The following is a 70,281-nucleotide window of genomic DNA, read 5'->3' as shown; positions in this document are numbered from 1 at the left end:
AAACTATCCTTATACACTCTCATCCATTCACAGGGATGTATCCTCTCACACACACAACACACACGCACATGTGTGTTTGTGTGCATCCCTGCTTCCCACATCACTCATTCTCTCTGTTCCTGTTAACTTCAATCCCGAGTGAGCTGACTCATAAAACAGCCAGAACTTATCCAGTTGTTGTCTTGCCTCTTTTGCACGTTTATGTAAGAGTTTCTCTGTTTTTTTTTCTTTTTTAACGATGTCTTGCATATACTATTCTTTGCTGTGAATGACTCTATTGCATTGCATAAAATAGAAATGCATCGTTTTTTTGTTTGTTTGTTTGTTTGTTTGTTTGTTTTTCCCATTTCCACTGATAACTGATTGCGTCACTGTGAGCTGATACATCAGTTTTGTGTTTAGACAATGTCGGCTAAGCATACCATTGGAATTGCTATTTATCATTCCACCTTTGTCCACATATGTGATTTGCATGCTAGCCAGTGTATAGTAGAAGCTCATCGTGGCTAGAATGAACATTACTTAGTTGTTCAATTGGCGTCCTGGCTAGTTAACTAGCTAATAGAAACTAATAGGGGGCGCCGTGGCTCAGGTGGTACAAGATAGATAGATAGATAGATAGATAGATAGATATACTTTATTGATCCCAACCAGGGAAATTCTGGTGTTCCAGCAGCAACAGTAGAAACATACAATAAAGTTAAATAAAAAAAAATAAAGGCTAAATATATACAATAAAAACTATAAAGGCTAAAACTAAAAATATACAATAAGGGCTAACCTAAGGAAAAGAGATGTGAGATGTGAAATGTGAAATATACAGATGGTAATGAATATGACAATATACAGATGTGTGGTAATCGGAGGGTTCCCGTTTCGATCCCTGGCTCCTCCAGAGAGTGTGTCCAAGTGTCCTTGAGCAAGACACTGAACTCCTGTACTGCTCCTGATGGGCAGCTTAGCACCTTGCATGGCAGCCTCTGCCACCAGTGTGTGAATGTGAGGCAAACATGGTGGTCAGTCGATTAGAAAAGCGCTGTAGAAATGCAGCCCATGATACTAGCTAGTATCAGAAATCAACAGTATGTTCACGTGCACTGAGTTAGCTCTTGTCATGTTCCCGGAGCAGAGACTAAGACCATGGTTAACCACCGTCTTAATGTCACCTGGTGGACCAGCGGAGGAAAACAAGGCATGAGGTGTAGCAGAAAATGAGATGAATGTACATTTCATCATACAAAAGTACTCTGAGAGGACTTGAAGGCAACAGATTCACACCAGTGCTGCTGTATTTCTCTATCATATATATCATATCTTTTGCTAAAATGCATAAACTTTTAATAATGTTTATATATCCATCAGGCCTGATCTGAGACCCGGTGCACCAGTTCAGATTGCTGACATACTAATCCATATGTTCAACATTCAGCTGTTATTTGCACACAGCCCGTGCTCCTGCAGACTTCCATGATGGCAGCAGCCATGGTTGCTAGGAGTTTAGAAACACAGTTGCAAAGCGTCTATAGGAGGCTCAGCAGCTATAGTGGGCTTAGTGTGCTGAGATTCCAGAGCAGGATACGGTGTAGGTGACCCAGCGATGGAGCCTCTTTATCACCCCGCAGAGGAGTCCAGGTTCCTCCCTCTTTTCTCCCGCACTGTATTCTCTGCCATTCCTCACTGCTTCATACATGTGGTGCTCTCTCGCTCTCCCTCTCTCTCCTCTTCATCCTCTTTTCCCTCTCTGTTTCATCCCCCCTTCTCCCCCTTGGAGCTGGAGGGTTTTGTTTGTTTGGGCAGGGCAGGGATGGCCTAGACTGGCACAGACTGGTTCTAGGTGGATAGAGGGGGCGAAACAAAGGGGGGGTCGCCCTGTGATAGGTTTATAGGGTGGGGGGGGGTGCTGACAGATGAGGATCCTGACAGTAGCCTTTCACCAGGCCTCCACCTCTCGAACAACAGTAGATGTGGGAGGGTTAGGACGAAAAAGAGGGAGTGTGGTGTGTGTTTCCCTCTTAGATTGTGTGTGTGTGTGTGTGTGTGTGTGCATGTGTATCCCATGGCTTCTCTTCCAGGAAAAGCACACATTAAAGTATCCTGACAGGCTAATGTGAATGTAATTCACAACTGCTGGACACACACATAAAACCTCCTTGATAGGTCCAGGCCTATTTATTTGGGAGCCTTTCTTTATTGTTTGTGCACCCAGACCTACTGTGTGTATATCAGGAAGCATGACTGGATCTCTTCTTTGTTTGTGCAGAATATACCAGTTTATTTAGTGTAATCATTTAAAAATTGTCTATTAAATGAACCTCTCTAGCAGGGCCATCACATGCTTTCTGTCCACTCTCTTTCTTCATCTCTCTGTTTCTTTCACTCCCCCCTCCCCGCAGGTTCCCTCCAGGCCACCCGTGCCTTGATGATAGTGGGCATCATTGTGTCCATCGCCGGGCTGGGCGTGGCCTGCATGGGAATGAAGTGCACCACCTGTGGAGGCGGCGACAAAGTACGAAAGTCCCGCATCGCCATGAGCGGAGGCATCATCCTGCTAGTGGGAGGTGAGAATGGAAAAGATGAAGCCTCCTTTTTAATGTCGCACCCGTTGCCCTCACTGTATAATGTGCTGTCATGTAGCCTGCAAGTGCTTCAGTCCACTTCCTTTGACTATACATCTGGAGTCAGATGAGAATGATGTGTATTCAGTAGTTATGAATAACATGTTTTTACAGTGATAACCATGAATTATTGGGGTGGGGTGGGGTGGGGGGGATCAAATTCCAAGACGTGTATTTCAAATAGATGATACACTGTGTAAATAAGACAGCTTCGGAGTTGCTGTAAGGTTCATTTCTTCATTCTGTAGGAGCTACGCTAACAACTCCCATCGACTTCAAGTCTTTATGCTAAGCTAACATGAAAAGCTACCCATATGAACCAAACCACTGGACAAAAAGGTGTATACTCCCCAAAATGTTGCAGTATTCCTTACACTTGAAGTAGTGCTTATAAAATGTTACAAGTGTATTTTAAACATCTCTTCACCCTTAAAAAGTGCTAAGATTTAGACAACTAAATAAAGATCAAGCAAATTCTCCACTCAAAAACACATACATTGTGGAAAATGACTTATGAGCAGAAACAGGTGCAACAATATTGTATTTGCCACGAGCGAAAAGGGTGGTGAACACAGCACTGTTGAATGTATTAGTTGTTGCTGTGTGGTTGTTGTGAAATCAGTCACCTTATGACTTTACGGAACAGTTAAAGGTGCACTGTGCAAGTTGCATAGGGTCGATTTAAGCGAGGAATATTTAGACTGTGCTGACAAAAAAAAAGTGCAATAGACATGCTACTTTACATGCTTATTCCATGTCTCAAAAAGGTACTCACTTCAATCAGCCCTATGCACTTCTGAATAGTGCACTTTGATGATCACATGACCTATAGGGGAGAGTGGGGTAATTTGTGCCAAGGGGCAAGTAGTGCCACCCCTGTTATCTAGAAAACCATAGAAGAAGTTGGTCATGTGACCACATATTGTAGAAGAGGCATCCATTTCACTCATCCTGCAAAGAAGGGAGACACATGGCTTGAGAGGTAAGCACATTTCAGTTCAAAAAACATTTTTTTGCCCTCCAAAGTAAAATTTCCATGATCAAGGTTTTTTGATTGCTGTGTTTGAACAATTATAGAAAACTATGAAAACAGTTCACACAGGTTTTAGTACTTTAGTAAGCTACACCATGAGTCTATACAGTTAGCATGATGTTAGCTCAAAACAGCTGGGGGATGCATTTTTTTCAAAATGGTGGGCTTGGGGTAATTTGTGCAGTGGAACAACTTGTGATTATATAATATATATTACTTTATTGTATTTTATTGTTATTGTACATTGTCTTCTTACCTTTGATCACTAAAACTATTCAGATTCAGATGAAGATGATTTGCAGGTGCTCATATTGGAATTTTTATTTTGTTCTGGGTATGTGTTCATGTGGCGCGAGGCCTTGTTATAGAAAAGTGGCCTGTGATCTTGTTAAAAAAAAAAAAAAAAAAGTTAAATAAATAATTTTGTATTGAATTTGTTTTGCTTTTATATAGCATTATCATTTGTGAGATTAAAATGATCTGTTTTACTTCAATTATCAATGGCACAATTTACCCCAGTGTATTCTCTCTAATGGCACAATTTACCCCACACCGGGGGCAAGTTGTGCCACAAAACCACTTTTTTTTTCAAAAGCTATATTCTCAAGTTTATATAAGATCCAAAGTGATTGTTCCCAGGGATGCACAACATCCTAAACTATATGTGCATATTTTAGTTGGAGGCATTACTGTAATCCCCTCGCTTTAAAGGTACTTTAAGTAAAAATTGGCACTACTTACCCCACTCTCCCCTACTGATAGAAAACATATAACAGAATCTTAGTGACAAAATATTTCACCAAAATCCACCCCGAATCATCTCATGTCACTGCCTAATTTGATCTGAAAGTCCTCTGTGCACCATATGTAGGAGGAAGTCTGATCTCTGGAGCAAAAAGCTTTTCTCCCTTTCATCTGCTGAAGTCCTCCAGAGGTCACTAGAGAGAACAGGGGCCAGTATTTCTGGCTCGGATTCCATCGTAAGAGGTCTGACTGGCTCTGAAGAGGACAAAAGCACTAAAAGCTAATTGTTCTGGAGTCAGTGCCTGCCCTCTTATTGACTGTAAAAGGGATAAAAGCACCTGCGCCTCCTCGGGTTGTGATGATGATGCACTGATTGATCTTGCTTGACGTCTCCTCCCCCCACAGGGCTGTGTGCGATAGTCGCATGCTCCTGGTTTGCTCACAATGTCATCCGGGCTTTCTATAACCCTTACACTCCTGTCAACACCAAGTAAGTAAGCCCAGACTGCCGTTTGCTTTCTTGACCATCTCGCTGCCTGTTCTTTGCCTGCTATTTCAGGAGATTCCAATATTAGCCACATCTAAATATAGACTGTGCTCTCTATGTATACTTTTCCTGAAACAACTCATCATTTGCCCAGCAGTGAATTTCTTGTTATTAAATTTGATGTTACTGTGTCTAATCTCAAACTCTCTGTAAAACCATTATTCAGTGTTTTCCTGCTGAGGTAAAAATCATTTTCATAATAATAAATATCTGCTCCAGCTACTTTCCAATAGTACCAGTTATTCCCAGGTACTGAAAACAATATTTATTCAAACTCAAAGAAATTCAAAGGATGATTTATTAATGAAATTAATGAGAATGTGCTAGTATTGTCTTTGAGTGTATACTTGTCCGTGATGTTCAAATTGAATCTAAATACGACTGATAATTAGGACTAAAATGCAAAATGCCAAAATGTTTTTTGGTGCTGACAGTACAAAACCTTGCGTTTTGTTAAGCTCTTTTTGGATGCGTAGGTTCAGAGATTGAAAACTTGAAAACATCACGAAGGATCGCACACACATTAGTAAAGACAATTGCTGGAATAGTTACATCTTCAGTTTATCTGGCAGACATGTTTTGGCATCAGACGTCTTCAGTGGCATTTATTTGCCTGGCGTTGAGAGCGACAGATGCCATAAGGTGTCCGCCAAATAAACTGAAGTCATTTTGCCTCAGATTGTCTGTATATCTCAAAAAACCTAACAGATTTCCATGAAATCTGGTGAACTGACAGACCTGCTATTGTGAATTCTGGTTCTGCTGCAATTAAATGGAACAGAAACTTTATTTATGTCTTTATTGATACTTGTATTTACCTGCTCTTTCATGTCAAAAAAGTGGCCGTGAAAAAGATCTATAGATTAGATGTAAGTCTTGATCAAGATCTGAATTTCTGCTATTAGGATGATCATTATTTTTCAACTGTAAATCTTACAGGGATAGAGACTTTGTTCCAAAATCCTAAATGTGGGAAGTTTTGCAGTGTCAATAAATCGATTTAATTTACTTGAATTATGTCTTTGGGTGTAACAGTAAAATGGAGAATTTTTTTTGGAGACTACTATAAATCTCCCATCCCAACTCTGCTTTGGGAATGAATCAGTCCTGTAGGTAACAATCCTCTACCATCTGTCCCAGGTTTGAGTTTGGCGCTGCCATCTTCATCGCGTGGGGCGGCTCTCTCCTGGATGTCCTGGGCGGGGCCATGCTGGCGGCTTCCTGTCCACAGAGGAAGCAGGTGTCAAAGTATCCATCCATGGCCAGCGCCCGCTCCGGCCCACCTAGCAGCACCAAGGAATACGTGTGAGAGCACCCCCTGCTGCTTAGGACTCCAACTGAAGCGAACCAAGAAGTTCCCCCCTTGTGAAAGCACGAATGACAAGTAAAATTGAAGCTATGTGGGCGGTTAAGAATCAAAGGGGATTTTCTTTATTTTCCCCCCCAGATAGCCCTCTGAATCCCCCTGATTATCATGCCGTACTCTACAATTGTTTCTTGAATGTCTCTCACCCCGTCCAAACATTCCACAATTGTTTACAAGTAGTCTTCACAAATACATTATAATTGGATGTTGCCTTAATGGACAGGGCCTTATGGTGTAACCTCTTGAACTGGAGCCAAAATGGTGGATTATGGACAGCACTTGCACCTCCATGTTAAATCTGCTACCTATTAGCGTTTCCCATGTAATTGAAAGTAATCAATTCCAGTTTTCGGATCCTCCCGTGGCCTCGGAGGTCCTGTACAACACAGTGGGATACACAGAGTGCCAATATAGTGTTTTATATTAACTGTGCGTGGTTCTAAAATAAGATCTTACGATAAGCTGGGTGTGACTTAACACACAGGGCTGACTGTATATGGTGACTGTACACACTGGCCTTTTACTACACCACTCACAACAGGACTGGCAGTTCTTCATACCAGTCTGTTACAAACCCTGCTCAGATATGAAATACTTTATGATGTAGTCACCACGCCATTATCGCTATAGTAGATTCAACACCAGCCACACTACGAGATCCACTTTCAAACTGCTTTTATTTATGTGGTTGTACTTAGGATGACGTTTTTTTTTTTTTTTTGTTCCTGTGTTGATTAGCAGAAGTGGTAGTTTATCAGGGCCCAGTTTTAGCTTTGAGAGATTTGACTTTTCATGAAGTTACCTTTTTATGAAGTCATATAAAAAATGTTTTATGCTCCAAACAGTGCCTGTGATATTTTTTTTTTAAAATGCCATTGTTTCATACACTTCTTCATGCACATCTACTCATTTATGATGAAATGACCTGTTTCACTGCACATTTGATGCAAGACGTTTTTTTTTTTTTTTTTTTAAACACATTACTCATTCTCAAAACGGTACTTACAATAAACACATTTCAACATCGCTCACTGTGTTGGTGGTTACAGCAGCCGACGGAAGCGGTCAGTTGGAAATCAGAGAGCGTGAAATCAGAGGCTTTTCCACAAAGAGTCATCTTTTATTTCCCAAGATGCATTATGAAAAGTCTACCATTGCCATGCAAATGGTAATACCACAACCCAAACAACAATCTTTGAGTCAGAGAATGAGCTGTGAAATGCAGTGCTTCCATGACAGAAATTGACCAAAGTGAGCTGGTACCAATTTCCCAGCCAAAACAAAACAACCAAGAAAAAAAAAAAAAAAAAATGACATCATCATCATAAGCCTTTGTGTACGATAAGGTCACGCTGACGCAGATCCACTACAATTTTCAAAAAACCCCAAGAGTAAAAGACCATCTTAGCAGTGTGACCTAATCGTAGGCTGTCATTTGTTTTGAACTCATACTACTTCCTCTTGTAGTATTGAGGATGTCTTTAAATAGTCCACCTGAACCAGAAGCATCTGGGTATACTTACAAACAAGTAGGATTACTACTTTGCCAAATAATGTAAAATTAGCATGAAAAATCAATTGTTGTTCACAATAAGAAACTGTTGCTTGTGCATGTCAACCCTCAGAGCCAACTCTGAGGATCTGATACCCATCAGCCTTTAGTTTGGCAAATTATTCAAAACATCTACAATCAAACACTTCTTTTTCATTACTCAGTAACTGGGAAAAACCGGCTTCTTGAAATCATCTGCTGCTTCACGATGACATTATACTGCTGAGTCTGCCACTCAAGCCACCAATGAGGTCAAAGATATGCTTAGTCTGCGTGATCTAAAGAGCGAAACGCTGGCGTGGCTTTAAATACTAGAGCGTAGCCCTTAATAACACGACACCAGTTTACGTGTTTGTCGATGCGTCAACAGACTCCATGCATAGAATTCTGCAACGTCACTGCACATGACAGGCATTCCCACAAAGTGCACCATTACTTTTCAAAACATAACAAAACGCAATCCAAGGTGATTGAAACAATATCCATTCAGAAACAAGTAAAAAACAAGTATATAAGCCATAATAACACATAAAAGTGTTTCTTTTTCATTTTTTTTTTTTAAACAATAAATAATTAGCAATATTCTTTTCTTTTTTTTAAGTAAATGTTTCCAAAATAGCAAGCGTTCATCCACTGGAAAATGGTACACCACTTGCATTAGTGGGAGAGTGGAGAGTGATAGTCATTGCACAACCAAAGCTTAACGTTTCACCTGCATGTTAAACATCAACAGGCGTCTGTTCCCTCACACTTCCATCCCATAGAGAATCAGTAACCTTCACCAAAGAACAAAAAAACAAGGCTGGTGATAGGGTGCTTTTCCACTTATAATTTTCTCAGTGCAACTTTAGAAATGTAGCCCTTGTTAAGAAGCTCCGAAGAATATACACACTCTGATAAAACCCTTCTCAAGTGCTGATAGTCTACGTCCTACCGAGGTATAGAGTAGAGGGCAATGCAGTACAATTCATTCACAGTCTGACCAAAGATAAATTAAATAAACACTATATACAAGCAAGGTCTAGGCTTCAGCTGGCGACAGGTTTGCCATCTTTGTGCCACGTTCAGCCGTCAGAAGCTTCAACAGGTCACTTGAAATGATCAAGGCCAGAGATCTGATAGGGAGTTTGGCGCCCTGGGGGATTTTTTTTTTCTTTTGGCACTTCTCGGTGAAGTTTTAGGAGATGGGTGAGAGGGATACGGGACACTGCCCGTTGTTGTTCATGATGTCATCCAAGTCCTCGTCCTCCAAGTCCACTGGGAAGGAAAGGTCAAAGGTCACAAATTCTCCATGCCTCAAGAATATACCCATATCAATACCAAAAACCAGATTGCGAAGCATATACCAGACTGAAAAGGGTGAAACAGTCCCAGACAGTGTTAAATATCAACTAAATATAACCAAATCTAATAAAACAAAAGTATTAATATTTTCAAATGTTGAAAAAAATAATTCGATATTTAACTGTGGTTAGAATGCAGCTTCAGTTTCCTGTGCAGTCTGGGCCGCATATAACCATGAAGGCATTTCTTCTTTTTGCATCGTAAAGGCAGATCACACACAGATGTGACTAGTTATTTCAGAAACAGAAAGTGTCCCTTCTTCTTCTCGATCATTACTTTCTCATTTATCAAATATTTGCCACAGCCCTATTAATCATGCATGCGACCCACGGGTTTAAATAGCGTCAGCAGTTAGCCAACAATAGGTCAAGGTAGGCACGCTCTGTTATGTAATGATTTTGCCATGTTTCCTGTAGGCTAAGAGGTTTCCTGGGACAGAGGATCACAAGTGCTGTTTATGCCAGGGCCAGCCAGAGAGACTCACATTTGGCTACACAACAACATTTAGTGTGACTTTACACCAGGGAACCATGTAGAAAGCCAATACAATTATTAATAATAATGATAATATATATGTAAAATATATCTACATGGTGATATATGTGTAGCACATAGCCATAATTTTGAAAATGTATGTGTAACTTATGTGCTTACATGAACACAATAAAAATGTATTTGTAGTGTATGTTAGACATATTTCCATATATGAAAATGTGCCAAATTCAAATATGCTTCATATATGGGTATTTACTATGGCTTTGCCTTGTTTGTTCATATATCACGTTTCTGTGTGGGTGACCTCCATATGGAAAGATGCATTTGCTGCTCAGTTTGTACTGAATTACATAGTTGTATATACTTAAGGAGCTAACAGTGGATTGAGTCATTTCTAATAAGTTACATTAAAATGAATTTAAACTATTTCTTATTTTGCTGGAGCGCCTTTAAGGATCCTGTGTGGTTCTGGGAGCCCAGTTTAGGAGCCCCTCTCGCTTCACTCACCTTTCTTAGACCGGCCAATCTGACCGAGCTTGGGCGCCCTCTGGCCAAGTCTCTGGGGGTTGGGCCCGGCGCCGTGGCCGTTCACCTGGGGGTGTCCCGGGTTGTACTGGCCGGCAGGACCGGGCTGCCGCGGCGGCCCGCGGGGTGGAATCAGCTCGGGAATCCCTGAGGCTCCGTACATCTCTACTGCAGCCGCTAGAGGCGCTTTCTCCTGAATGCCCACTAGATGTCCGCACAGCCCAGCCTTTCTCTCACCGTTGAAACGCTCCTCACTTCCGCAATGGCATTCAACAATGAATGTATGGAGAACGGACGAGAAAATGTTGTAAATAAAACAGACGACGTCCTCCGAAGCCTGTGAATGAAAGTAAACACATTTATCCAAAATGACAACCATGCGCTGGAGATCGGCCAGCCCCTGGCGAGTGCGCACAAACACTTCTCCGCTGTTTAGACTGAAATAAGCAATGCGCTCCTATGTGTTTTCCACAGTAATGCAGCTAACAGGTGTAGGAAATAGCTTCCTGACCATTACAATAGCTGAGCAACACAGTAATGTGTCCACCGTTTGATCAAGCGACTACAATAAACTGTCTGCTTTTCCGCTCGATTCTAAAGTTAAACAGGCCTGTCAGATCGCTTCTTCTATAATCCATTATAAACAGCGTAAATATCCCAAACATTATCTCACCTCTCCGATAACGACGCTGCTGTACGAGGCTAAATCCGGTAAAAAGTGGCTTCTGAGAACGGTGTTGTTGTTTATCTGAGCTCTCTCTCTTGGCACAACACCGAGGAAGCGTCGATTTAAAGGGGCCTCTCGTCGTTTTCTCAGCCTTGGGGATTTCCTCGTATTGTGTCTTGAGTCACAGCGGCATCTGGACGTCACCGTGCGGTTGATACAAGCGACAGTAATGACATTGAGTAATGGATTAGAGAGTGGAGGTGTGCCAGAGCTCCGAGAGCGCGCTGCGTAATTACGCACCTTCGATAACAAGAGTGACTCAGGCGCCAACCAATGATGGTTACAAACTCTCAACAGTCTGAAGGCGCACCACGTGTGATGCTCTGTGTCAGCGGGGCCGGCTCACCGAGCAGGGAGGTGTGCCCCAGTCCCGGCGACTCTCATCCGCTGCCAGCACAGCCTCCCAGCTCGCGTCCTAACGCTACACCTCTCAAAATACGCTGATTAGTATCACTTTAATACTACTACTACTACTACTACTACTACTACTACTACTACTACTGATACTACTACTACTACTAGCGCTGATACTACTACTACTACCACGACTACTACTACTACTACTGATACTACTACTACTACTGCTACTACTACTACTACTACCACTGCTACTACTACTACTACTACTACTGCTGCTGCTACTACTGCTGCTACTACTATTACTACTGCTACTACTACTACTAACACCACCACTACTACTACTACTACTACTGGTGACACTACTATTACTGCTACTACCACCACTACTACCACTGATACTACTACTACTACTACTACTTCTACTGCTACTACTACTACCACTACTACTACTACTACCACTGATCACAGCATCACTTTTGTATACTGTTTTTATTGTCGTTTATTTTATTTTATATTTCCCTTGTATTACATTTGTATATTGTTTTTATTATCTTTGTGCATTTGTATTTATAACTTGTAAAGCACTTTGTGAGCTCTCTCTGGGAAAAGTGCTATATAAATAAATTTTACTTACTTACTTACTACTACTACTACTACTACTACTGCTGCTGCTATTACTATTACTACTACTACCACCACTGATACTACTACTACTACTACTACTACTACTACTGCTACTACTACTACTACTACTACTACTACTACTGCTACTACTACTATCACTACTACTATCACTAATACTACTACTGCTGCTGCTGCTACTACTACTACTACTACTACCACCACCACCACCACCACTACTACTACTACCACTGATATTACTACTACTACTACTACTACTACTGATGATGATACTACTATTACTTCTACTACCACCACTACTACCACTGATACTACTACTGATACTACTACTACTACTTATAATAATAATAGTATGATATTACTACCACCACTACAGATAGTAATAATACAAGGATACAAGGAAGTTTATTGGTCATTATACAACAGGTTGTATAATGAAATTAAAATGTGGTAATAATAACAACAACAATAACAGCAACAATAACATTGTCAGTAATATTATTATTATTTGGCCACCAGCACTAACTAACCAGAGGTAGAACAACTACCAGTTTAGAGGGGCTCTTTCACCCTGCATTTTGCCCAGTTTTTTTTTTTTTTTTTTTTCCCCAATCAAATGTATCAGAATTAATCTAGTTTGGACTCTATGAGGCGGAAATGTGAGAGAGCTGTAGCCCTATTGTTTTTTTTTTCCCCAGACAACTGTTTCTTTCAAGTAACTTTGCAAAATTTTCATTTTTTATGTAGATCAAATGAATAAATAAACAGACAAAAAATAGAATAAAAGAACTAACAAACTCAACTCAGCAACAACCACAAAAATAGCAATGGGGGGGACACACTCCACCAAGTCTCTCTTTAGGATAGATATTATGTATTTTTGTATATGATCTGAAATTGTATAAGTTAACTTTTCTGCTTCTAGAATTTGGTCTATTGTGGTCGATCATAGGTTTTTTAATTTTTATTTTTTTATTTTTTTATTTTTGGTGGATTTTGTTGTTGCCATGTCCTCATCACCTGCTTCATGGCTGTCACTCGCAGGCTGTTAAAGAGATATAGGTCACTGATGGTTATTGTCCCCAGTAAACTGGTTCCCAAGTGATCTGGTCTGGGATGTTCTTTCAACTCAAAAATATTCATGAAGGCTTTCTCAGTCCCCTCTCAGAGGGATATTAAAGGGCACTTAAAAAAAATATGGCACTATGTTGAGGTACCCAGGAGACACCCATTTTTTTTTTCCTGGGACTGAAGAGAGATGTATAGTTTAGTTTATTTTGACACCTTTTTTTTTTTTTTTTTTTTGAATTATTAATTAAATGCAGTTAATACATTCGGCCTCACAACACTACTGTACAGCCACATCTCAGAGCATTCTCACAAGCCAACATGTGTCATTCTGCTGAAATGATTACATTTAGGGCATGAATGAATTAGATAGCCTTTATTATTGTCATTGTACAAGTTGCACAATGGAATTTGGGGTCTGCACCTCTGCTTGGTAGGGAAGACATTACAAACAATAAATAAGTAGTACTAAAGAAATATGTACATTATAAAAAAAATAAGTTAAAGAAAAACAGTAAGAACAGGCATAGGTCAAAGATATTGCATATTGGTCGAAAAGGTTATTGCACATGGGGAAAAAAGGCAAAGAATATTGCAATAAAAACACATTTGTTCTGATTTTCGCAACACAGGCCTATGTATTAAACGTTAGTTACACAACATGCGTGGCTGTGTGACATGTTTCGTGACTTTTGGTTCAGTGGTAAAAGGCTGAATGCTGGACACTCACATTTCACTTTCCCAAGTGTAATATTGAAACAAAAATATTGTATGTGTGTGTGTGTGTGAGATTCAATGCTTGTTGACATGCTTGTGTTGTGTATTTGTGCACAATCTCCATCTTCATCACATATCCGAGATGAATCCATGCACAGATGAGAGATCATCCAAAAAAATACCCCACGGACTTGTTCAAACCAATCTGCCCGCATTTCAAACACTGCCAGCCCATGTAGGTGAGCGTCCAGGTTGAAGTATATAACAGCGACACTTTGCTCTGCCCGGTGGGACAACTGGAACACGCTGATGTGAACAGACCAAATAAAATAACTCTTCTGGAAGCTGCCATCATGTCCAGGATCATTTGTGTGACTCTGCTGCTCATCATTGTGGCTCACATCTGCTACAACAGCACAGGTAAATGCTGAACACACAACATAGACCTGAGGGAATTTATATTTTTTTTAGTTTTTCTAGATGATAAAGGATTGAGTGCTCTCAGGATGCAAGATGTCCTGGCTTACATTGTCAGGGTAAATAATTCACTCTGCTTGTAAAATATACACCACCACTCTCTGGTATTACATGTCCTCTGTCAGGAGGTGAACTTTCATGTTAGCAGTAGTTGAATGGTAATGTATTTTTGTTCCACCCAAATGATTTGCTGGAATTTGTCTCTTTCCACTGTGTTCAGCCTCAGCTGCCAGCGTGCCTGCGGCCAAAGAGCACATCCGCAAGTGCTTTTGCAAAGGTGAGCAATGCTGCACTCACTGGTCCGAGGTGGGATGACCGCTCTAGTTTTAGGGGTTTTGTCATAGGAAATATGCAGTGGTACAGGAGGTGAGGTGGTAAATAAAAATGTGGCTCAAGTATGACCTCCTACTGGTGAGCATGATATGGCAATTCAACCATCAGCATTGAAAATATATTTTCAGAATAGCACTTTTTAAAAACTTAGATCTGTTTGGTACTACTCACTATATTGTAGATTTGAATTTCCCATTTTTTTTTTTCTAATTTCACAAATAAAAATGTGGTTGAACTGATTTAAAGATGCAGAGTTGTGGCACCCACACTCATTAAACATGTCAACAAAAGAGATATGCAAGGTCATAATGCTGAGTGGGGAAAACTCATGGACAAAAGGAGAAAGCATCTTTTGTGCCTGAAAAGGTTTTGATCGGCACATAGCATCCCTCTCGCTCAGCTTGTAGGTGCCATAGCTACCTACTTCTGTTATGATGCTTAATTCTAGCAAATCATATGACTTGAATTACAAGCAGAGGTGGGGCTTCCTCTTTAGCACTGAGACTAAGACAGAGGCGTTGTAGCCTTGATGACAGTAAAAATCAGGACTCTGAACATCTTTGAAGGCACTATGTTCGTTCAGCACAGCCCCTGGTGTCTAACAACATACTCTAATCTGTAGGACTGAAATTATGAGTGTAAATAAATCCACATTGTTTCTAGGAAAATATTTGGCAATACAGTATTTAGTTGTGAGTCAGACCACATCATCACCAGTTTTAGGTATTTCTCTTCCAACATCCTTGTCTTCTCCACGCTGTCAAGTAAAGCAGAGAAACATTGTATTTAAAAAAAAAAAAAAAAAAAAAAGTATAAATAGTGTTTATGATGCACGTGTGAACGTTGGTGACCCTCTCTGCTCTCGTTTCAGTTCTTCCCAATGGAAAAGTATTGTGTCGCCGGCCCCGAAACCCTGCAGAGAGGCTGGCTCTGATCAAATGCTGCTGCAGCAAAACACATCATCAGAGTGAGTGAACTGGCTTTGTCTCTGTGAATGTGTGTGTGTGTGTGTGTGTGTGTGTGTGTGTGTGTGTATCCCATATAATGCACAAGTATCCTAACAGGCTAATGTGAATGTAATTTATGAGAGACTGAGAGAGGGAGCAATAATAATAATAGCAATCTTAATAATACATGAAGCTGGTCCCAATGTGTTCCCATTATTTTTCTCTCTTGTCGATTTGCAGAGTCTGTGGAGTGTCAGTCGGTCCACCGGTTGGCGCACTGTGGCCTCTCCGGCATTCCAATCTCCCTGGCCTGAACGATGCGAGCTGCAGGGATAAATAATTACGGAGTGACACATCGCATTCCATCCTTGTAATCAAGATTATTGAGATGTTGTGCTGTTGATAAAGACATACTAAAGGCAGCTTGTTTTGATTCTCTCGTCTTGTGTGTGCCGCCACATTCCGCTCATTTCTTTCCAGGCCTAAAATCGTAATCCTCCATCAAAAATGTTGTGGCAAGTGGCGGCAAAATAGACTGTTTGATAGCTGGGCCTTTCGGAAATGAAAAAAAAAAAAAATCATTTCAGCCTTAGGTATGGTGAATTATACCTGTGCACTTTTCATCCACTGAAATGCTGTTTCCATTCTTGTATGCTTATTTGTGTACAGTAGATGCTATTTGAATGTTTTTGTACCTTTGCCCTCGATTAAAGCTCTGAAAACACTGACCTTCTGTGTAGTTTTTTTTTTTCTTTTTGACTGTATATGATAGTCACCACCATGACTCTGCCACCATGTGAGACATGTCACCTCTGAGCGCAGTCACCGTGTGTCAGCTGAAACCCCTATGCACGAGAATACCAGTTTGGTTTTATGAGGGCTGTGTTCACACCGCTGGCCTCCGCTGGTCTCCGCTGGTCTCTGTTTCACTCACTTCCTTCATTAGGGACATGGGAAACTACACCACATCATCACAGGCGACAGCAGGGGAACTTCTCAGTCACAACAAAATCCCACGAAAGCCTGGTGCAATTCTTATCTTTCAGTTTTAATGCATCATGTGATGCTATTGGATGCTTTAAAAAGAAGCGGTGCTTGAAAGGGACAGTTAAATATATGGAATGAAGCTAGACAATAGTCCCTTTATTAGCTCTACATATGAACGCAAGTGTTCTTGAGCATCACTGAATCTATGCCAGCTTCTTGCTCCCGTGTTTCATCTCTAATTAGAAGATACACTATTTTATATTAAGTGATGTGATATATAATCTTCATCTAAGTCAGTGTAGAGACCAAGATCAAGGACAGTGGTGTGAACTGATCATTATCAAGCTGAAATGCCCCCATCTTCCATAGGGGCAATACCTGACACAGACAAAGTGCACTTACAACTGTTGATGAGGAGATATAGCAGGCAAAAATTCCTGATGTGTATCCATGCTTCTGGACAGGGATTTACCAGATTGAAAAAAAAGAAACTGTCAGGGCACTGTAGCTCGCAGAGATGAAACTGTCACGGGAAATGGGTCCTTTTGTTTACCCCTCGTTTCTGACGGTTTCATGTTTACACCAAACACTGCAGCCAAGTGAGGAGCTGCACAAATGGGATAGTCAAGCAGACAGAACTGAAAGCGAGAAACTGAAGAAAAAAGGCGAACATCACTGACAGCGAAATTAGTCTTTGTTTGGTGCCTGATTTCTGGATTTATAAGGGGGTTTTTTTAGTAGCAGGAGAAACCACAGGTAAGTGCTCTTTTGTGCTGTCTATAAAACAAGACTATCTCCTCCAGCAGTTACATATATCAGGTGTATTGGGACTTGACCCCGCCTGGCTCGCCAATGTAAATAATTCTTGAAAGCACACCAGCCTGGCTCTGTACCATAAAAGGAGAGGGCTCTGCGTGGAGTCCACCTTTTGTTTCCCACATCAGTATAGAGGTTGGCGTGTGGTTGAGGAGCAGAGCTAAAAGAATACCTCCAGTTTGGAGACAAAAGGAACAAGCGGTGCATAATCCGCTTCGAGTGAAGATCACTAGATTGCTGCTCTTATCTGCTCGACAGAGCTTGCCGCTTCCTGTGGAAGCCGGGAAACACAACATGACCGCCTTAAGGTGCCAAGTCCACAGCTGCAAACAAGAGGTGCTTTCTGTCAGGGGTTACTGTGTTCCACGGGGTGAAATGTGCACAGTGCTGCATTCCTGTGATGCAGACCAGAGTGTGACTGCATAATCAATAACAAAGAGGCCTTGACAAATAGTACGTCAAGCTCAAAACAGAGCCAGTGTGCCGACCAGTGGGCTGGCATGCATCACAGGCAGGTAAGCACAGTGTGTACGTCCACAAAATAACTGCATGGCAAGCACGGAGGAACACCCCCATTAACACTACGCCGGTGATCTGTGTATCTGGATATCTGGATATGGAAAAATGCACCTTACGCAACGCGCAAACGCACAGCATGAGTTGCAAAAGAAATGTAATTAGATCTCAGTGAGCGTCAGCCAGGTGTGAATGCAGTCCTTTAGTGCAGGCAGTGCTGGCCCTCTGAAATGTTTCTGGTGGCCCGCAATGAGTTAACCTCCTCAACAACTGCTGTCTTTCAGAGGCTGTGGTGGGCTCAGTGTTAAAGCTAGAGTGAAGATACAGGGATCATATGAAACTAGGTGACCTAAGTACCAAACATGTCATGGTAGGTTGTCAGCAAAGGGGCCAAATATCGCTCCAAAGTTAGGCTGCATTTTGGCGAGAGAAAAACTAGCGTGGCCATTTTCAAAGGGGTCCCTTGACCTCTGACCTCCAGATATCTGAATGAAAATGGGTTCTATGGGCATCCAGTGTTGTCCCCTTTGAAGACATGCAAACCTTATGCTGACCCCGTCAGTTTTTTGCACCACACCTCACACAGGACTTTGCTTTTAAGAATGGTCAAACTGCGCCCCCTGGGCTAAGCTGTCAAGTTAGGAATGATTGCACGGCGACGAGGCATTTCGCAAGCCGTGTGTGATTCATGAGACAGATTTCATCATCAGATGCAGATACGTTAGCCGGTTAGTGAGGTGGAGAAGCTGGAGCCATCATGCAAAAAAACATTATGTCAATGAGGAGAAAAGGACGTTTTAGGGGAAATGGAGCAAAGCTTACTTTGTTGTACCTCACTAGTCAGATAAACTGATATGCCCAATCTGCAAGCAGGTGAATGCAACAGGCAGTATGTTTTCACTTATACTGCTTCTAACCCATTTTTTAAAACCAAATATTTCTCAAAAGCAAAAATCTATCTATCTATCTATCTATCTATAAATGTGGCAGTGTTAAGACAAAGGATGTAATTGGATTTATTATCTAGATAGCATATCTGAATACAGGATGAATTTTGATACCAGCCAGCTTTTGCCACACAGGACGTGCACTGATGCTATTTGAAAATCCAGCCTCCCACATGAGCGTCTTGATACTGTTGTCATGGACTGGGACAGGAGCCATGTTTTTTGGGGGGGAGTGAAATAATCCATCTGAGGTCCGTCCTGCTTCAGGGCCTTGCATGTTACAAAATATGGCTCTGTCCCACAGATCACTGTGGGCGCTGCCACTGTGCTAAGATCTCCTCCTGACAGAGGCAGTAAGGAGAATTTGGTCCCTGCATAACCAAATATGCGTCTTGCCAAATATGGAAGTAGGTAGAGAAGTATTCATAACATGATAAAGAACAGGAGGATTGCATGTGGCCATTTTTCTCAGAGTGAAGTTTAACAATTAGTAATCAATGTAGGCCATGTTTCCAGTGTCCTGCTAGTGTGTGTAAGAGAAATATCAACATTCCCTAGTGTGGTAGGAAAAATCCATTCATATATACATATATATATATATATATATATGTCAAATCCAGATTCATATATGCATGGTTTAATGTATAGAGTGCAGCTGAGCAGACAGATAGCCTCTTTAGCAGTCACTACATGGCAACCCTCCGTTCTCTTGCAGTAAATCATGCGCTCCCTCGTTGACTGAGGCCCTTTGTTCATCGAGGAAACTGAATTCCAGCAAATCAAAACAAAGTTTTTCTATTCTATCCTGTGAAAAACATCATAACCACAAAGCCCAAAAGTTTTTAACTATTTGAAACCCTGTGGCCCGTGAGTCGGCCTTTGTTTGGAAAGGTTTTATTTCACCTTCTGAACACAATCCCTTTATTATTTTTTATTGAATTTTTTTTGTTGTCTGTGATTTTTCTTGTTTATTTTATTTTATTTCTATTTCTGTGGTAATTCTATGTTAATTTTCTCAAAATTTATTTAATTCATTTATTTTTGTATTTATCAATTTAATCTTGAATATTGAATTCTAATAATTATACATATAGTTTTCTGGTGTTTTTACTCATTTTTGCTCATTTTATGATCGTTTTCTGTTTTTTTCTGTTAATTTTGTGGTTATTTACTTCTCATTTTTACTATTATCTTTTGAAAATTTTCTGGGTTTTTTTGCAATTTTATCTTGGAGCCTTCTTGTAATTTCTTTACATTTTTGTGTAATTTTGTAGTAATTTTCATGCAATTTATTTAAATTTCTGTGTCATTGAATGGTAATTGCCTTGTAATTTCTTTAAATTTTTGTATAATATTGTGGTAATCTTCTTTTCTTTACATTTTGTGTATTATGTTATGGTAATATTCTTGGAATTTCCATTAATATGTCTTTAATGTGATGGAAATTTTCTTGCAATTTAATTTGAAATCTATAATACTTTTGAAAGAAATGAATGAAGAAATGAATCTGCTCAGGTTTCAAAAGGTTGAAATTTTGATCTCTGGGTAGATGAATTTGTCATGTTTTAATTGTGCTCCTACTTTTCCTCTGTGATCGTGACTGGACACTCAAGCTATGTCCCGACAGCTGCGGGTGGTGCAGGTGCAGCCGGAGAGCAGGGTTCAGGAAGCTGGACAGTGGAGCACAGGCCTGTGTGACTGCTGGCAGGACATGGGAGACTGTGAGTGTCCAACCACAGATAGTAGGACCTAATATAACATGTAACCTACAACTGTGTAAATTATGGAGTTACAGTACAAAATACAGTATTTTATGGTGTTATAGATGACGGAATATATTTACACACACACACACACACACACACACACACACACACTTTTTTCCCCTAAAACTTTAAGCTAAACAATCCTTTATTTGCTGAGAAAGATTCATAAATCTTTGGGAACATGACAGCCACCGTTTTAAAAATGTAGACTCACCAAATCTAAGAGCAAGGCTCTTCTTCATATGTAGAAAGTTTCCTTTTTGGAGAGTGAAGGTGTGAGTCCAACACCAGCACTATGAAGACATTGCACGTGAGAAGAGGTCAAAGACAGAGTCAAATATTCAAGTAAACTGAATTTACATGCTCCATTTGAAGAATTAATAAATGTTCATTATCCTGATTTCTATTGTTTAGGTGATTTCTGGGTAGTGCAGAAACACCACAACAAGAGAAACTTTTTTTTTTTTTTTTTTTTTTTTTTTTTAATAAAAGATGGAGACAAAATTAATGAAACTGACAGACTACCACTTTCATGTGTCCTACTCAGTGCTGTTCTGCATATCTCAATGGGCAGAGCAGGGCATTAGCACAGCCACCATAAAGGGTTTGATCACAGCCTATGGAGAAACAAAACTGAACCACAACCATTGACTGCTGAAACAGATAAAAATAGTGCAGTGCAGTCTTTTGGCCACTGGGGGCAGTGCTGAGCAGAGCAGAGTCAGTGTCCATGGGGCTAAAAGCTATAAAATGATCACTACATTTGATTCCAAATATTTACGTGAGTTACTGGACTATTACTGTCATTGTTACACTGCGCAGTATTTATAATGAAGACATACTCTACTTACAAGCTGACATGAAATAAATGCTTGTAAAATTAAATTTAACCTGCATATGTGGAGGAAAATTTTATTTATATATATATATATATATATATATATATATATATGTATTACTAAATATTTACAGACTTCATTCATCTAAGCACAAAGAAATTTAACCCTTGTCATGTACTATTCACCAATGTACTGTTAAAAAAAGTATTATAATTTAGGGAAAAATCCCATTGACTGCTTTTAATTTTGACTTTGTTTAGCCCAGTTTTAGCGCTCTGCGTCGCCCCCTGGAGGTGGCCTCAAATATTCTTGTAGGTGGAATATCTCCCTATCTAGATCTCTAGTTTGATTCTCACTAACACTCACACTAAAATGAATGCTCTAATTGTACTGTATGGCACCTTAGATAAATGTACATTCCATCTGTCAAAGAGACTGTCAAAATGACTGTATTGTATATCAATAGATTTGTTGTGTTTTTTGCACCTTAATGCAAATTTTCACCTTATGTTCTACCCTCCCACCTGAGTTCATCCCTCTCTTTCTCTCTCTTTGTGTGTGTGTGTGTGTGTGTGTGTGCAGGCTGCTTGGCCATGTGCTGTCTCCCACTGTTTACCTGTAAGGTGACCAGGGCCGTGGGTGCCTGTCCCTGTTTGCCGTTACTGGACTGTATTGGCTGCGTCCCGCCGGCCTCGCTTGCCATGAGGGCTTCAGTCAGGGAACGATACGGCATAGAGGTAATTTTTCATTATATTATTTTTGTACACCAAGAAACACCTCACTCTGATTAAAAATCTCCTTCATTCGAGTATCATAACCAAGATGCGCAGTAGCACATAGAGAAAGAGAGAGAGAGAGACAGAGAGAGAGAGAGAGAGAGAGAAAGAGACAGACAGACTGATATGAACTAGATACTGTCTGGTATTTAATGTGGTGAAAAGGCATGAGTGTTGTTTTCTCCTGGCATTAAAGGTATGCGAAGTATATGCCTCCACCTGCTTGGTCAACAAACCAAATTACTGATGTTGAATGGGACTGAATTTATTGTCGTTATTTTTAGTAAATTGGTCAGGAAGAGTACCATCAACCAGCATATACACATTACATTTGCAAAAAATACATCAATCGTATAAACTTTCCTAAAATGCATACACAAGATAATAGCCAATAGCCAGCCATTTGTTTCTATTCTTTCCTCTGTGATAAGAAAATGAACTTTCAGAGACTTCAAACTTTCTTCACACCAGTATTCCATCACCGTAATAAAGTCGCCCTCATTAGTTTTCCTGAAAGCAGCAGCACTGTGGTGTTTTGATGACTTGATGTTTCGGGGAGGGAAACAGCCCCTCCTCTGCAGAAAATAGTCCCCAGGGCAATGCTTGCTTCGCACAGTGTGGTTTGTTGTGTGGTTTATGAATGGTGATGACTAAGTAGAACATTATAAGGTGGGTGTTTCAACCAAAAATTCAGATTAGAAAATGAAGGGACTTTGAAGGGATATGTTGTGGAATCTTTAGTACCTCCAAAATAGTTGCAAAATAGTTTGTTGCAGTGTAAAATGTGGGTAAATTGTAGGGTTAGACCAAAACCTTTAAGATCCAGGAATTATAGGTACAAGAGTTGGTGTTACATTGAACTTGCTCACTGTGGTTTATTGACTTTGGCACTATTGGTAACTGCAACTGTTGAATCCCATGCAACAGTCACAAAACTTTGGATGAAAGTTGTAGAAAAGTGTTAAGTTTTATTCACATTAAACCGTTGGAGTTCGCAAATTGCTGTCCTTTCCTGAAGATCTTGCCTGTATTGAATTCCATGTGTGTTTATTGTCTCTGATAGTAGCCAGATGACTGGGTACCCAGATAATTTTAAAAGATTTTATAGAAGATCTGTAGGTATCTTGATATTTGTTTTCGCCCACATCACTCGGCCCTGCGATATGGGCACAATCTGAAAGCTTGTAGTGTTGCAGAGAGTGCAGTTGGTCTATGCAGGAGGTTCAGAGCAACTTAAGGAAAATACGAAACATGCAACAAGTCTAACTTAATGCCTAACTTTGACAAAGGCATCGAAAGCAACGTAAAATCTGCCCCTATAACCTCGGGCACTGATAGGCATCATGTCTCTGTCGCTGACTAGTACACAAAACCAAAGCAAGGCAGGTTGAAAAAAAAAAAATTGCCAAAACAGAAAGTCCACATGTCAGAGCTGAGCACACGGTTTGATTTCAGATGAGCTGAGCAGATAGTCCCCAGGATAATGAAGAGGAGGAGAGATAAGAAAAGGAGGTGGGAGTGGTTTGAGAGCAGGCAGGCAGCAGCTGGAGCGCTGCCATGTCAGAAGGAGGTGGTTGGTAATGTTGGCTTCTCCGGAGGTGGAGTGGGCTGTGGATCGCGGTCAATACTGCAGAGCACGAGCTCTGAAGATGCCAGAAGTTCTTATGAAAACAAGTCCCCGCATGTAGGCTGTTCATATGTACATCTGAAGCGAGCCAACCATTACTCTTTCATACAAGGGAGGAGAGGAGCCTGAGAAATGCAGATTATGAGGCTAATACATTCAAAGGAAGTTTATTCCAGCCTCCTAATAAAGATACACTTTCTCTAAATACCCTTGATACTCCAGGCAAAACAGTGTTTTTAATGGCTACATCATTTCTTATTTAATACCCGCAACACCATCACAGCATTAAATTATTCCCTACTACACGGGATTCATTATGGCAGTCTGTTTTCTTCTAACACTGCTATTTTGTTTCTTGTTTTTAATTTTGTTTTTGCATTTCTGCATAGTCTATTGTCTCTCTAAATAGATAGAAAAATAAATATGTAGTATAAGAGTAAATAAATAAATAAATTCTTGTTTTAACTCTTTGACTATGGAAATTAATTTGAGTTGAGGCAGTTTACTTTTATTTTCTACCCTTATTTTGCGAGTTTGTCCGGTTTTGTGATTTATGTTCAATGTGGATTTTGGAAAGATGAGTCTGTGGCCAGTGTGCTGGCTAATATGGATGCTCAATAATAAACGAATGAAACCACCAAATAGCTGAAACTTGCGGTTGAAATGATGCGTCATCCTCTAAAAATGCATCCAGGGGTGACTGTAGCCTGTGGTTAGGAATGCAAAGTTCTCGTCGCACTCAAACCCCAGACCTGCAATGAAGTTTGGAGGTGGAGGGATAATTTTAGTCGCTAATGTCGCCCTCCCACATCTCATTCCCAAGGGAGGCAGATCAGAACACAGCAGCAGCAAAGTCTGGTACTGACTGAGCAGCTCTGAGGTCTCAGTGTGTACCAGAGTGTTGCTGAGAAAGAACAAGTGTGTTATCTCAGTCTGATGTTCATTCACAGGTCATTACCCATATGGAGGGAGGGGGGGGCAGCAGCTTGTGCAACAGCATGGTTGCAGAATTTCATGAGTGTGCTGCTTAAAAGCACCATGCACAGCAGTCCATATCATGTGTGAGCCACATGCACAAACATGGCTGCAAGTATCAGACTGCCTTCTGTGGTCTTTGCATTATAAATCGGCTGTTGGAGAGTTGCACTGCATTATTGTTGTGTGAAAAAAAAATTCAAACTCCAGTTTTCATCTTTTAACTTCAAGGTGTAGATGCTGAGAAAATTCTGCTGATCATGGTCTGATGAAAACCTGTCAAAATCAATGAAATAAACTCATAAATACACTGTTTTTTTGAGGCTAAAATCACAAGCCGTTACTGCTGAAGCTGCTCTGTCTGGCTGTGAGTTGCTGACTTAATGTCACAAAGGAGATCTTTACGGATGCCGGCTGCACGTGGAACAACCAGGACGCCGCTTCTCGTTTCTCAGACTTTATTGATCCATCAGATATCACTCCCACTAACTTTTCCATCTTGACAGCGCTGCCAAGACCTTTATCCCGCCTGCTTCTGCTCAGAGCAAAGACTTGGCTGCACTGCACCGACTCTGTCCGAAGAGGGAGGGCTTTCACGCCGGAGAGAAAACAGTGCACACCCACTTCTCATGCTTAGGCTGTCAAAACCAATGTTGTCCTTTAAATCATGTCTTAAAACACCGATCACACCCTGGCTTTCATATTACTTGTGGTTAACAATTTTAATCTTGATGTATATATCTGATTTGCTCTGGTTTATGCCTATAAGACTATTTGTCTTATAAATGTAGTTTAGCTTATACATTTACAAGGAGAAAAGCATAATATCATAGTATACATAGTATAGCATAGTATCATAGACGAATCATAACAATATCATAGCAAATTTTCATCATTGTGTTATTTTTCATCATTATTTAGCAAATCCAAAGGCAGCTTTTGAGACTGTCAAAATGACTGCATTGTATATCAATAGATTTGTGGTGTTTTTTGCACCTTAATGCAAATTTTCACCTTATGTTCTACCCTCCCACCTGAGTTCATCCCTCTCTTTCTCTCTCTCTGTGTGCGTGTGTGTGTGTGTGTGTGTGCGTGTGTGTGTGTGTGTGTGTGTGTGTGTGTTGCAGGGGAGTGTATGGACCGACTGTCTGTATGGATGTTGCTGCTATCCTCTGTCTTGGCTGCAAATCTCCAGGGAGCTGAAGAGAAGAGCTGCAGCCCACGCCAACTCCTCCACCTCCTCCTCTGCCTCTTCCTCGGCCAGATACACTGCTCTGACCTCCCTGCAGGGGGCGCACTTGGTCTAGACACTCCCGGGCCTTTGCCGTCACCCGCTCTCCAGAGTACAACTGATTTAATCACACTTCCTCCAAGCTGCTGCCACTCCCTGTAACCTCAGTGATTTGATCAGAGACAAAATGTGTCCCGCTGAGAGAAAGGTCAAGTGGAACCTGAAAATGAATGCACTGATGATAAAAATGAATAAAATGTTAGAACTGGCAAATTTTGCACGCAGCTTTGAGATCAAAAGTGCATGTTTCCCCACTTTTGATGCAATAATGGCTATGTTTTTCTTTTTCTTTCTTTCTTTTTTTTTTTTTTGGAACAAACTTCAAAGACTATATTGCCTTTATTTAAAATGTCTTTTAATTTTCTCCAGAATCCTTCCTTACCTTTGCCAAATTGGCAAGGAATAATAGTAGGCCTACAAATCATTCTGACCACATAAATAAAAGTTTTTTTCTATGTTCAGGGGCGTAGCCATCATTTCAAAAGTGAAGGGATGGGATGTTCAGGAGAAAGACCTTTTTTTATGTAAAAATAAATCAACAGGTTTGTGTCACTTTTGTTGTGTGTCTATAGAACTCTTTGAAACCAGTGAGCTTTTTTTTTTTTTTTTTTAAAGGGGTTTTATTTCACATGCTTCAAAAAATTCACTTAATTTCTTTTTGTATTTTGGGGATTTTTTTTTTTTTTTAATTTTGGGGCATATTTCCTGTAATTACCTTGTAATTTGATATGTATTATATAACATGTATAAAGTGTGCTTGACATTTTTTCTCTTTCTTTCTGTCTTTCTTTCTTTCTTTCTTTCTTTCTTTCTCTCTAATTTCTACCTCTTGCTAATTTGTTTGCCACCAAATCAAGTCAATTTGCTCAGTTTTCAAAAGGTTAAATGCAGTGAGAGGCGTCTGAACGCAGCCTTAAAAAAACGCAGTAGAGCTTAGGCGGGGTTAACTGTTTAGTGACTGGACTGACTGTAACCATTTGTGGGTGGAATAAAATGCACGGGGACAGAAGGGACCGGTTCCAGAAGTGAGGGGGACATCCCTCGCCTTCCAATGTCCCTCTGACTAATTTGAAATTTTCTTTTCTGATGGATAATGCTAAGAAAATTAAAATATCAAATCATCAAAAGCCATAATCTAAAAAACAAAATGCATTTGTGTTTTTCTTGATCTAATTATGACTAATGATCATAATGTCAAACTGTCCACAAAAAAGTTCCTGGAGACAGAGAGCAGGAGATGAGACAGAGATGAAAATGACAAACAAGATGTACTAAGTGGAAGTGCCTAAAATGTTTGGCAGTGTTTCCAAATGTTACAGTCAAATCAAATGAGTTTCTGGCTCAAACGTATTAACAGAAACTACACTCAAACTCATAATCACACAAATAATTTCACCAAATATTCTGACTCATGAACCTCGCTGTAAGCTTTTTCAGGTCACACTGTGTCACTGCACCAGCAGGTAAACAGGTACATGGGGAACTGCATGTCCTCCATAATAGCAGGACTTGTTTTAAGAAATAACCATTAAGCAAATCTTATGAGAGAATCAGGAAGATTATCTCTTCGCTCCTCACAAGCACGGTGTGTTCCGCTATCTCATGAGCTCCACCACCTCGTTCCCGTCCAGTCACAACCTGACACGCTCGCCGTTAGCCAATCATTTGTAAGCTGTCAGCTGTTTTCTGCCATTAAGCGACCCACCTCGCCACCTCAACCATGACTGCCTGGCCCTTTTCAACGCAATAACACATCCTCATTCCCAGGACGTCAAATACCGCAGCATGGTCACGGCCCCTTTTGCATCTGATACCAACGTCAAAGACACCCTTCGGCATCAGGATGACATTCATCAGGGATTTTTCATTTTAGGCACGTGTCAGTCTCCTGTGGTTCGGTTTAGGCATTAAAAAAAAACAAACACGTAGTTAAGGTTAGGGATAGGTTAAGTTTAGGCAAACAAACAGAAACCGGAGAGGTGTCGCTGGAAACGGGAACCAAGCTCGCTTCTTCGCTCTTTCGCCAAACGGTACTTTTGGCTTCTGCTGGGTGCCTTTGGTGTCAGTACCAGAGGCAAAAGGGGCACGACCAGGCTGTGGTATTGGACGCCCTGGGAATGAGAGTGGACTGCCTTGATCAGAAGTTTCCTTCATGTGAAGGAAACTTCATCAAATGTCCACTCCTCATGACCACCACCAGTGCCTAGGCTCCAGGGAATCCCCTTCATATATGGGAGAACTTAATTCATTGTGATCTACTTCCTGCCAGGGTCTAAGCACCAAACACCTCCTGTTTGCTAATAAATGTAATGTTTCTTCAAAATGCTCCTTCTTTTTCATTCCTGCTGTGGTAATGTGTGATAATTACTTTCCCTGACCAGATCTGATCAGTTGGTTTGGGGTTCTGGACCAGCCACGTTGTCTTATCAATTGGGAGTTTAAGCAACGGCGGATTGTGCGGCGGCTACGGCAACCGGAAATGGATCTGCGCTCTGCTGATCGAGACTTCAGCCGTCGTGCCGGCGCTGCCTGCCGTAGTAGTTAAATAGTTTTCCTCATACTTCTGAACTTAAATGTGGTCTTGCACGTCATGCAGGTCACACACTGAACTATCACTTCACACTCCGATCAGATGTGTGCTTAATTGTCAATAATTAATTATTATTATTATTAATTAAATCCTTCAATTATGGTCCGAAATGCACACTTCTTTCCATTTTGCTCTCTGCCTGCACTTTATAATGACAATACATTTGAATAGCAAAAAAACTTGAAAGCACTCACTATGAGTGTAACACTTTTAATAAATAAAACTGCATAGCGTTAACGCTGAGGAAAACCCTGCCGCTGTCGCGGTAGTTTGCTTAATGACTACTGTGGATTCGACAGCTACGGCAAGAGCGTCGGGAGAGAGCCATTTCCGGTTGCCGTAGCCGCCGCACAATCCGCCTTTGCTTAAACTCCCTATTAAGATGTGATGAAGAGACGATGTCCAAGTAGCTCACCTGGAATGAGCAGCAAATGGCACCTAGGCCATTTGCTGCATGTCATTCCCTTTCTCTCCACTGCCTTTCCTGTCACTTTCTACTGTCATTACCAAATAAAAGCAGAATGCCAGAAGAAAAATCTGAAAAAAGATATTTTGAAGGAAATAAACACACCACAATAAACCTGAATGGTTAACAATACATTTCACTGCAATGGCAGAATAACATTCACGCTTTAGCCACAGTTACTTTTGAGCCAATGCAAATATTCCCAATATGCCCAAGGGCATAAACAGGCCAGCATGTGACGTATGACCAACAAAACACAAGGTGACACATGCATCGCACTGACGTCTGGGATTTCGAGGGATGCGTCAAGGTCAGACAATCTGATGTCTGAGAGTCTAAACTATCTTTACACGCTAAACTGGACCGACCAGTCATTGGCATGCCTCCCATGGTGGCCTGTCACGTTCACCACCCTCGCTCTCACCTTATAAGAGGCTACCCTCCATGTTGCTAAGACATCCAGGTTTCACATCAAATCCCTCCTCCTCCTTGAGAGAAAACCAAGGTAAGGCCTCCAAGTGAGCCAGACTTAATGATCATCATATTAATATAGATGCAAAACCAACTGTAGGACAAATCAAAAATGGTATGCAGTTTCTTGAATTTTGAAATATTGCAAAATAATTTGTATACTTTAATAGATGATGATAATAATTCATACGAGGTTTATGCCTTTTTTTCCTCATTTAAAAAAGCTGCTGTATCATAAGCCCATATTGTATCTATTGCTGAATGAAACCAGTTAATGGGCTCCATACTGACCCCCAAATACAGTATTGAACAGTACAGTACAGTATGTAGTAGTTGTACTTCGTTCACAAAGACTACACACCCCAAAAGGGCTTTGAAATACTGTACTACAGTTATATGGTGATTAAATGGTATTTTTTGAGGAGGGTGAAATTAATGACCATGCATTGTCCTAACTGTATACTGTAGTATGTGTTATTTAGTCAAATAAATGCAGTTGTAAAGCTAGCTCTTCAGTAATAACATGACCTGGTAAAGCATCAGATATAGTATAATAACATCAGGTCTGTTGTATTTAATGTCTTCGGTTCAGATACACAAGAGGAAAGTATGCAAAATATTGAAATTTAGTAATTTGGTGGAAAGGTTTTACTGAGCACTGACTGTGTTTATGTAACCCTTTATTTAACCAGAAAAGGACATTTGAGACCAAAGGTCCCTTTTACAAGGTTGACCGGGCCATGTATGCAGTGAACAATAACTAGGAATGTTAAGTAACAGACAGAAAAATCTATCCAAAGGCAATGTAACATGCAGTGTTAAAAAAAGAAAAGAAAAGAAAAAGCAGGACAAAAACAAAATTAGTACAAATGATTAAAATGTCAGCATCAGATCCATCTACAGAAAACACCTACACTCCTTATGAAGAGAGCTTTTTATAAGGCTCTTAAATTCTCCAAGTGAGCAAGACAGGGTGTGCTCTGCAGATGATTCCATGTCTGGCAAATCTCTAAGAGGCACAGGCTGATTTTTCTGATTCTGTAAGGGCTCTAGGAGCTAAAACCTGGAGCCACGTGAAGAACATGTGCATAGAGGTGATGGGGGAGCTTTCCAGGAACTGCTGCACGCAAGGAAGTCATGCTGCCTGTACATATACAAAGAGGATTTGAACTAATTCCAGTGATGGAATAGCATCCTTTCCAGGCTGTTTCACTGCCTCGCCCCCAGTGCATGCTGGGATAGGCTCTAGACCTCTCATGACCCTGAATTAATTAAGTCGCTAGACTTGAACTAAAACCTCCAACATAGCTGAAACGTTGAATAACTATATTTGTCATATCCAGTATGACTTCTCAACACAGTGGCTCTTCTTTTAAAGCGTATGTTTTCAGCTGTTTTCTCCCTCCTAGTTACCGTGAATCATGTTTTTTTTTTATAGCAGCTGATGCCATGTCTGCAAAGACAGTTGTCAACCAGCCCAAGCCATTCATCACGACCACCTACTCCAACAAATGGACGTCTGGCATCTGCGATTGCTTTGAGGACCTGCCCCAGTGTGAGTAAAGCCCTCTGTTGACATCTTTGGATGCATTTTTGAAAATTTCGTTCAGCACTTTGGCCAGATTCAGATTGTATAGTAGTTGCAGGAGGAGGGAGGAGGGAGGGGGGAGGTTACAGCTACAGTGTTGGATAATGCACAGCACACGTTTCCAGATATTTGCCATGTAATCCTGCTCACTTGCATAAGTTTCTGAACACATACCTTTGGTCAGTCTCAGACTTTACTGGGCTGAGGAATGTGAACTGATGACAGATTGTATATCAGTAGGTTTAGCAAATGATTTGCGGATTGTTAAGTTTGCCATTCCAGCAGAGATGTGTTGAGTGATAATACAAGCTATTAGCATCTTCAGATAACACCGAGTGACGTTGCTGAGAATACTGTCCGACACTTGGTCTAATGAAGCGAGCTGATATACTGAGTTTTGTAGAACTGATCTTTGAAAATGAAATAACCGTTTTTTCCCAACACATGCACTATCTCTCATTATCTTATTGGCTTTCAAAGTTTGAAATGTATTCCCTCTGATTTTCACCACGTGGGGGGCAAATCACAGCAGTGACATCATGTTCTGCATGAAGTCTCATCAGGTTTCCTCAGTTATTCTGATACATGTTCGGCAAGGGAATTTAGAAATGGCTTCTTGTGCTTTGAAAGCTCTCACATGAACGTGTCTCCACTTTTGCAAATTCATGTAACATGTTTGCCTCTTCAGGTTGCCTCGCCTGCTGGTGTCTTCCCTGCTTCACCTGTAAGACATCACACGAGGCCGGAGAGTGTGTGTGTTTACCTCTACTGGACGCATATGGACTCATCCCTCCTATGACCTTGTCCCTCAGGGTATCAGTGCGGCAGCGCTATGGCATTGAGGTACAGACACTTTGAACTTTTCCCATGAGCCAGCATTGTTAGACCCCCTTTAGCATGTCTGATAAGAGGCATGATCGTTCATCATTTGTCCTAGTTCTTTATAATTTTAAATGCATGAATGGAACCTTTCACTGGTTTAAGTTTAAATCCATACAAGGCGTTTCACCCAGGAAGGTGTACTGACTCATCTGCCCCCTTTTACTTACCACTAAAAAGCTACTCTTCTGCATGGTGTTGTCTTGTAATTATGTCTAAATAAGTACTAAATCATCTAGAAAGAAAGAGTAGCCCACCCTCTACACTCCTCTGTACATTTTTTACCTTTGTAAAGGACATCATATTTTTGTTCTTGTTAGTCTGCCTGTCTGTCAGCTTGATATCTCAGGAAATTGTTACTTAAATGACACTTACTCAATAGATGGACCTTGTGTCAAGAAACAGATTACCATTAGACACTTACAGCTTTTTGGCCATACACATGAATCTAAGGAGATAGTGATTGTAGGGTCAAGACGTAAATGTAACAAAATTTAAGTTATAAAAATGGTGTTTGGATTTAACAATGAGTTAGGGGTTCACACTTTCTGAGTGCCTTTTAATCCTGAGTCTTTGCCTCTGAAAATGCCTGTGCAAAGTCTTGGTTATGGGCTTTGCACAATATATTTAGTATGAATGTCTCTAGGCAAATATGGTCACCTTAACTGCTATCTAAAAGCATGCTACTATGGTAACCAGTGCACAAATCTCAGACAAACCTTCCCCTCCACCAGCAATCTGATCTCTGATCTGTCTCAAACCTGTTTTGATAACCTTCCACCTCATTCAATTGATTTTCAGACTAGTCTGTATTTACATTCCTTGTCTGCATGCAGTAATACATGCATGGTCATTAAGGAGGGAACACTGTGTTCCACTGTTCAAGAATTTACACAGCTGATCAGTTTAGATACATGCTGACAATGACGAATGATGACAAAACCTGTTACAGTGATGTCCAACTGAGAGATACAGGAGCCAATCGCCCATATGTGCAGACTCCTGAATGATAGTGGATTTTAGTCAGAGCAACTTTTCTACCTTTGCCTACAGAGTATTTATGTTTTATTGTAACAGCAAAATAACCAGTTTTCTAATGGCAATTGTCTTTATGAACCTATGATAATACTGAAAGATTAATGAACTAATACCCAGTGGTAATGTTAATCTGTAATTCTAAGTTGCATCTCTCCCACCAACAGGGCACAATTTGTCAGGACTGTATGTACGCATGCTGCTGTGGGCCCTGCACCTGGTGTCAGATAGCAAGAGAAATCAAAACCAGGATGAGTCCAATCACTGTGATCAACACAAGGGCCTGGGACAATCAGTCCTGAGTTCATCACTACATTTATCATCGTAATCACCGGTTTCATAATCATCATGGACCATCTTCAAAGTACAGACCTGTGGACTCTTCTGACTCACCACCACCACCAGCTTTACCACGATCACATACCAACCAGCTCTGATTTCTGATCTCTTTTTAAGCACATCTGGCACGGAGGAATGCCACCATATAGCTGACTGAGGATCAGCTCATGGAGATGTATAGATGAGGTGTAGCTTAATGCAAGACACTGTAGATAAGCAGACTTTTGGCCTCGGTTCCCATCAATAGATTTCTAATAATAGTGGTGGAAATCACTACTCAAATAGAAGTACTGTTACTTTGCTGATTTTTTATTGAAGTAGAAATAGAAGTGCTGCTGTAAAAGTTTAGTAAAAGTAAAAAGTTGCTCATGTAAAAGTTACTGCATTACTTTTTCAAAACCATAACTTTGTTAGGTGTGAGTTTTTCCATGCAGTTATAGAAGGATGAGAGTACCGGGATCAAGCTATATTCTTTTAAAGGTGCATTGTGCAAAATTACCAAGAGCTAATTGAAGTGAGGATCCTGTGGACTCAACTGACAAATGTGGAAATATCACATAATATGATGGCTGAGTCCACTTGGTTCTCATTGTCAGACCAACTCCCTTTTTTTTTCCCCAGCAGAGTCTAAATGGCCCTCGCTGCAGTTTTTCATGGTGCGCCTTTTATTGTGAAATTTGGAAATGACAGAGAGTAGAGCTGACAAAATAGAACTAGATTCCTCCTCCCATCTTTGCTTTTATTCTGAAAGGTTCCACAATCTGTCACTGATCATCTGTTCTCTATAATGGATATGATTTAAAATGTAGAGAAGCATAATACTGGAAAAAGTACAAATACACAAAAAAGGTCACAGTAAAATGATTAAATGTAGTTAGTTACTTCCACCTCTGGCTGATACTAATGAGATCCAGCCAAGGAAACCATACCAGTGTTGTGGTTCTGGTTAAACTGTGTTACAGTTACAGTTGTACTGTCATTTAGATGTTAAAGGGGTTTACATACTGTGTGTAGATATGTATGTGATACACCATCCATGTCATTGTTATTTTTTATTGTAAGTTCCTTTCACCGTCATTCTGATAATTTATTTGTTTTTGGACTGTTTCTTAATATGCATTTATGAACAGAAATTCTTCAGATGTTTTGAGTTCCAGGCCTCTTTCATGTTAATCTTCTTAGCCCTTTACAGAGAATAAAGCCCCAGTCGTTACAGTTACAGTTTAATAGTTGTATTTACAGTATAAAGAAACAATACTAGTTGTTTTTACAGTACAAACAATTCTATATGAGTGGTGCAATAAAACTCTTGACCAAATGACTCCAACCTGTTCTCTGTGATGTGATTAAAAATACATTGCATGAGCCTATGGGTGCTGACTAATATGCAAACAATACACATGCAAATCATCTCTGTGCCAAAGCGAAGTTCTTCCTTGATGTGCTAAATGCCACATTTGCTCCACAGTGCGGTTCACCAAGCCTGTCGCCTCCGAGTTTTTCAACACTAGGTGAGTGTTTATCAAATTAAAAATTAAAATTAAAATCAAAATAAATTCAAAATGAGGGCAAAGGGAGTTATTTGGAAAGCAGTCAGTGGAGTACGGTGGATGATTGTAGCTTATTTATGCGAGCAAGATCAACAGCTGCCCCTGAAAATATAAGGGGCTGTGGTTTCACATAAAAGTCTACTGTAACCCCAATTTCAAGGTCATGTGAAATTCCTGGAAAAATGTGTTTTGATTATGAGTAAACAGCTGTCACCCTGTGACAATCCATGTTAGCTGTCTGAGTGGATGGCGTGAATACTGTCGTGGAGATTTTAATGACCCATATCACATTACAGAACAATTGAAGGAAGGAAAACTGCTGTACAAGCAAGTGTGCCGGGAGCTTTGTTCGGTTATTTGGGCCTGGAGTCAACACTGCAGAGGGGAGTGAAATTAAAAAGAACCCCGTGAGAAAAAAATGTTGTTTTCACATTGCAGGTCTTCCTTTTTTGAGGGCCACCATGTCAACAAATGTGATCATCAATGGCCAGCAGGCCCCTGCTGCCCCGACTCTGATCGCTGTCCACTCTAACCAGTGGAGCACCAGCATCTGTGGCTGCTTTGATGACTTACAAGTCTGTACGTCTCCCTCTCTGCAGCTTGTCACTTGTTTTCATTGCAACCGTGGGTGTGTTTATCTTGCACTAGAATAGGAAAATAGTCAAATTAAGATCTGGGAGAGGATAGGTGTTTAAATTTTCTAGGCTATGACTATACTTACATTCAGCATATGAGGTTATATCTACCTTCTGGGGATCAAGTACCGGCTTTTTCCAGCTTTTAATTGATTAAACACCAGGTAAAGACCATTGGTTGTAGGTGTTGGGTGCATTATGACGTTCAAAAATAAGGGCTGTAGCAAATCCTCAACTTAGCTTTGTATGTACTAATGCCACACCTAATTTAGAGTGTACTAATCCTTATAATTTGCTGATTGAATTTTAATAAACTGGCAGATTTACTGTAAATGATGCAAGAAAAAAAAATCCCACAGACTATGATAAGGCCTCTTATCAGTGGTAACTCATCTCATCCCTGTTCCCTTTGCCCCATCAGGCTGCTTTGCCTACTGGTGCTTCCCTTGCTTTGCCTGCAGCACTACATCAGAGTTCGGCGAGTGTTTCTGTCTCCCCCTGTTGGACGTGCTGTGGACCACCCTCCAGCTGGTTTCGTTCCCAACATGCACCCCACCCGTGTCCATGGCCATGAGGGTTGCTGTGCGAAATCGCTACGGCATCCAGGTGAGTTTAGGAAAAGTGAGAATTTGGAAACCCGTTCATGTGTAAATCAGTGATGTTATGGTAAATGACAAAATAAGTAAACTATACCCAAAAAGAGGCGGTTACCACGATGCAAATCACCACCAGTGTATAGAAAATAAATACTACTACTACTAACAATAACTTATAGTGTGAATTCTACATTTTTAAGGTAATACTACAATGTTAGTTTTTCAAAGTTTGTATCATTTGTCTTCTTCTTCTTCTGCTTCTTTGTGCAGGGGGACATGTCAGGTGACTGCGTATATGCCACCTTCTGCAACATCTGCTCCTGGTGCCAGATGGCCAGGGAGATCAAGAGACGCAGCCACACCCTCACTGTAATCAACGCCCAGCCCACTATGATGGCCTCCCAACCAATGATAGTGACCTCCCAGCCGGGGGTCGCTGTCTCCCAGCCAATGGTCTCCTCAATTAGCACTCAGGGTGTCCTGACTTCCAGGATCATGTGACCTCTATTTCTCTCGAGTTATTTTATAAGCCACTGCATGTCCTGTAGAGCTATGCCAACTATTTAGTAACACTGGCCAGGTTTCCCAATGTGTCTGGGAATGTCCAAATTTTGAGTTGGGCGTCCCGAGTCCTAACAAATACCTGAATACAATAAAACGTCTGAGTTTTCAATATTCACTCCAAACTGTTGCTATTCATGCCAACAATTCGAACCAGGCATGCAAACTTTATATACCAAAATATTCAGCATTTTCTGCTAAATCTAATAGCGCCAGCCTCGAAGCAATATGGCCTCTACTTTTGACGCTCTGACCCTCAGAAGCCGGCGGTGTGATTATGTCCAACACATACTCTGCTAGCAGATCCCCACAGAAATGTTCTGCTCCACCAGCACTTTATGGGTGTCTTTGTTTCCATGTTTTTAAACAGTCATAGATAGAGTTATAAGTCAAAATTGCTCCGCGTTTTCTGTTAATATTAATGAGACCAGGATTGAAACAACAAAAAATAGATAGCTGACAGAGAATGTATCACAGCTACAGCTCTGTACACTTGTGCACACTGACAAATAGCTTGTGTTTTGCTTTAAAAGGTAACAATCAATAAATATGTTCTATCACACAAGTGAAATCCTTATGTTTTGTTTTTACTAGTCTTATTGTACAATATCGAAATAAACTTTTGGTGGATTTTTGGAGATTAAAAACTTTTTTGTCTGCAGAGGTGCTCTCCGTGGTGTTGAAAGGTAAGCTCTGCAGGTGTGCTGAAAGTGCTGAAATACCCATACTGATGATAATGTTTCTTGTGCATGCATATGCACATACATGTGCACTGGTTTTGGGGTTTGAAAATATGGTCACCCCATATTTAGTAGACGTGGTTTTAGTGAAAATGTGTTACTCCTGCCTCTGCAAAGGGCTTCAGGTGATGTAACGTAGCTTCTGGCAAGCGTCCCCCACTGTTTCTGTTTCTAATTGTAAAATCTGGTCATCATGAAAGAATTCACAGAGACATGGTTAGTACAAAACTTTATACCTGATTCTGATGAGGCATTCTTAAGGCGTTCTGTGGTCAGTTAGTCCTGAATAGAGGACTGTTTTCAACTTGCAGCCTGATCACCGCACGTGTTCACTTCCAGATTAATGCACGTCATGAGGCCTTGCTGCTCTGTGTGATATAGTGTAATATTAGCAATCGACATTATAGAGAAAAAGCCCAGTCAACAGCTGACCGCAGAGTCAGCTATTGACCTTGACAGTGTCAACAAGATGTTTCAGCTGGTAACCTGTGTTTACGACACTATTGGGTCCCATTGACTGCAGACAGGGAGAAATGAAGCAATATGCTTACCACTAATCCACGCAACAGTAACAAATCTGGTGAGAGCCTTCATTACTTAGTGGCCTGCCTGTTGTAGGCTACTTGACAACAACTTGGCGACACTGAACAAAAACTTTTATTTTAATGTATTTGCTCTCTGCTTTTAATACTGATGTTGGTATAGTGCTAAACTTTTTTTTTTTTTTTGTTCTGGGCCGAAGCATGTAGGCCAATAACGCAACTGTAAATGATTAATGATTATTTTCTGCCAGTTTACTGACATCTTTTGTAAGGTTAGCTGTGGAATAAGCAAGGGTAATCCACTGTGAGGTGGTCTTCTATCAAAAACAATAACCTTGGTGGTGGATTTTCACCTCGGTCATTATTATATAAGGATGATCCCTTACTTACTTACCCTCTACTGAATTTCTGTGCTGCTTTTGGCTGGGGACTAATCATGCCACCACTGGTGCATCTGAAGATTTAAGCCCAGATTTACACACTAAAGGCTTTAGTTAATCAGTGCCTTGGTGCTCAGTTTGAAAGCTGGCAGTATATGTATGTTAATATTAACAACTTTAATTATTTTAAACTAACTGACCTTTCTGTATCTACAGCTGAGTTTTTGGACTGAGAACAGCAGTTCTGTGTCACTCAGTCTAAACTGATAAAATATCTTTTTCTAGGATGGTAGATGGTGTAGGTCCGTGGATTAACTCACACCCACATAACAATGTTCCTCAGGTATATCTCTTTCTAGCCCAGTTGTTACATATTTACATATGCATTTATTATACTGACTTACATAATTTTACAGTTGTTATGAGATCTGAGGTAACTGCAGAGTAAATGCACCAGAGAAAGATCATTTCTGTAATATGCAATGTAATGTCAACATTTAGTACTCAAATTTAAAATGCAATTTGTGTCCAAACTCAATACTTTGGTAAATATGCATATACCTCTCATTGCAGACACCATGTCATGTAAATGCTCTTGACTACTGAATGTGAAGCAGTGTGGCCTCCTCCCTGTGCTCCACTGTTACCTTGAGTCTTTTGTTCGATGGCCTGGGTTTACATAACACCACAGAGGGAGAGGAGAAGGAGGGGAAGGCTGTGGCTCACTGATACGGCCACTTGCTCAGCCACAGCGACTCATGCTGTTATTGTAATCACCAGCACTCACTTTTTTCCCTCCCCCCCGTGACCTTGGTGCTTCCTCCCTCTCTCCCTCCTTCCTTCATTCCCTGGCCTGCCCCGTTTGGCTTCACTCGCACTGCAGGTTGTTTCGATTCAGGTTTTCTCCCTCGCACATGACAGAGCTGGTGTTTTGTAATCATCAAAAAGTTGTATGAGTGGTATTTTTTTTTTTTTTATTCTAATCTGTATGGCAGAAATCGGATCCTGATTCATGCAGTTATATGGGATTTGTGGGTGAATGTGCAAATCGAAATCTGTGAGTGTGACAATGGTAAAATCTGTCATTTACATGAGAAATAATTTTGAGCAAAAAGTTGAGAAAGTGCGAAAATGAAAATATTGCTGTGATGACCATGCATATGTTTTCCCAAGTCTTTATGACATTGCTTTCAGTTTACATTGATGCCATGTTGTCCTCTGTCACTCCTCACTCTCTCTTTAATTACCCCTCTCTTTCCTTCCTTTCCATTATTTCTGTGCTCAGTTTTTATGCAGAGAATAACTAGTACTACTACCCTTCTTATCAAAGAGGTTGACCTTTGGTCTCATCTGCATCTAGACGTTGGCAAACTAATCCTCAAGTTGGACTTCGGCCTGTGTAAAAGCAGGGTGTACAAAAGCACATACATACAGGGTAACTTCACCCATACGACAGCAGGAATTCAAGAGAGCGAACCAGGTAAGACCTGCAAATCACTTTATTTACAAATTTAGCAAAAACAGAGACAGTATAAGTAAATAAATAAATCCAAATTTGCCCTATTTGCCCCAGTTGTGTGCATATGTGTGTACGCATGCATGTGCTGTGTCACAACCATTACACAGCTTACATTTTTAAGTTGCTGCTATCCCTTTGCATTGTTACAGCAATGATGAGCATTTTGTTCTGGCACAGGATTCTCTGTGCTACTAAATATACCACTATTGTGTGAGAGTTAACCTCGGCTGCAATAGCATATGAATTCCACTGTGTATTATGTAATACTAATGCAGTATAACTGGTAGCTGTCTTGGCCAGCCTCTCTCGAATGCTTTAGAAATTGTCTGTACACAGCACTTTTAGTGCATTCGCACAACAGCAAATTCAGAAAACTCCACCTGTTTTCAGAACTGTGCCTTCCTTTCTGAGATTTAATGGTGGTTAGATCACTCAACTTTACCATTTCTGCCAATGCCACAGCCAAAAAAGTGATAGGCTTAATAATATTAATTATTATTAATAGGTGGCACTATACACAAAGGAATAATCTATGGCTGCCACAGAATTAGTAGAGGAAGAGCATCTCATCCACTTGGCAGGATGGTAAGAGTAGCAGGATATTTTGTCAGTGTGCATCTCTCTATACACTGCTGCCTGGTAAAATGTGATTTGAAAGACAAAACTGGAAGTCTTAGGTTCAATTGGCTAAATAGTTAACAACCTCCCAAACTGACAATCAAACCAAGTGACAAAACTGGTAAAACAAGACATCACTAGAAATAAACAAGCTGAAAAAAATCAAGCTTCCATTCACATCTTTTTTAGTACAATTATTTTCCTTCATTGTTCATTTGAGGGCAGCAATGCGCCTGGTAGCCCCCATTTTACAGGGAACAAACAGGTTAGCCATTAGCCATAAAGGTGTCTAATTGGCGGACTTCAGATTGTTACAGCAAAAGAAAAGAAGAGGATGAAAAGGTAATGGAAAATATGCCAAAACAAGAGAGGCTCAAGGTCTCACATTCAACAAACAGCATACAAAGTTAATTAAGTGTTTCATAACTCTGTTACAGTGATATATTGTCAGTAAACTGGCAGAAAATAATCATTAATCATTTACAGTTGGGTTATTGGCCTACATGCTTCCACCCAGAACAAACAAAACAAAACAAAACAAAACAAAACAACACCCAAAACAAAGCACTGTTTTTATACCAACATCAGTATAAAAAGCAAAGAGCAAATAAATTAAAATAAAAGTTTTTGTTCAGTGTCACCAAGTTGTTGTATTGGAGTATTAAATCAGTGTTAATGAAGTCATAACTACTAATACTACTAATATAAAACTCTTATACTAGAGCGGATGTTACACATCTACTGATACCCATTGTCTATCTGCTGTTTTGTCTTCTCCCAGGAAATGGCAAACTTGATCCCCCTGGTCTTGATTGTGCTCTGCTTCCTGGTGCACAAACCTACTTCTTGCAATGGCAGCAGGATTCTGGTAGTGCCTGTTGATGGCAGCCACTGGGTCAACATGGAGCTGCTCCTCAGAGAGCTACATGCCAGAGGCCACAGCCTCACAGTGCTGCGCTCTGCCAAGAGCTGGTACATCCCTCAAAATTCTTCTATCTATACTTCTATTAATGGGCACATGTTGGAGGATGAGTCTGATAAGAACTTCTACAATGAATTACTCCAAAGGATAATGAAACACCGCAAGTTGCCATCTTTCATACGTTCATTCCGCCAACAGTTTGAGATCACGTCCATGCTGAGAATGGGCCATCAGATCTGTTGCAGAGCAGCTGCAAAAATGTTTGATGACCCGGTTTTTATGAAGAAGCTGCAGGATGCCAAGTACGACTTGATGTTAACTGACCCCGGCCTGCCTATAGGGCTCCTTCTGGGCAGTTACCTTCAGCTGCCAATGGTCTTCAATGTACGCTGGATCAATTCTGGAGAGAGTCATTTCACCATGGCTCCCTCTCCTGTGTCATATGTCCCTGTGTCAGGTACAGAACTTGAGGATCAGATGGACTTTCTGGAAAGGACTAAGAACCTGTTACATTACCTTTATAGCGCCTTTGAGCAATATGCTATCATCAACCCTGCCTATTCAGATCTACTGCAGCGCCACTTCCCCCCTGGAGCTGACTTGCTTTCTATACAGCAATCAGCTGATGTTTGGTTGGTGAGGGCAGACTTTGTCTTTGAGTTTCCACGTCCAACCATGCCCAATGTGTTCTACATAGGGGGTTTCCAATGTAGAAAGGCTCAGGCCCTCCCTGCTGAGCTGGAGGCCTTTATGCAGAGCTCTGGAGAACATGGGGTGGTGGTGATGTCTCTTGGGACAATTATATCAGCGCTGCCCAGGGATATGATGGAGGCCATTGCTGCAGCTTTTGCTCAGCTCCCTCAGAAGGTGGTGTGGAAGTTCCTAGGTCAGAGGCCTTCATCCCTGGGGAACAACACCCTGCTAGTGGACTGGCTACCTCAAACTGATCTTCTGGGACATCCCAAGACTCGTGCTTTTGTGGCCCATGGTGGCACCAATGGTCTTTATGAAGCCATCTATTATGGAGTCCCTGTCCTAGGCCTGCCACTCCTTTTTGACCAGTTTGACAACCTAGTCCGGCTGAAGGCACGTGGGGCAGCACGGGTGGTGGAGGCCTCATCACTCACTACAGAGAACTTCCTGGAGGCATTAAAAGACATCCTGAACAATCCCTCCTACCAAGACAACATGCAGCGACTCTCCCGCCTGCACCGTGACCGACCTGTGTCTCCTATGGGCACCGCTATCTTTTGGATTGAGTATGTTATTAGGAACAAAGGAGCAGCCCACCTGCGTGCAGTAGCTTATGATCTGCCATGGTATACCTACCACAGCCTGGATGTGGTAGCACTGCTCATGGTGCTCAGCGGAGCTCTTCTATGGGCTTCAGTCTCAGTTTGTAGCCTGCTCTGCTGCCGGAGATTCAGAAAGAAGACAAAAGTGGAGTAAGCAACTTGAACATAATTACTGTCTAAACATCTACCTCGTGGGAGTTTTTATCAGCTATTCAAAGAAAACACAGCCATAAATATATGTGTGACCTCATGGCAAATTATACAAAAATATGTAAATAAAACACTCAACGTAAAATGCCCACAAACCACCGAAGACATATTTTGGCTTATATCTCAAGCAACTTTTCTTTAGAAAATGGTCTTGACCAGCATATTACTCATTGTGAAAAGTGTACTTTCTATACAAACAATATGATAGTACTACTTCTACCATAAAACAGGAAAGATCAATCAGATGTCTGCCTGATTATTTTTTTAAAGATCATCTGAGTTTTACATGGTTAAAGAAGACAATGTGCTGCTTTATTAAAAGTCTATACAGTGTCCATACAAAACAGAGGCAATGCTTTTTATTGTGCTGTTTCAGGCATTATAGAACTGAAGTATCTTTTTAAAACTGCCTTACACTTTGATGTCACAGCATGGACTTGTTTAACAAGGATCTCACATTTCAGAATACCAAACACTGTGAAAGAAATGGTGACAGCCTTTATCTGACAGGTCATAGTGAGTTTATCATTAGCTTTGCCCATTTCCTGAACGACACAGACGCTATGCATGAGGAGGAGGTTACTGAAAGTATTCAAAGACTGTGGAGTTGGACAGACAAAATCTGAATCCTCAAGAAAAGACAAGCACTGGACCATCAAGGTATTATATGTTGTTGTTTTTTTTATGTGTGTGTGTGTGTGTTTTTCTCTGCTTTGCTCTGTAGGGTTCACACTCAGTATATTGCTTGCAAGCCTAAACATGATGACAAATCTCATGCAATTATGAATAAACAGGTGGTCAAGTAGGCGCATACTCCCAGAGTTATTATCACCAATGTTTGTGTTTTAACTGACATGTATGATAATAGCGTTTAAAACATTGTGAAGTGTTTTAACCAACATGTATGATGATGAAATATCAAGATGACATCAGCGTGTCAAAATTTATTATGAGTGATTTTTTCTCATATTCTGTTCGATATAAACAGTACACCTTTAAATATATTATATTTGCAGTCATAGCTGGGATTTTAACATGAGCAAACAACAAAACAAAAATTAGGTCATAGTTTAGGCCCACTGTTTTGATAGCTGCACCTGCACAAATTTGGGGGAGTGAAACTAAAGCATTCCTATTATCTAACTGGGCAGTATAATTTTGGTAATCAAGGGGAGAGATAAAAGCAGAAGGTAACAAAATGTGACACTAGTTATGAGTTGTATAGAGTATTGTCAAGAGCAGATTGTACACACTATTCCACAGATGGCTGCAAAATGTAGTGTTAAAGCAAGAATTGTTTGAGACTACTCTGACTAAAACAGTGAAACTGGAGATTTCAGTGTTTGCTGTGTAACCTCCAGAAAGACTCTCAGGGGACTGAATAAGTAGACGTGAGAAGGAATTTGCCCTCCAAAAACAGATATGGTCCAAAGTATGAATGCCCCTCATTGCCTCCATATCTCTACTTCACCACTAGTTAGCAAAATAGGAGCATTGAAATGAATGTTTTAGTCTGTCCACAGCTTCACAGATGAGAGGCTATAATGCTTGTACCTTCAGTTTCAATGTGGCATGACAAAAAGTGTGTACTAGTTTATGTAAATATTCCTTTTCTTACTTCATAGCTGCTCTCTCCTTCATTTTTTGTGTTCATTTTCTTACATAAGTCACTGAACATTTGGACATCTGCCAGTTTCACAGACTAAAGGGCTTAGTTTGGAATTTCTGCTGCCCAAAGGAGAGAATAATTTACAGTTCACCATTGTAGTCAGTAACTGCTATCTCATTTTAGTTTGTTCAAGCTAATTTAGGGCAGAGATGCAAAACAAACACTTTCCATTGAATGCATTTCTATATTCATTCTATATGTCCCTGAAGAGAACTTGTTTGAGAGTATAGACATGCTGGTATTTTCTTGTGTGATTTCCAGCTTCTAAAGGGATGGCTATGTGTGGGGAAACAAAGGTACCGCTCCACTTCCTTCTCAGCCCTCTCCTCATCCTCTTGGTAAGCAGTTGTCAAGGTGGCAAGATTTTGGTTGTTCCTGAGGATGGCAGCCATTGGATCAACATGGAAGTGCTCCTCAGAGAGCTACACTCCAAAGGTCACAACCTCACTGTGCTGCGCTCCGCCAAGAGTTGGTTTGTTCATGAGAACTCCTCTCTCTATACCTCAATTACAGTCACCCCTCCAGATGCCCAAGCAGAAGACTTTACTCCTGACTTCTTCTCTGGCCTCATACAGCGATCACTAGAACTACAAACTATGCCCCGAGTCTGGCGTTTCTTTGGGCAGCAGAAGGATGTGTCAATGATATTACAGCTTTTCCATGGTGCAGCCCTCAATTTGATCACCACCATCTTGCAAGACCACTCCCTGGTGGCCAGGCTGAAGAGTTCTGGCTTTGACCTGGTGCTGACTGACCCTGCCTTCCCTGTGGGGGTTCTACTAGCCCAATACCTCAGATTGCCAGTTGTTTATAATGTTCGCTGGCTGAATGCTGGAGAGGCTCATACAACAGTGGCTCCAACCCCACCCTCCTATGTCCCTATGTACAATTCTATGTTCCACGACAAGATGGACTTCCTGCAGAGGACAGAGAACTTCCTGCGGTATGTAGCTAGCCTCCTGCTGGAGCAATTGGTTATCTTACCTCTTTACCAGGATCTGCTGCAGCACCACTTTCCCCCTGGAGCTGACTTGCTCTCTATGCAGCGCTCAGCTGATATCTGGTTGGTGAGGGTGGATTTTGTCTTTGAGTTTCCACGACCCACCATGCCAAATGTGTTCTACATAGGGGGTTTCCAGTGTAGAAAGGCCCGGCCCCTCTCTGCTGAACTGGAGGCCTTTATGCAGAGCTCTGGAGAACATGGGGTGGTAGTGATGTCTCTGGGGACATGGGTGTCAGCCCTGCCCAGGGATATGACGGAGGCCATTGCTGCAGCTTTTGCTCAGCTCCCTCAGAAGGTGGTGTGGAGATACATGGGTCAGAGGCCTTCATCCCTGGGGAACAACACCCTGCTAGTGGACTGGCTACCTCAAACTGATCTTCTGGGACATCCTAAGACTCGTGCCTTTGTGGCCCATGGTGGCACCAATGGTCTTTATGAAGCCATCTATTATGGAGTCCCTGTCCTGGGCCTGCCACTCCTGTTTGACCAGTTTGACAACCTAGTCCGGCTGAAGGCACGTGGGGCAGCACGGGTGGTGTTGGCCTCCTCACTCACTACAGAGGACTTCCTGGAGGCATTAAAGGACATTCTGAACAATCCCTCCTACTACCACAACATTCAGCGACTCTCCCGCCTGCACCATGACCAACCTGTGTCTCCTATGGACACCGCCATCTTTTGGATTGAGTATGTCATCAGGAACAAAGGAGCAGCCCACCTACGTGCAGCAGCTTATGACCTGCCATGGTATGCCTACCACAGCCTGGATGTGGTAGCACTGCTCATGGTGCTCAGCGGAGCTCTTCTTTGGGCTTCAGTCTCAGTCTGTAGCCTGCTCTGCTGCCAGAGATTCAGAAAGAAGAGAAAAGTGGAGTAAACACTCAGAAGATTGTTGCTCATTGTCATACTAGATTGTAACCTGAATATAAACAAAACTGTAATTTGTTAATATCACAATAATGATGAACATGTAGTGATAGTGAAAGCATGAAAGAAGTAGAGAACCACCTCGTCTGCAGCATTACAGCTATGTCATATCTCCATAATATTCTTCAAAACTGATGGAAATTTCTGTTCAGTTGATTTGCCCAGAGGGTAAACTTCACCTTGGTTTATTCATCAAATCACAGATTGGTGACATTTAAGAGGAAACACACAGTGAGTGATTAGACCCTCCTCCCTTTGAAACCATGTTGTAAAAATACTGCTGAACACCCATTGTCTCAACATACCCATTCTTTCCCAAACAATTTCAATTGTGCTGACTTTTTTTCCTATGGTGCCTGAGCAAAGTTCACTCCGGGTAAAGTGTCCACATCAAATGTCCAAAAAAAAAAAAAAAAAAAAAAAAGGATTGTACTAATGACACCAGTCGTTTTCATTGCTTTAGTTAAATATTAGTGACTGGCATAATTGTATTGAGGAAAAATCAGTTATACCCTCTGTCTGAACTCTGTTTTTGTCTGCTTTTGTGTAGGCCTAATCTGACAATCTGTTCCTCCTTGTAGATCAAGACATATTCAATTCTGAACTTCTGTTTTCTGCCACCACACACTGGCTCATTCATGCACACACATATTTAGATGCTATATGTAGGTCTGCAATTCACATTGAGAATGAAACAGACTCAAATGTAGTCCAGATTTGACAGGTCATACACTGATGAATTTTTGCTTGTGCAGTCCTGCAGTCCCCCAATTACAGTCAGCTTGTCAACATGTCCAAGCCTGCCAAACATCAGGCTTAACCCTCCTGTTATGTTCACATTTTCTAACATCTTTTATGTTTGGGGTCAATTTGACTCCAGCAGTTTAAACCTCCACAAAATTATTATAACTAAAATTGTCACCAAAGTTTATGTGTCAGGTACTTTATGTTTCTTTGTTGACGACCTAAATAGCCCTTTAAATAAAACATAACTCCCCCCCACCCCCACTTATACATCCAGTATTCCTATTACGCAACTATGGAAAAATACGCAACACTATAAAATCTCAGTGATTGATCTAAAATTGGAAAGAAACATAAATTTTTGATGTTTTGGCTTTATATTATTTCTAAGTACAGATATTGTTATTTATAACAAAAAGTGTGTACAGGACATTGAAAACATATCATCATGTGAATTTCATGTTTACCCGGTAGTAAAGATGTTAATCATTTATTTAGAGACGTTAAACATTGGCTGGGGTCAAATTGACTCCAAATATAATAGGAGGGTTAATAGTCTTGATAACTGATAGAACCCCAGGCTGTAATTAGAGCAACCAATGACTGATTCTTCAATATTTTACCCTTGAAAGCTAGATCCATGAAGAGGTCAAATGGAGTCTACCTTAATATAAATGAACTATCTTATGTCATCTTATCAGACAATATCTGGGGTGTTCGGTAAATTAGAAAACAGGTTGTCATTATATTGAAATTAAACGTACATTTTAACACACACTGAGAGTGTATTCTGAATTGTACCCGCTAGTAGATATACTATGCGGTCATGACAGCCAGTACACAAATCCAGACACATTCCCGTGTAAATGCAAACATATGCCTGCACATCTAATACATCAAGTTTAACAAGTTGGGTGGAAGAAGCAAGACAGACTTAAAACTCCTTCATATATTATCCTCAATGTTATTCTCATTTTGATTGCCCAGTGTAACGGCTATAAAACAGAGGCCATCCTGGTGCAAAATGATTTATTCTACTATGTGTCGCTTTCTTTGTGTGTACTCTGTGTCCCGGGTATGTTTTGGCAGCAAAGTGTGCCAGACTGATTTATAACTGAAGGAGCGACCTCAGCCAAAACAGGAAGGGAACTTTGCTCACTGTACTTCATGGCGGCATGGAAGTATTATTTTATATTACAGCATATTACAAATTAACAAATACACAGAAAAGGGCACAGGCTTTCTTGTCCCACAATGACTTATGGGTCCATCAGCTGTTGCTGTAGTTGAAGTTGCTACAATGCTAGAGTATTCAGGATAAACCTAATGCAGTGTCACACAGAACAGATAGACTTTACTATATTACTGTTCCAGTAGGTTAGTTTAGATAGACAGTGAGTCAAAATGTTTTGCTAGGTGCCACAGGATGCTGATTTGTTTGTCATTGTGATGCCTCATTTAAATCCTGTCAATTCATAAGTTATTTGAAATAAAAACAATAATGGAATTTTTACGAAAAATAAATGAATGATTGAATATTGCCATGGCTCTGTCATGAATGCATATTTTCACTAGCTGCAGAAACCTCAGGCATTTTTTGAGCCACTGTTAAAAACAGTGAAAATTCATGTGTTGGTTTGATTTAGGCTCACTTTCTCTCCATCACACACCAACTCATTGTGCCTGCAGAAAGGAGAAAAGCAGCCGGGAAAGTCTCAAGTGAAGTCTGACACTGGTTTAGTCATCAAGTTTTTTACTCGTTGAGGTACAAAGAGATGATGATTGTACACATTTAGAATAATTTGTTTGTTACATATTCTCTAACCTGATTTGTCCCATCATTTATTTTTCTGAATTTGTAGATATACAACACATTTATATTGATGTGCGATGGTTCCAGGAGGCAGACAGTGAGTGTGTGATTGACCAGGAGGCAAGAGAGGGTCACTTTAGCTGCAATGACAAAGACCGTGGTTACACTTTTCTTTGCAATGCAACTTTTGTGATGGGCTGTGCCAGATCAGAACTCAGCTATGTCTATATGTGAGTGTTTGACTTGATACTTGCAACCTGCCTGATCAGATAAATTCCTGCGTGGATATATTCCACTATATGTACTGATAAATTGTCCACACCTCACTGAGATCCAAATTCAAAATGCCAGGCCACCTCAGTATGAGGTCTGACTGATCAGATCCAAATGCAGGCAAGATCCGATCTCAGAGTGTGCAGACTTGAGAGTTAATGTGTCCTGGCATGATCAGCTGACAGAAGTGTCATTGAAAACAAAAGTGTATCCACAGTCATGGATATAGGGGAAGAGACAACCTAGCCTGACCCAAAAACACATTTTACTACAGAGACTTTGAAATAGGGTCTTTTTAAAATCAGAAAAAAATTCACATTTTGGGCAAGCTATACAAGCAAGTGTGTGTGTATGTATGACAAAGAGAGCAAGTACACACATGCACACACACAACTATGTGTAAAGGTCTTCTGACGAGCATTTAAAAATGACCCCACCACTGTTAACCATGCCATTGATGCAAAACATCTTTGTTATTTAGCTTTATCTATAATACTGGTCAGTTAAAAAAATATTACACACAGGCTAGAGTATATTAGCAACCAAACACATATTGTCATAAAATTACAGGGCAAGAAAGCAATACTGAATGAGATTTACAAGCAAAAACTGCTTTCCAGGGTCATTTTAACTAGCCTGAGCTAGTAAAGCAGGTCTGCAGATGAGGAGGCTTGTGTTAACCTGCACAACGATGAATGCAAAGTGCCAGGCTTTATGATTAATCTCCTGCATGACAAATGAAGTAATCTTAAATAAAGTGCTTGTTTGTTTTTTGTTAGATATAGCCTAATACCAGCCTATACAGTGCAGTAATAGCACTTTGATATAGCTGCCAAAAAATACTGTGTGTTTTCAAATTCTAGCTGGCAGTAACAGTATTTTTGTGAATAATGTTAAAAGCAAAGGGTTAATGTGATGAACGTGAATGATCTGAAGGGCATTAATGGTCATTCCTCATCAGTTCTTCCCTTTACAACTGCCCCCTGTCCTTCTCATCCTGTCCCGTCCTGTACTGAAGATAGGGAGCGAGTAAGAGAGGGAGAGAGAGAGAGGGAGAGAGACAGAGGGAGAGAGAGTGTTTTTGTTCTGGGACAAAAAGGCGTTCTCCTGCCTCAGGATGTTGCCTTTAAAACTGAAGAAGTGGGTTTCCTGTGGAGGAAACGATCACAGAATAGACAAGGCCTGGTTAAGACGCTGTGTTCCCAACGTGACAACATTTCTGGAGTGCAGGTCACTCGGCTGCAGAGTGGGCAGCACACTTCTCTGGAGCAAATTTTCGATCCTCTTCGGCGCAGTGAGAGGTGAGTGAAAAGTCTTGGAGATCATTTTTTTTTTTTAGCTTGGTTCAACATGTTTAGTTTCTCATGCACCTGCTGATATTAACAATACAGGCTGTGATGCAAAATCTTGCCTTGGCTCACAACTTTTTGCTCTCGGCTCTCCAGGTTTTTCACTTCTCTGATGGATCCTGGATGCTCTCAAGACTGGCTGATTCACATCACGAAAGGTGAACCTGACCCTTCCCACACAATTCAGCACTTGTGAATATTACACCATGGATCAGCTGCAAGTGTATCCAACTGAACGCACCTATTGATGTTTTCTTAATGACTAGGCATCCCTGCCCCATCTCATTATCCTGTGAGTACCAGCTCATGCTTGAGAGAAGTAAATTCTGGATTCCCATGTAAGGTGACTGACCAAAAGAGACATGTCCAATGATAGCTGCAACCTCCCCTTAGACACGGACACCGTTGGCCTGACCTACATCTATGGCCTGATCTTCTCACTGGGTCTTCCCAGCAACCTGCTTTCTCTTTGGGGACTGTACCAGCTGGGCCGCTCAGGTGGAGGTGGCTGCCAGCTGGTCTACATCCTCAACCTGCTGCTGTCCGATCTCCTGCAGCTGCTCACCCTGCCCCTGTGGATCCTCTACCTCCAGGGTGGGCACCGCTGGCCCTATGGGCAGCCCGCCTGTGAGCTGGTGGGCTATGTGTTTTACGTCAACGTCTACGCCAGTGTCATGTTCCTGTGCCTGATAGCGCTGGACCGCTGCCTGGCCATCGTATACCCGTTGAGCAGTCGTGGGGTGCGGACCGTGAAGGTGGCAGCGGTGTCGGGGGTTGCCGTGTGGACTCTTACCTTCCTGTTCTGCCTGTGGGGGCTACTGCCCTCTGTGTTTGACTCTGAGAGGCTACTGTGTCTGGAGCAGTACCCTGTCAGCCCCAGATATGCCCACTTCAAGATTGCCACAGTGGCCCTCGGCTTTCTACTGCCGTGTGCCATACTGGGGTGAGTTGACTGCGGGTTTCCCAATGAAGTTATTCAGTTCAATCCAATTCTACTTTATTCTCTTCTGTTCTATTCTATTTTGTTCTTTTGTCTTCTGTTTTGTTCTCTCCTTTTCTCTTCTCTCTACCACACTTCAGACCGTTCCCACACAGCTTCCTTTGTGTCTCGCTGATGAGTGACTGTAGTGTTTCAGCAGCATCCAGCAATGCTCAAAAGGGCAGGACACGACTGCGAGACAATAATGTAAAATCAAATTAAGAAGCAGGAAAACAACTCAGCAAGCTTTTCCCTAAAAACAAAGATACAGAATGAAGCCAGCGTTTAAAATCAGCACTTCAGAGTGAGAATAATTTTCTGTATGTACATACAAACTAATATGGGCAGGATTCTGATAGTAACCTCCCCATTTCAAGCAATCTACATTTCAGTTGTTTCAAAACTTAAGAATCTTTCTCTAACTTGTCTGCCGCTTATATTTATGCACTGCAAAAACTCAAAATCTTACCAAGATTATTTGTCTTATTTCAAGTCAAAAATGTCTTATTCCTAGTCAAAATATCTCATTACATTTAAAATAAGACATGATCACTTCAGAAGTAACTTGTTTTAAGACAATTGTCTCTCGTTTTAAGTGAAAATTCACTTGAAACAAGTGAAAATTTGCTTGTTTCATTGACAAAATTTGTCTCTTGTTTCTAGCTAATTTTCACTTATTTCAAGTGAATTTTCACTTTTTCCACTGGCAAATTTTGCCAATGAAACAAGCAAATTTTCAAGTGATGGTTCAAGTGAATTTTCACTTGAAACAAGTGAAAATTTTCACTTGAAACAAGTGAAAATTGTCTAAAAACAAGTTACTTCCGAGGTGATCGTGTCTTATATTAAGTGTAATGAGATATTTTGACTAGAAATAAGACATTTTTGACTTGAAATAAGACAAATAATCTTGGTAAGATTTTACGTTTTTTGCAGTGTACAACCTTTCCTTTCTGATAGATTAGATTTAATAAGGGAAGTCAATAAGATAGGCTTTTACTTAGATGAACAAGAAAAGCATATATTTTTTGTATATTTTGGACAGATTAGGTATATAACATACCATGTTCTCATCTCTGCCTCCTCCCCTCAGCTACACCTCGGCCCACATTGGGGTCACGCTCCGGCGATCACCCTCTGTCTCCGACCACGAGCGACGCAAAATCGTCGGCATCCTAGTCATCATCACTATCAACTTCATCGTGGTCTTTGGACCGTACCACCTGGTGGGAGGGTACAGGTTTGTGTACTTGCTGATGACTGACGAGCCATGTGGATTGGAGCGCTCCATTTTCCTTGTCTACCGACTGTGCTACGGCCTGACCAGCCTCAACACCCTGCTGGATCCACTTTTCTACATTTTCCTGTGCCCTGATGCCCGGCTGGAGCTGCGAAGGTCCCTGCCCTGCGTGGGAAAGGGGCAGAGCACCCGCAAACAAGTCACCCTGACATCCAGTGCTTACCTAGCCACCCGAGGTCAGACTGTGATGGGACACGACCCTCTGGGAGTATGAATTGTTTATAACAAGGACAGAGAGTGAGAAACACAGAGAGAATGACAAATTATGTTGCAGCTACATCTTTTTTTGTTTGACCCAACAGACTCCCCCTGCTACAGTAAAGAAAATGCAATTGTGCCACCTTGTGGATATAAGCGTATATTGCAGACTTTTCCCTCCACCAGATCGGTGTGACAGCTTTGCCTGACAGAGCAGCCACCAGATCTACAACAAATTCATTTTAATGGAGAGTTTTATTGTCCTGTGTTGGTCTAAATGCTTTATTCAGCTCTCAGAGAAACACTTTAAAAGGATAAGAGACTTGAGCTGTTACCTACAAAGCACTTACAAATGTTCCCAAAAAATATGAAAATATCTTGTTTACTACATGATCAAAATGCACTCTTGTAAACATGTCTGGAGTAACACCCACTGCTGCTTCAAGGTCAAGATACACAGTGAGCAACCGTCTTTCAGATACAGCTTGAAATGTAACTGGCCATCCATTTACTATATTTAGGGGTCTGTTTTGATATTGTTTCAGAGAGCTTCACCAGTGGAATTTATGCTTTTTATAATTTTCTACCATGTTTAACTAAAAATAAGGGCTGCGGAGTATGGTGAAAAATGCTATCATAATAACAGTAAAATGTAAAAATTGATATTAATTGTATCTTGATACATGTCAAATAACTATCATGTCACATTTAAGGCTACTTTGGGCTTTTGAGTGAAATCCGACAAAATCAAGATGTTAAAAATTATCATGATGCTGTTCTCCTTGAGCCACCAAAAGACAGCTAGCAGTTCATGTGCAAGAGCCTGTCATCTCTTCACTGAACCTTGAAATCCATTGACATTTTACTGAACATTTTTTAGGTTTATATTGTGATCAGTTCTGCTATTGTTGTACTGCCCAGCCCAACTTCAAATACAGTTGTTTCACTCTGGTGTGTGCAAAGATGATGACAAACCTGTGTTTAAGCTTATGCTTTGCTGTTCTGTACAGTGCATCTGTCCTCAGGGCTGTTGTACTTGAGTCCCCAGACAACTTTTCTGATGTGTTCATTTAGTTTCTCCCCAGCATTTCAAACCATTGAAGAGATTACGCCCGTGTACAACATGTAATTGTCCACAAAAAAAAAAAACACAAAACACAAATCCTGTGCATTACTTAGCTGGGTGTTGAAACATCTAGCACAGAGTCCCTGCTGATAGAACTGCAAGAAGGATGAGGAGACTAAAACAGTGTTTCCAAATCCTTGAGTAGTTCAGTGCCTATTTCGGTATTGAATGGGACTCAGTTTGCTTGGATGTTATGACTGCAGCCCTGTCTCTCTTAATTTCAAGAGCTCAGTCAATCATATTAAATAAATAAATAAATTCCCGTGTAAACACAGCTACTAGAGAGGTATTTTCTCTCATGTGCCATACTGCAACTACTGACTGGGCCTACCAGCAATGAGATCTGAGTGTGCAGTGGTGGACTATTTGAAGGGCAGGGGCAAAAAAACAACAACAATGAAAAGGGCACCTACTGCATGACAGGCTGTCACTACCAGCACGCAAAAAGCGGTGATGCATTGTGTATGATCAAATAGTCTCTGTCCATGAATAAAATTAAGATTGTAATTAGGTGATCCTGAATAAAAGTAAAACGCTTAGAAAATACACAGTGAAGGAAGAACCTTTCATTTTTTTTATTCACAAACACCTCCAAAGTGAAACACAGAGGCTCAGGCAACTATTAATTTTTCACACAAATACACACACACACACACACACACACACACACCACTCTTTAAGTGAAAAGGCAATTCATACAAAACTTTAAAGTTCTTCAAATTTTTTGAGTTCACGCTAAAATGATTCCCTTCCTGAAGGATTTTTACATTTCTGCTTGATTTCCAAATTGAGGTTGTCAGGGTTCCAGCTCAGACTGTGGGAGCCCCTCTGACAGCTGAACACTGGAAAGGGGCTGTGGCTGAGACTGAAAACCTATCTAGGCTACTTTGAAAATAGAAACAACAGGAACAGTGCAGATTACAGCAGAGATTACATCAAAATTCTAGCATGATATTAGTCTAACTTATTGGCCCTTTGCAAAGTCGTATAACAAACACTTTGCAGGGCGTTTGGTGGCAGCCCCAGACTGTTGTCCCGGCCTCACTTTGGGACAGCCGGCCCTACACCACATCTTGAATGGGAGACTTTAGAGCGCTGCATCTCTCTCTTTTTTATTTTTTATCACTAGTATGTTTTTTCCTCACCATTGCAAGGGTGTTTTCTCACTTGGAAGGGCATCTCAGAGGGCATCCCCTGGTGTCTTCATCAGAAAGACACCTGGGGAACCTCCCGTTTCTCCCATTGTCAGGCCTCCTGTCCTGTAGCAGCACATCACCTTTTCTCCACTGGAGGCTCATCCATGAAGAAACTTCAAACATTCTCACACATGTAGGGACAGCCTTTACAGCACTGCAGCACATTTTATCCACTGGAGGGGCTCTTCTCTATTAGAGGAGCAACTCATTTATTATAATTTACTATTATTGTTTACTTATTGCATGAAGGGGCACCCTAGAGGGCATTCGATTTTTTTCCCCCCATGGGCAGACAATGGGGCTCTTCCTCTCGTTTTTGACAATCTAGAGGTGGGGATGAGACTTTCTTATTGACTTTGAACTGCTGATGAAGAATCAGTTATTTTATCAGTTATTAGCAAAATTAGCAGAGTCAGATTTCATGTTTTTTTAATGATCGCCACAAGTGGAGAGAGCTGCAAGTATGTTTCAGATCATTTGAAATCAGTCTTAGATGGCATCCATCTCTATAACACATAATGGGAACAAATGAGAAAGATGTTCCATAGCTCTGTATTCAGGGTGGTATGGTTCATGTGGGTTAAAAGGCTCACGGAAACTGAACTGAACCACTGAACTTACTATTCAGGCTGCGCGTCATTTTGCGCGTAACTCTTTGGCACAGCTGGGCGAGGCTGTTTGGAGAGGCGCCCGCCACGTTCTCGGATCAGTTCAACAAAGCAGCCCCACCTGAAACGTCTCGGTGCCTCCGCTCTGCAAATCTGAAGACTGTGTGCGTCCAAGAACACAACCAGAGCCCGCTGATCTCCAACATTCCTTTGAGGGTTGGATGCCTGCAGCTGTCCTGCGCGCCGCAGAGCGCAGCCGTTCTCCATCGGGTTGTTGTGGCAAAGTGTGCGGCAGCACTCGCTCAGCTCATAAAGACAATGGATGAGGTTTATGTTTATGAACTGCAGAAAATTGTTTGATCTTATAAATAGCTTGTCCATGCTTGTCTAATATTGTCTGTTGCCTAACCAGTGAAATTACGACCAGCAATCCATTTCTGTTCGTCTATTTGCACAGTTAGGAGAATGCTACTCGACTATCTTACTTAAATGTTTAATTTATTATTCGATTTGCATGGTAGTATTGATCTTAGAGTTAGCAGTTTCTGTTCAATTTATTATATCTTGGATATTAAATTACTGATTACTTGGACTAGTGATCACATCATACCTTCACCCTGCTATTAATCGTCATGGATTTATTCATGTAGTCTAGTAGGGAGGTGGGGGTCCCATGCACCCGAAAGATATATTTTTCTAACCTAGCTTTTTGTAATCCTTAAGGTGTCTAGTAAATGATTTTTGATGTTAACAGCGCAAATTTTTGTCCCATGTATGATTTTTTGGGCCATCTTTTATGGCCATCTTGGATTTTCGACTTCGAAAAATGAAAACTTTAAACCTACATAGCTCCTGAACCATACATCACACAGAGACAACTGACCCCATTTTCTTTGTGTCTTGACATGAGGAATTGAGAAAGATGGGGATTGCCATGATTGGGTCATGTATTGTACATAAAAACTCAAATAAACAAAAAAAAAACGTTAAAATTCAGCAAAATTGGATCACAGAAACTCCTCCCCCATGTACCCCATTGATATTTTTTTATTAACTTTGGTATATTTACAATCCCCAAGATGTCTAGTAAACAAATATTGAAGAGCCCAACTTGAAATATTGTCCAATGTCTGTTTATTCTGGCTATATTGGTTGCCACACTGGATTTCCTAAAAATGAAAAACGAAATTCTAAAATCGACATAACTTTTTAACTATACATCATACAGAGACAAATGACCCCATTTTAAGTATTATTTTAGCATGAACTGTTGATGGAGATGGCCAACATCATCATTTTCATTATGGCTAATTATCACTCATATCTCTTGAAATATACTGTAGCTGTATACCGTATGGAAGGAAGACGACATTTTACCAGCAATGTCCTTTATTGCTAAACTCCGGTTACTGTAGGCCGTAACCACGTCAACAAGAACAAAACAAATTGCACAGATTAGCTTGGCTGCCCTCCCTCTCTAGCTCCCACTTTCACCCGGGGGCACGCACGCGCGCACGCACACACACACACACACACACACACACACACACACACACACAGTCTCCCTGACCTTCTCACCCCTGCCCCGCCCCCTCTCCCCTCTCAGCCATTCACATGCCTAGCCCAACTCTCAAGGTGCATTCAGGTAACGTAACAGGTAGGAACTTACAGAACATCTGCACCTAACAGCATCCAACATCAATATAACAGCAGGGTTGCTACACTGCCCCCCTGCTGCTGCACAGGGGGTGAGTTTAGGGGTGAGGGGGCTTGTGGGGAGTTGGAAGGGGAAACAGTCAGTGAGTCTGGGGGTGTGGCTGTTCTATTTCTCTGGGGGGTTGTCGGGGGTCCCGGGCGCTGGAGTGGGCGTGCATCACCTCTGTTTGGGGCCAACCTATCTCTGTGGAGGGCCACACGTCTCCCCCGAGGCGGTAGCTGCACCCTGTACACCACCTCCCCCAGCTTCTCCAACACCTCACATGGCCCCACCCAGTGGCAGTCCAACTTAGGGCACCGTCCCTTCTTTGCCCCAAACCTGGAAAACATGCCCTCGACCAGCATGTCAGCAACAGTCTCTGCTTCCTGATCTGATATGGCATACGCCTCAGGCCATTTTGTAAAGTAATCCATAGCAACCAGAACGTAACGGTTTCCTTTGTCTGTGCGCGGGAATGGATCCATTATGTCCACCACTACTCTCTCCATCGGGGCCCCTACTGCCAGCTGCTGGAGCTGGGCATGGGACTGATCTGGGGGACCTTTGTGCGCTGTGCAGAGATCACAGCGGTGACAAAAGTCCTCAACATTCCTCCTGAGTTGACCCCAGTAGAAACTTTGCCGGAGCCGACGAAGGGTTTTGGAGACTCCAAAATGTCCCGATCCTGTCGTTCTGTGACAGGCTTTTAGCACTGACTCTCTTAGGGCCCTGGGGACCACCACCTGCCACTTGTCCTCTCCTGTAGCTGGTTGCTTCCAGGCTCTCTGTAGCACTCCATCCTTTACTCGGAGCGCGGCAAACTTTCCAAACAGTCCTTTAGTGGCAGGTGAGCACCCAGCGACCTCGTCCCACTGTGGTTTTCGTCCAGACTCCACCCACTGTAGCACTGGTTGGAGGTCAGCGTCCTGCTCCTGCTGCACTCTCCATTCGGCTGCGTCGACGACCTGCGCTGCCCTGCAGGCAGGCCCATCTCCGCTGTGCATGGGGTCCCGCTCCTCCTCGGCGTGGAGCTCCTCCTCCCGGACCTCCCTTTTTCCGCAGTATCGGCAGCCATCAGGAGCACAGGGGCGCCGGGACATGGCGTCAGCATTAGCGTGGTGAGTCCCAGCCCTATACTCAACTCTGAAAGCATATGGTGCCAGTTCCTCCAGCCAGCGTGCTATCTGCCCCTCCGGCTCCTTGAAAGGCATTAACCACTGGAGGGCTGCGTGGTCAGTTTGGACAGTGAAGGGCAGGCCGCACAGGTAATACTTGAAATGACTTATCGCTCTCACAATGGCTAGGAGCTCTCTGCGTGTCACACAGTAGCGCCGTTCAGCTTTGTTGAAGGTTCTGCTGAAATACGCCACCACTTTCTCCCCCTCTGGCACCACCTGGCTTAACATGGCTCCCATCCCAACGTCGCTGGCATCTGTGTCCAGGATGAACGGCAGGTTGTGGCTCGGGGGGGTGAGGATGGGAGACTCTGTCAGGGCTTTCTTGAGACAACTGAAGGCCTGCTCACAGTTTGAAGTCCAGGCAAAGTCACTGTCTTTCTGCTGCAAGCGGAACAGGGGTGCAGCAATACATGAGAAGCCGCGTACAAACCGCCTGTAGTAGGAGGCCAGTCCGATGAAGCTCTTCAGTTCTCTCAGGTTGGTGGGGGTTGGCCAGTACTTCACTGTCTGCACTCTCTCTTCCAGCTTGCTGATGCCCTCACCTCCGATCTTGTGCCCCAAGAACTCCAGCCCTGCTTTCCAAATCGCATACTTATACTTTTTACTTTTAGTATGTACTGCAGCTGCCCTTACAAAGTATGTAGTTTAGTATGAAATATGCATGCTAATTCTTTTTTTCCCCTACTAAATAGTATGGTAGTATGAGTATTGGAACGCAGGGCACCTCTCTTCTCATGAAGCAGCACTTATCTGGGTGGAGCTTCAGACCCACCGCTGCTATCCGCTTTAGAGCCCGCAGCAGGGATGTCAAAGCCACCTCGGAGGAGCTCCCATGGACCAGGATGTCATCCAAATAGACCAGACATTCCTGATGGGGAATGTCAGCCAGCACCTTTTCCATCAACCGCTCGAACGTGGCCGGGGCGTTGCACAGGCCAAAGCTGAGGACTCGAAACTGCCACAACCCCCTACCGGTGCAGAAAGCAGTCTTTGGTCTGGCTTCAGGGCTGAGGGGGACTTGCCAGTATCCGCTGTGCAGGTCTAAGGAGGAGAACCAAGATGAGCCAGAAACCACGCACTGTCAGCCGCGGCCTAATGTGCCAGAGGCAGGCGGCGGGGGGCGTGTTTTAATGGGCCGCGCATCCCCAGTGTCGATGTCATGCTGCACCAAGTGAGTCAGGCCCACTTCCTCCTCTGTCAGTGCAAAAATATCCTTAAACTCCAACAACAGTGTGTTCTTCCCCAGGTCTAACATACACCGTGCAGCACACAGGAAGTCCAGGCCCAATATGCAGGGATCCTGCACTGCTGCAACCCACATCCTTAAAGTTAACTGACAGTCCCCTCACCTGTATGGTCACTACCCCTCTTCCAAGCATAGGGGCCAGCGCACCAGTCACTGTTCGCAGCTTCACCACAGTAGGCTCCAACTGCATCCCTGCTGGCACCATGTCGGGTCTCACCAGTGTTGCAGTGGAGCCAGTGTCGACCAGGGCTGTGCATGAAGCCCCCGCCAGGGTGATAGGGACGTGGCAAAAGTTTCCAGCATGGGTCCAGCCCACCACCCTTACGGACTCAGCATCAACATCTGCTTCTGGTGGGGAGTGGAGCCCCGCTATCCCGGCTGTGCAGTTGGGCTCCGTCCACTGGAAACAGGGCAGGTTGGGACACAGACGATGGAGCCTGCACCGTCCCATCTACGTAGGCCACCAGCATGCTTAGAGCACAGCATGCTGATGTGGCCGGGCTGGCCACATGTCCAGCACACACAAGGGGCACCAGCGAGGGTGGGTGTTGCCGCGGGTTGATTGTAAAGACACAGCACTGATCAGTTCAGTCAACTCAGCAGCCCAGGCTGGCTTCTCTTGGCTTGGGCCTTCTGGCACCACGGTCCTCACAACCAGCCCGCCCCCACCGTGGTCACTCCAAGCAGCAGCCCCTACAGCCTCTCTCTCCACAGCCAGCTCCAGTGCCTCCTGCAGACTGTGGGGGTGCGCCAGCTGAGTTTGTATGCGCAGCTCTCTAGGGGTCACGGCTCGGATAAACTTGTCTCTGGCTAGCTCGTTCTGCACATTGGTGGGCATGTGGGCATAGGCTTTCCTTGCCAGAGTCTCAATGTCATTAGCCAACACACGGAGCGGCTCACCTGGTTGTCTCTGTCTGCTTGTCAGTTCTGTGCGCAGGACACCAGCCTGTGTACACTGTCCAAACCACCGCAGCAGAGCCCCGACTAAAGCTCCGTAATCATCCCTCTCGGTCGGGCTAAGCAGGAGCAACCATGCCAAGGAATCATCGGTGAGGCACAGGGCTAACTGGAGTGCTTTAGTGGCCTCTGGCCAGGCCGCAACCCGTGCTAACAGTTCAAATTGAGCATGGAAGGCCTCCCAGTCCACCTTACCGGAGAATTTCGGTGTCTTCACATGTGGCTGTTAACTCAGGGCGTGTGTGGCTGGCCCCACGTTGTCCCTGGCGGGCATTCCCGCGCCGGCTCGCTCCACCGCGATCGGCGAGCCGAAGCTGCTAGCCTCCTGGCTGTCTGGGCCACACGCTCCGCAGCACGGCCAAAACCACTCTCATGTATATTATATTTTGGTCAACACAAGAATAATTTCATGTTTTACATGTTCATTAATCACAGGGCTACTCAACCCACGGCCCAGGGGCCACATGCAGCCCGTACGTCATTTTTATGCGACCCGCCACTATCATATAATAAAAATATTATGATTCTATCTAATCTTTTTGGGAATAAAGCCTCATTTTGTTGTAACCTGATCATTTCATCATTAATCATTGCATGACAATCTTTTATTCAGTGAGGTTTGGCCTTGGATGGAAATGGAGCTGTTTTCTGTATGTTTCATTCATTTTTAGACTAGTCATGTAGCCTGTGACAAAATTATTGTTTAAACGTCCAAAATAGGACAGACATGTTTAGCTTGTGGCCCTTGGACACAGCTGAATTTTGCCGAGTGGCCCCTGAGCCATCTTAAGTTGAGTGGCCCTGATTTATCACCTTGTTTCATTTGATCAAAATGTTGCTATCAATGCAGCTATCAAAACGTCAACATTCATTGTTTGTGTGTCTGTCTGTCTGTCTGTCTATGCACGTCCACACATATGTACACACACGCATGTCTTCTCTCTTCTCACTGTGAGCAGCTCTTACAAACTACTTGTTTGTGGCTGTGAGCTGCACACAGGGTCCCTGCATTTCCAGCACTATAGCTGGCTTTGCGATCTTTGTGTCTTGGGCACATCTTACACCTTTTTCTCTTCTGCTGGCCCTGTCTGCTTCTCTCCTGTGACTGGATTGCAGCTTTTGTCATTCTACACCTTCCCATTGCTTCAGTGATGTAAGTTGGTAGGCGTGGGTTACCTTCCAGTCATCATATATATATTCTGAGGTATAAAAATGATGATAATACTTACATGTATGTTGCTGTGTAAAAATAACCTTTAGGGTGGTGAGACTGCTGGCATTAGATGTGTGGATCAACACTAGATGTTTACCTGACATTTGATAAAAATCAAAGGTTCCTAGGGTTAACCCTTGAAATTCCATAAAAAATGCTTGGGGTCATTTTTGACCCCTATGTATGGAAGAGTGGGGTATTGATATAAAAAATGCAATTACTTAAAAAATATAACAATTAGATACAAATCCAAATGGTCTCATGTCAAAGACAACCTATTTGAGGAATACATGGAAGATTAAATGATAAAAATTTAAAATGACTAAGATATTGCAAAAAAACAAACAAACAAAAAACCCTCCGGGGTCATTTTTGACCCCACGCATGCATCTAAGGGTTAACCATAATGAAAATGATGATGTTGGCCATCTCCATCAACAGTTCATGCTAAAATAATACTTAAAATGGGGTCATTTGTCTCTGTATGATGTATAGTTAAAAAGTTATGTCGATTTTAGAATTTCGTTTTTCATTTTTAGGAAATCCAGTGTGGCAACCAATATAGCCAGAATAAACAGACATTTGACAATATTTCAAGTTGGGCTCTTCAATATTTGTTTACTAGACATCTTGGGGATTGTAAATATACCAAAGTTAATAAAAAAATATCAATGGGGTACATGGGGGAGGAGTTTCTGTGATCCAATTTTGCTGAATTTTAACGTTTTTTTTTGTTTATTTGAGTTTTTATGTACAATATATGACCCAATCATGGCAATTCCCATCTTTCTCAATTCCTCATGTCAAGACAAAAAGAAAATGGGGTCAGTTGTCTCTGTGTGATGTATGGTTCAGGAGCTATGTAGGTTTAAAGTTTTCATTTTTCGAAGTCGAAAATCCAAGATGGCCATAAAAGATGGCCCAAAAAATCATACATGGGACAAAAATTTGCGCTGTTAACATCAAAAATCATTTACTAGACACCTTAAGGATTACAAAAAGCTAGGTTAGAAAAATATATCTTTCGGGTGCATGGGACCCCCACCTCCCTACTAGACTAATGGAGCTCAAGTCATATAGTGTTTATTTCTGCATCCTCTGTGCAGCACAGCTTGAACTTTTAGTAAAACACCACACAGTGGTCAGACTCAGTCCTGTCTCTGCCTCGTCCCTCACCAGCCAGCCGGACCCGTGGCCATCACCTGCCTCTCTCGTCAGTCACCTTTTGATCCATAACCTTCAAGCGCCTTTTTCAATCTGAGTGAACAGAAAATTGAACATGGGAACATGGGACCCTTTGTCATGTTCCCACATATAAATCTGAAGAGCTTAGGACACAGGAAAGACTCCTGACTGTGGATGTGAATGTTCACTTAAAACATGCTGAAGTTTAAAGTCTGAACTCTAAGAAAAGCACAGCACAATGTCACAATGCTGGGATGAATCATTTATTTTTTTACACCCCCCAACCCCCAACCCCCCACCCCCTCCAAAAAAAAAAGCTTACTGTGTTTACTGTACACTTTCCATGACTGGAGTTAACACTTTTAGGATCACATCTTGCATCTGACACTTGCACAGACATGCAACACATTTATTCCCTTGTGCAAGCATGGTGGGTGAAATCATAAAGATTTAAATCCTGATGAAGGCTGTGCTAGTCAAAATGTTTTGGTTTTATTTGTCATTAAAATGTCCCATATTTTACCACCAAGAGGTGCTGAACATGTTTTTTTTTCTCTTTATGCGTGTTTCATTTTCTAAGTTGCTGCAGAATTGCTTGTTTGAAATCACAAAGAAAGCTAGAAAATGTGAAGATTTCAGTGGCATGTTTGCATCAGATAAGCGCAGCGAACTTCCGTTGAGATATCTTATGCATCTGCATATCACGGTGTAATCTCGTTTCTCAGTAGATGTATGAGTCCGACATAAAGCTCACCACTCCACTGAATTCTTGTGTTGTTCATGTTAAACATGGAACAGTTACCATCGTGCACAACTATCAAGTACCAAAGCCAAAATAATACACAGCATGTTACATTGCTTCTACACTACACTACTAATGAGTCATCAAATTACTGCATTAAACTGCATACTAAGCACAAACTTGGTGTGAATATTCGGTACAAAATAATAATAAATCCTCTGAGCCTCTTGGGGAAATGTGAGTTATGCTGTGGGGATTTCAGGTGATGGGACAGGCAAGCTCAATAGAGTTTGATAAATGGCTATCTTGTGATATTTGAAAGACCTATTCATTGCTCTTCCGCGTCCTCTGCTCTCAGGCTTATGGTGGGGAGGGACGGCCTTCCCCTCATCCCCACTTCGCTCGATCCATTAATGGAGTGAGCAGTATTGCGGCGCCGTCCGAAATCCAGAAGATCCTCAGCCAGTACGGTCTCCATCACCGCTCCGAAAGAATGTCTAATCTTACTGCACAGGTCTGGGCAGCTGAACACATACAGGACAGGGTTGAGAACACTGTTGAGGAAGGTGATGCTCGCTGCAATAGGCAGGGCACGGCCTACAAATCGCTCTAAGGATGACCCGTCATGGGCTAGCACCTCCATAGTGCTGAAGAGGTGGTATGGGGCCCAGCAGAGCACAAAGCTCATCACCACAGCGACCACGAGCCGCACAAAACGGAAAGAGCGCCGACAGCCTCGACTTGCCAATCTGGCTGTCACAGCCGCGTAGCTGGTGATGATGACCACCAGGGGGATTAGGAAGGCTAAAAACAGCTTCATGAAGCCCATAGTCTGCTGGCGCGACCTACATACAGATGCCAGGTCAAAGTGTCCAGAAGGGAGGTGTTGAGCATAATTGTAGTAACAAATAACCTTCCCGTTCTGTTTTTGAACAGTGTCACGGAACACGTAAAAGGGAATGGTGCAGAGCAGAGCCAAGGCCCAGATAAGAGCACAGACCTTCCCGACCAGCCTGATGCTCCTGTGGTTCTGGGCCAAGACAGGCCTGAGCACCACCAGGCAGCGATCCAGAGAGATGGCCGCCAGCAGGAAGCCACTGACAAACATGTTGAGAAAGAACATGGAGGAGTGGAGGCGACAGAAGGTTGTGCCCAGGGTCCACGTGTGGCCACGGGCCATGAAGAGAGTGAAGAAGGGCAGGGAGGCAGTGGCCAGGAGGTCGGAGGCTGCAAGGTTGAGGATCCAGATGCTGATGACGGAGCGGCGGACATGGAAGCCCACTACTCCCAGGATGAGCAGGTTCTCCAGGATGCCGAAACAGGAGATGAAGCCATGCAGGCTCACCATGCTCACGGCCAAGGCGCTGATCTTGCCCGTGGAGTTGGACGGCTCACCGCTGTTCACCATCCTCTGGATGAGAGGGCAGTAGAGAGAGGCACTAGAGGTCGCCATCTTGGGGGGAAAACACCCTGATGTCCTGCTGAATGGATGCCCTTTAGCTCAACTCTGCACCACACAATGCTGAGATCTACAACAGAAATTGTTAAATTATACATATGCAATTTTAAACTTCACATGATAATATTTATCTGAGAGCAACAAGAGGACTTTTAAATGCAATAATTTTTCAATAAAAAGGCAGACAGTGAGTGAGTGATTCAAATCATTTGTTTGCAGGAGGAACAGGCCAGGGTGTGTTCAAGACTGGCTTATCTTTCTCCAACTTTTCAGCTGACGAGGTAACAGGCTGAACTGAATGTTTGGCCGTGTTTTAGCTCAGTCAGGCTCTGAATAATTCACAGAACAAACAGGCCATCTATGGTTACTGAGTTATTTGCTTCTATCTACCACACAAAGCATCATATTCATTTTTAGGCTATAAACGTTACTGTAGCCAGCGCAAACCACAGCCTCTGCCATTTGATATCTACAAAGAGAAGTGAAACAGGAGTTAGCTGCAGGTTCGCTGTTCAGCCAGGTTTAATTTTTAAATGCTTTGAAGAAAACAATAGAAGTTATGGAGCAAGGAGAACACAGAAACAGATGTGAGATGAATGTAGCAGCAGTGTTCCCAATGAACACACTTTGAGTTTCTGCGTGCAAACTACCTGCACATGTTCCTTTTAATTTTGTGAGCAGTGATTGGAATAAATATAGATAATAGCCAGTCTATAAGAAGCAGAAGAGCAAATCACTGAGATGTTAAATTGACTCCTATGTCAAAATGAGCAGAACTGCTCTCCAGGCAATCTCTGTGCATAAACAGTGAAGTGATGAAGAAGGGAAGTTAAAGGTCATTTGACTCACCATGACTTTACCACAATGTCACTTTGCTAGTCCTTAATAAGAATTAGGTTTCACTGGCTAATAACTACCCATTTCTACCTGCGTCAATGAAAAGACAAGTATTGTGATGTGATGGTGAAATGCATTAGCCACAGGGCCACAGCTAAAACCCATAAAGTGTGAGCCTGTGATCATCCAATTTCACAAACAACTCTACCAACTTTTCTGAAGAACTGTTATCTCTGAGAAAATCATCTTTGATTGCAGCATATTCTTATCTCTCTTTCACGTACCCCACATCCTCTGCTCTTTGAGCTTGCTTAGCTTGTATGAAACGCTGACCCAAAATTCAACAAAACATGCCTCACATATTCTATGGTTTCTGCATACAGTAATATTTTCTCTTAATTACTGAATCAGGACTTAGAAATTATTAGTTAATCACAATTCATGAATGGCCCGAGGCTCACATCACAAAGTATGTGGCTGCCCAGTAATTTTTTCAACCACAGAAACAGAGATTAGAAAACACCACTAAAATAAGCAGCAAATCTCCAGCGCTCTGAGGGTTTACATGTTTACATCTAAAGATGCTCCTAGAGATTCCCGCTGTTTGCGGAATAAGAATTAGATGGGCCAAATTATTTTTAAGACATGTTGCACTCGTGACAGGAACTCAACAGAAGCGCAAAAATTCACACAAATATCAATCTTAACAGGTCTAATACTGAATCGCAAAATCTTAGTGAAAATTCATCCAATGATGTCAGAAAACTTTGGCCATTTGCACTGAATATTTATTTATTTCAAGAATTTTAATAGGTGATATGGCATCACTATACTAGTGGAATCTATATTTTTCAAAATGTTGACTGTTGCCTGAAGAAAACTCTTTAAAAAGGAGAAACTTTCAAAGACACCACTTACCTGTGTCTTTGTGCCAGGTCTCGTGCGGTAATTGTCGTGTTATTCCACTGGATTTCACACAATGCCAACGTGTGACAGATAGGCATAAACATAAAAGGAAGTCACAAACCTCAAAAGGAAGTTTAAAGTCTCTTCTTACAAGAGTTGTGTGTTTGGCACATGGTTTGAGACTTAAAGGGGCCCTTGTGGCCTCTTCAAGGTGTCAAACTATGTAAAGATACCTGGGCATTATGGAATCAACTTCATGGGCTTTGCAACAACTTCCTTGAGGGCCCCACATAAGCTGGCAAAATCACATTTAAAAAAAAAAAAAAAAAAAATCATACAGTCAGTCAGTCAGTTCCAGTTTAGATTTAGCTATGTTGACGGTTTGCATGTAAAACTGGCTTGAGAAACATGTTTAACAAGCACTTTTGAACTTTTTTCAAAGCCCATATCCAAGCCCAATTTTTTGGCAGATTTACAGGATATCAATAATAATATTGCAGTCAGAGGTATGAGTTAAAACAGTATTCTGTGTTTGATTATTTAGTTGACTTCATCTTTTACTCCACAGAGTGAAGAAATGTCTTTATATTTAAACAGTTTTAGGACATGGCAGTCCATGTCTCACACTGTCAAGATCTACAGATATGTTAAATAAGTTTATATGCAAATTGATTGCCTCAGATTTTTTTTTTTTTTTTTCTTACCAGAACTGTAGCGGACAACACAGCAGGTCTACATGGGAGTGTGGCATATGTTGAAGACCCAAGAAAAAACCACAAGCAAAGCAGAAGTTGCTTAACATGAAACATGTTTCACATGTTTTTGAAATATCAGAGACCATTCTCCCATCAGATGGTATGTACACTGGACAGTGCATGGGACAGTGCAGTCAACTTAGGTTCATCTATCCATCTATCTCTGTTCAAATGGGGTTTTCTGACATGAAATGCAAACATATTGCTAGTTGTGCTCAGATGCTGCTGAATGATCATAGAAATAGCACTGGAAACTTATAGGAATACTCCAGGCAGCATTGTGTCTCTATGGTCCTGTTGCTGTTCTGCAACCAGGCAGACTAGACTAACATATTCAACAAACCAACCCCTCTGCCCCACACTCTCTCTGCTACTAGGGGATGGAAGGGTTAACAAGGGAGATGCCTGTGTGTGTGTGTGTGTGTGTGTGTGTGTGTGTCAGTGTTCAATTCAATGTAGTAACAGTGTTCTGCTCTGGACCTACACTGACACCTGCTGGTCAGAGAGTGGATCCATGATGATGAGATATTACCGTATGTTGGTGTGACTCCAGTCCAGAGGATATAAGCCTGCTTGTCTTGTCTACTCAGCTTTCATTGTGTTGTCCAGATACTAGTGGGGTAATCAGCCCTGTTTCACCTTAATTGAAAATGCTAGCACTTGTTTTCTGGAGAACACAAGTGACTGACAAGTGACTGATCATCTCAGTTTAGATAGATAGATTAGATAGATTTGTTTTGCAGGCAGGAAGGGAGGCTGTTGAAAATGTTATACACAGAGGTGATTGTGAAGTATGTTGTATAAATGTGGCCAGCACAGGGAGGAACAGTTTGCCTGGCTTTATGCAGCCAAGCCTACTTGGATACAAGATTAAATGATGAGTCTCCGTCACTGCCTATTGGCAACAATATGTCAATATGTTTTAACCTGCAATAGCTCTGGCAAATCTTAATTTTGAATATAGTCAAACAGTAGTGAGATGCAAAATTTCCTCATTTTTGTCAATACCAAATTGTCTGAAATGTTGTGATGAATAACTCTTCACAAGTCTGACAAACATCATCGAACGTTAACAAAGTACAGTAGCTGCAGCTAAATCTGAAAAAGTAAACCTGTAGCTAAGCCTGATAAAGATCACCCCAGATGTGCCATAGATTATTGATAATGTCCTAAAAAGGCCAGAGAACCTTTAAAGGTTCACTTGTTGCTTAGCCCTCTGCACATCTTCACTGGCCTAAATACAAAGTTTTAGAAAAACTGCAATCTCAGTGTAAGGTAGTGTGCAAAATTGTAGTCTCTCACTTCCTCTTGCACATGCATTGACACCGATTAAAATGTGCACCATGTCTTACATAAAGAGCTTTTTTCCGCTGATGATGCTAGTTTGTGCCCAACCTCTTGCTGAAGCGGAGTCTGAACACAGGAGAGTGAAGGATGTTTGGCTTTTATCTGCTCCTGGTTCCTCTCATTAGAGCCTGTAAGTCACTATCTTTGTCATGAAAACTTGTGGTCTTCCTTATTCTTAACTGGGCTACTTTAAAGCTCTGGATGCAAATGAATCTTAATCTTTGTTTCAGATGATGTAAAGCCATGCTCTCTTCTCTACGCTAACCTTGGGGACAACGTGACTATACCTTGTTTCTGTCCAGCCAGCACCAATCATGTGTCATGGTACAAACAAGCTGCCGGGGGAAACCCTCAAATTATATCATATTCTTATTTCGGTGATAAAAATAACTTTCAGCCCCCGTTTAAAGACAGCCGTCGATTTTCAGTGGACTCGGGAAAAGGGTTTTATCATCTGAAACTCTTTGATATCCAGCAGTCTGATTCAGCCACGTACTACTGCGCAAGAACCATTATTGCGGTGACAGAATTCGGCAATGGAACTTTTTTGGCTCTCAAAGGTATATGGCTTTTTTTTTCCCAATTCATATAGCAAATGGACACTTTT

General features: G+C 41.9%; 7 protein-coding genes and 2 pseudogenes across 12 annotated transcripts in view; 8 read left to right on the top strand and 1 right to left on the bottom strand.

Moving 5' to 3' along the window:
• Positions 1-7,285, top strand: part of cldn7a (claudin 7a) — a 10,650-nt gene extending 3,365 nt beyond the window's left edge. For all 3 annotated transcript variants that reach the window (XM_030076270.1, XM_030076271.1, XM_030076269.1), the window contains 3 exons: positions 2,394-2,558; positions 4,798-4,882; positions 6,080-7,285. In XM_030076270.1, coding sequence (XP_029932130.1) covers positions 2,394-2,558; positions 4,798-4,882; positions 6,080-6,248 — 419 coding nt within the window. In that variant the 3' untranslated portion in view covers positions 6,249-7,285. The remainder of the gene's footprint in view (positions 1-2,393; positions 2,559-4,797; positions 4,883-6,079) is intronic.
• A 9,808-nt stretch (positions 7,286-17,093) lies between these two features.
• Positions 17,094-26,630, top strand: LOC115376443 (cornifelin homolog B-like). The gene is made up of 4 exons (XM_030076015.1): positions 17,094-17,235; positions 20,372-20,479; positions 21,946-22,100; positions 25,869-26,630. The coding sequence occupies exons 2-4, from the start codon at positions 20,374-20,376 to the stop codon at positions 26,046-26,048; spliced, it is 441 nt and encodes a 146-aa protein (XP_029931875.1). The 5' UTR covers positions 17,094-17,235; positions 20,372-20,373; the 3' UTR covers positions 26,049-26,630.
• Positions 26,631-29,517: 2,887 nt separating this feature from the next.
• On the top strand, positions 29,518-34,567 carry LOC115376442 (cornifelin homolog A-like). 2 transcript variants are annotated; one of them, XM_030076013.1, is made up of 4 exons: positions 29,518-29,593; positions 30,998-31,114; positions 31,836-31,990; positions 33,229-34,567. In XM_030076013.1, exons 1-4 carry the CDS (start codon positions 29,533-29,535, stop codon positions 33,361-33,363), a joined length of 468 nt encoding a protein of 155 aa, XP_029931873.1. In that variant the 5' UTR covers positions 29,518-29,532; the 3' UTR covers positions 33,364-34,567. The 2 variants fall into 2 exon arrangements, with proteins under 2 accessions (XP_029931873.1, XP_029931874.1); XM_030076014.1 differs by having other exon boundaries at positions 29,565-29,593; positions 31,001-31,114.
• Positions 34,568-34,785: 218 nt separating this feature from the next.
• On the top strand, positions 34,786-36,894 carry LOC115376441 (placenta-specific gene 8 protein-like). The gene is made up of 4 exons (XM_030076012.1): positions 34,786-34,911; positions 35,389-35,529; positions 36,007-36,191; positions 36,452-36,894. Exons 2-4 carry the CDS (start codon positions 35,412-35,414, stop codon positions 36,680-36,682), a joined length of 534 nt encoding a protein of 177 aa, XP_029931872.1. The 5' UTR covers positions 34,786-34,911; positions 35,389-35,411; the 3' UTR covers positions 36,683-36,894.
• A 3,874-nt stretch (positions 36,895-40,768) lies between these two features.
• On the top strand, positions 40,769-42,916 carry LOC115376303 (UDP-glucuronosyltransferase 1-2 pseudogene; annotated as a pseudogene).
• A 590-nt stretch (positions 42,917-43,506) lies between these two features.
• On the top strand, positions 43,507-46,991 carry LOC115376440 (UDP-glucuronosyltransferase 2A1 pseudogene; annotated as a pseudogene).
• A 3,246-nt stretch (positions 46,992-50,237) lies between these two features.
• LOC115376546 (probable G-protein coupled receptor 132) lies at positions 50,238-54,025 on the top strand. 3 transcript variants are annotated; one of them, XM_030076208.1, is made up of 4 exons: positions 50,238-50,698; positions 50,843-50,904; positions 51,013-51,689; positions 52,819-54,025. In XM_030076208.1, the coding sequence occupies exons 3-4, from the start codon at positions 51,109-51,111 to the stop codon at positions 53,237-53,239; spliced, it is 1,002 nt and encodes a 333-aa protein (XP_029932068.1). In that variant the 5' UTR covers positions 50,238-50,698; positions 50,843-50,904; positions 51,013-51,108; the 3' UTR covers positions 53,240-54,025. The 3 variants fall into 3 exon arrangements, with proteins under 3 accessions (XP_029932068.1, XP_029932066.1, XP_029932069.1); XM_030076206.1 differs by having other exon boundaries at positions 50,843-51,689; XM_030076209.1 differs by lacking the exon at positions 50,238-50,698 and having other exon boundaries at positions 50,804-50,904.
• A 10,508-nt stretch (positions 54,026-64,533) lies between these two features.
• Positions 64,534-67,609, bottom strand: LOC115376606 (prostaglandin D2 receptor 2). Its single transcript, XM_030076305.1, has 2 exons — positions 67,585-67,609; positions 64,534-65,899 (listed from the first exon to the last, which is right to left on the bottom strand). The coding sequence occupies exon 2, from the start codon at positions 65,821-65,823 to the stop codon at positions 64,699-64,701; it is 1,125 nt and encodes a 374-aa protein (XP_029932165.1). The 5' UTR covers positions 65,824-65,899; positions 67,585-67,609; the 3' UTR covers positions 64,534-64,698.
• Positions 67,610-69,725: 2,116 nt separating this feature from the next.
• LOC115376590 (uncharacterized) overlaps positions 69,726-70,281 on the top strand; it is a 2,015-nt gene continuing 1,459 nt past the window's right edge. The window contains exons 1-2 of the mRNA XM_030076273.1: positions 69,726-69,804; positions 69,905-70,234. Coding sequence (XP_029932133.1) covers positions 69,762-69,804; positions 69,905-70,234 — 373 coding nt within the window. The 5' untranslated portion in view covers positions 69,726-69,761. The remainder of the gene's footprint in view (positions 69,805-69,904; positions 70,235-70,281) is intronic.

Source organism: Myripristis murdjan, chromosome 18, assembly GCF_902150065.1.
Source record: "Myripristis murdjan chromosome 18, fMyrMur1.1, whole genome shotgun sequence".
Classification (NCBI taxonomy): Eukaryota; Metazoa; Chordata; class Actinopteri; order Holocentriformes; family Holocentridae; genus Myripristis; species Myripristis murdjan.
Note: the sequence above shows the minus strand (reverse complement) of the source record. Positions and strands in the feature narration are given on the sequence as shown.

What these genes read in the sequence shown, in the direction of transcription:
- LOC115376546 (XM_030076208.1), top strand. Translation starts at nt 51,109, where the DNA reads ATGTCCAATGATAGCTGCAACCTCCCCTTAGACACGGACACCGTTGGC. An exon ending in CTGCCGTGTGCCATACTGGG is followed by an intron (nt 51,690 to 52,818) that starts GTGAGTTGACTG and finishes TCCTCCCCTCAG; the next exon opens with CTACACCTCGGCCCACATTG.
- LOC115376606 (XM_030076305.1), bottom strand. Translation starts at nt 65,823, where the DNA reads ATGGCGACCTCTAGTGCCTCTCTCTACTGCCCTCTCATCCAGAGGATG.
- LOC115376441 (XM_030076012.1), top strand. Translation starts at nt 35,412, where the DNA reads ATGTCAACAAATGTGATCATCAATGGCCAGCAGGCCCCTGCTGCCCCG. An exon ending in CTTTGATGACTTACAAGTCT is followed by an intron (nt 35,530 to 36,006) that starts GTACGTCTCCCT and finishes TTGCCCCATCAG; the next exon opens with GCTGCTTTGCCTACTGGTGC. An exon ending in GAAATCGCTACGGCATCCAG is followed by an intron (nt 36,192 to 36,451) that starts GTGAGTTTAGGA and finishes TTCTTTGTGCAG; the next exon opens with GGGGACATGTCAGGTGACTG.
- LOC115376443 (XM_030076015.1), top strand. Translation starts at nt 20,374, where the DNA reads ATGTCCCGACAGCTGCGGGTGGTGCAGGTGCAGCCGGAGAGCAGGGTT. An exon ending in CTGGCAGGACATGGGAGACT is followed by an intron (nt 20,480 to 21,945) that starts GTGAGTGTCCAA and finishes GTGTGTGTGCAG; the next exon opens with GCTGCTTGGCCATGTGCTGT. An exon ending in GGGAACGATACGGCATAGAG is followed by an intron (nt 22,101 to 25,868) that starts GTAATTTTTCAT and finishes TGTGTGTTGCAG; the next exon opens with GGGAGTGTATGGACCGACTG.
- LOC115376442 (XM_030076013.1), top strand. Translation starts at nt 29,533, where the DNA reads ATGTTGCTAAGACATCCAGGTTTCACATCAAATCCCTCCTCCTCCTTG. An exon ending in CTCCTTGAGAGAAAACCAAG is followed by an intron (nt 29,594 to 30,997) that starts GTAAGGCCTCCA and finishes TTTTTTTTATAG; the next exon opens with CAGCTGATGCCATGTCTGCA. An exon ending in CTTTGAGGACCTGCCCCAGT is followed by an intron (nt 31,115 to 31,835) that starts GTGAGTAAAGCC and finishes TTGCCTCTTCAG; the next exon opens with GTTGCCTCGCCTGCTGGTGT.